The sequence below is a fragment of the Vicia villosa genome, linkage group LG1 (assembly GCF_029867415.1).
Source record: "Vicia villosa cultivar HV-30 ecotype Madison, WI linkage group LG1, Vvil1.0, whole genome shotgun sequence".
NCBI classification, from domain to species: Eukaryota; Viridiplantae; Streptophyta; class Magnoliopsida; order Fabales; family Fabaceae; genus Vicia; species Vicia villosa.
In genome coordinates, this window is record NC_081180.1 from 42,220,035 (window position 1) to 42,292,123 (window position 72,089).

The window sequence follows — 72,089 nt, forward strand, 5'->3', positions numbered from 1 at the left end:
AATCGATGAGAAAGAAGAACGAAAGCACAAGAAACAGAGAAAGATCACTGTATAAGAAGAAAATCAAGAACAATGAGCATGGTGAATGAGTCAAAGGAAGTAGATGAATGAAGTATAGACGTTTTTACTGATACCATATTATGAATTGAAAGAAAGAGTGTCTATTTTCATTGAAAAGAAAGATCTATTACAAAGTGTTTATATATGCAATAGTGAATGTGCATGATAGCTACTATGTAATGTACATACAAGAACAAATGCCCTAACTAACTGCCAGCTGTGTAACTAACTTTTGGTTAGTCAGTTATACTCTTGTCACTTGCATCTTTGTTGTTGCTTGCTCCTGAAGTTTCCTCATCTTGTAACAAGAGAAAGAGGTATCTTGCACTTCAAGAAAGAGAGAAAATAGATTATTTGACAGAGAATAATTGGTGAATGGAACTTATGTTGTATTATTATGAATGAGTAGTTTAGACAATGTTAGAACACAAGTACTTATAAATCACAAAGTCTTGCCTTGATTACTTGAATTACAAGGCAACTAATAAACTTCTAACTATCTATTAACTTCCTCTAACTACTAATAGTTGAATTATACAATAACAAGGAGAAGAAGCTCTCCAAGTGTTGGAATGACTTGCCACCTAAGAATTTGCTTGGATATTTTTTCATGTATTATTTACCTTTAATTTGTGTGAAATGACTGTAATATTATGTGGGGTGAAGGGAGTACCACTTAACATTACATATTGCGTAAAAATTACGACAAGGTTTCAAATCCCTCGGCCTCACGTGCAACCTTAATAAAGACATCTTCTAATGTGGTGTCAGCTAAACCCCATGCAAAAACAGTGAAGTTCCTTTTTGCATCCTCAACAGCTCGGAAGACACTCGATATTTTAACATCCTCCTTTGGCAGCTCAAATTTTTGAGTACCAGAGAGATGGTAAATCTTCTTGGCATTTGGAGTGAGCTGTTGTACAATGTTCTCCACATTTTTCTCGTGATCGGAAGATGTCGTCATTGTTAATACATATGTTCCTCCATATCTGCCTTTCAGCTATAACAAAACAACACAAGTAGATACAAAACTCAAACTATGCATGATTCAAGTTTGCATTTTCTATTTGACAACAAATTGAAAAAACTGTGGAAGTGCGTCCAATAAGGAAATGTACCTCCTTTGGATTTCCTACACACTGCAAGGTACCGTTTACAAATATTCCTAATCGATCGCATAAGGCTTCTGCCTCTTCCATAGAATGTGCTGAAAGCATAAAACCAAGATTTGTCAATCTAAACATTGAGAGAAAGAAAGGACACCTGCAGTTTGTTTAAGAATTATAAAACAAGAAGCATGAACAAGACGCAGAATATAGTGCTACAAAATCCATGAAAGAGTGAGAGAAATATACTGGTCAAAATGATTGCACGATCCCGTTTCGCTTGCTTGATAACTTTCCACAGGCATCTCCTTGAAGCAGGGTCTAATCCAGTACTTGGCTCATCCATATAAACAACCTAAATTTGAATTGGCATTTACTATGGAATAAGAAAATTTGAATGTTCTTTTTCTAGGAAAAAATATATTAAATTGGGTCGAAAGGAAAACAAACGCTGGGGTCCCCAATCAAGGAAATTGCAACACTGAGCCTCCTCTTCATCCCTCCACTGTATTTTCCAGCTTGTTTATCAGCAATTCTTCCATGGTAAAGGTTTAAACTCTTCAAAGATTCTTCTACCGCCTATAATAATATAACTGGCGCTGTATGTAAAATTATCCCAGCTAAAGAGAAATCTGCTCAAATTGCATCTAAAATCCAGCCGTCGTATATAGATCCATACAGTCAACTTTCCAATTTCATTGCTCTAACTAATCTAAAATGCCTAACACAACAATAGTAATCTTAATATTTCACAGTAAGAATTCCTGTGGAGATAACTTACTTGAGTCAAAAGTGAACCTGTAAGATTTTTAAGTCTTCCATAAAAAAGTAGGTGCTCTCTTCCTGTTAAGCTTTCCCACAGCAAGCTATAGTATCACAAGATGAAAAAAGTATAAACTTCTTTCAATTGATACAATTTTGATTTCAGGAAAAACATAAAAAATTTCAGGAAATTCAGCTTACTCATGCTGTGGGCATACTCCCATGCTAGAATATATTCCGTCCATATGATTTCTTATGTCGAGGCCTTGAACATATGCCGCGCCAGAAGTTGGCTTTGTGAGGCCAATCATCTATAAACACATATATAAGGTGATTAGATTTATGAATTAAGGAAAAAACCATTCAAAAGATGAAACATGTAATCTACCAAAACTTTAAATATATTGAACAAAATCATCTTTTAACTGACCATACTGATAAAAGAACTCTTGCCAGCACCATTAGGACCAAGCATACCGAAGCATTCCCCTCGAGGTACACCAAGGAACAACTCTCTCACTGCAAATTTCCCTGGATTTCCATCTCTTCCTGGATAGAATTTTTTAAGGTTGTCACAAACAATTGCATGATCAATGGTTGGTTCAAGTAGCAGCTGCTCCACCTTCTCCCTCTTTATTAGACAAAAAGAAGAAAACATTTAATATAGTATTCGTCTAAGCCACGTGTGGCAAACCAATTCATTCATATCCAATCCTTGATAGACATTAGCTATCTTATTTTCTTAATCCATAAGGTGCGCATATAATAAAAATCTATTTATTCAATACACATAAAGCTCACCTCCCGGATGACATCGGGTTTCTCCATCTGAGCATAAACTTTTGACCCTTGCCTTTTAATACTGGGCTTCTTCAATAATAGGAGAGGTTTTTTCTGAAATCCTTTCAAGAAGAATAGAGGACTTTTTCCACTTCCTGTCGACAATACTTGATCGATGTAATAAGCAACAAAAAGCACTACTATCCACTCAACAAGCATGATGATAAAGACCTCTTTCATGCCATTGGCGCCACCACTCAGATCCTTCCACCGCATACCATCAGTCCTCAAATTACCAATACTAGAGGCAGACTGTGCAAACTCATATAACCCACGATATAAAGCAAACCCGGGATACAACTCCATACAAATGATCCTTCTTCCTGCAGAGAGAGCATCGGAAATCAACGGGCTAGAAGGTTAGAAGCTACCAGAAGAGGCAAATTGGTAATACTAATAATGGTCTAGTTGCTGGTCTATCTTTACTTGGTTGTGTTGGAAATTTTGGAAGTAATTTTATATGGTTTACTTGAAGACCATTGTTCTTCTAGATTTAATTCTTTCCTTTTAAAGGTTTGTGAATCGAAGACTTAGAACACTAGAAAAGGAACTCCGTTTAATTTATTTTGAACTACATAAACTTATCACACCATATTTTGGGATCATAGCAGAATCACATAACTTACTTGAAAATGAGGGATCTTGAATTAAAAATTGGAAAAGAAAGCCGGCTAATAGCCCGGTTCCAAAGACGCCTATATATGCAGTTACTGCAAATATCAAAAACATAAGTTAGTAATGAGATCTGAGGAAAGAAAAGATTAACACGCCCATTAATATGAACAGCTTGAAGTAGCAATCAACAAACCTGTAGCAGTTTTAACATTTGAAAAAAAAGATGCAAACAGAAATGCCAGTGAAATTTGTAAGTTTATATAGATGAAATAAAACACGAACTGGATTCTGTAGTCATTCAAGGTGAAGAATTTAAATCCTGAAAATGAAATCAGCAGCATTAGAGAGAATGAGAGAGTGCCAAGAACACAACTAAATGGTTACATTCTTACCTAGGACAGAGCCAAATATCACAAAACACAACATGTAGATAGCTGATAAGGCAAGAAAATAACCATATGAAATAATCCAATATGGCCCATCACCAAGTCCATGCATTTTCATCATGATTCTTAATTTTTGTTGCTTCTCATAAACCAGTGATGTCAGAATAACCTACATAAAATGCATATAGAGCTTAATGAAGTTGAACAGATAAAGTACACTAAAACATCTATTCTGTTGTGTTTGCATTGGATGTTACATATTGGTTTTGAATCCGAGTCATTGTTACAGGTAGGCATATAAATGTGATTTAGGGATATAGCTAAGAATACAACCGCTTTTTTCAAAAATTTGAATTCTTCAATAAGATTTAACTACCTATTATGCAATACAATGTCAGTACCGTCTTCTAAATTCTATCAACTTATATTATTAAACACAACTTATTTCTTACAGGAAAAAGTTGCAGGACGACCCATGTAAAGAACAGCGCGCCCAGGAGGGAAGCTATCTCAAGCCTAATTGGAGTCTCGGGTTTTGGCATTTCCTTTACAAACTCAAATATCATTTTGGTACCGGGTCCTCGCACAAACTGCAGGTAGGCATTTGATATCTGCATGCATACTGGTGTGATTAGTGTTGAAATTTATGCAACAATTAAAACAGGTTTTGGACAAATACCAGATTTACGGAACGAGGAATTCGCAACAACGCATTGGGAACAAAAGTGATGTTACTCTTGTAGGTTGAGTTGTACCATATAGTAACATTGAATCCATTCCCATTTGAATTTAGAAAATCAAAGGCTGCAAAATATCAAAACCAACGAGTATTTTCTTCTACACATTATGCATCTAACTTGAAACATAATGAAAGAATACCTGAAACTATCTCATTGATCCTTCCTTTATGGTTACGCCTTCCATAACCTTTGTATAACTCATTGTTGATCTCAGAAGATCTGTTCCGCCATAGATTTATACCTCGAGCGCATCTGATTTCTAAATCAAAAGGAAATAAATTCAATCATAAGATTCCACTTATTAAGTAATCTGAGTTAGCGAAATTAGTCCAATTGCTGTTATTCGAATGAACTGATTCAGTAGACAGGACAACGCGTGCAGAGAACATCGCGAATTACACCACAAATCTCTGTAAATTCTAAAATCCAAAATCTATACCATAAATTTGGTAGAACTTTTTTCACTTTTACTAATCGAAAAGGTTGCAGTTGCACCAAAAATTTCAAGTAAACTAAAAAACACATTGATTCAATTTCATGTCAACTATCATACATTGTCCTTACAACAGGTTTCATACCTTGTTGCTCGGTAGCGGTGCCTGCTATACGGTAGGGAGATGAGAATCCAGAGTTGTTTTGAGGGCAATGCGTTTGTAAAGAATAAATGGGAAACGCCAAAGTAAAACCAGGTTCATTAAAATTGTTGTCCGTGGTCATTGTTTCAGATCCCTATATATTTTCACAGTTGCACAAACAACCATAACAATAAATTAACTAACAAATAAACAACATTTAAAATTTAGGCAGAAAAAGAAATGCTTTTTTGAGTTGCAAAACAAAAATAAACAAACTCACCAGCACATTTGGTGCTAAGCTATCCATGATATTAGAGTCATTCGTAGCATAGGTACTTGGGAACATATTCTTAGACACACCTGTACACAGAAAAGAAAAGTAAGCATGAAGAGAGCAAAATAAGAAGTAACAAAAAACACGTAATACTCTATCCTAACGAGTGATTGTCTGCGGTGAATAACTAATATATCTGGACTATATCTATATGTATATCATATACATTGTATATTTAATGAATTTAAAAAGTAAATCTATACTGTGTCCAAAGGAGTGATTGTCGGCGGTGAAGAGCATAGTAAAGTGACATGAGGAGCCGTCTTGCTTGCATGACACGGCAGGAAGTTGCAAGAGAGGAGGCCATTCAGCTGGACTAGAAATGGGGCATGTTGGAACTTGAATCTGATCAGAATACTGTGGCCCACAAACCTTCTCCGAATCGTCACATCTTGTTTTATTGTTAGTACAGATGCATCCACATTTGAACTTAGATTTGCGCAACTCTTTATCGATCATAATTTGAACTAGAACCAGCAACACGCAAATGATCAACGGGAACAGAATAAGCCGAATGTTGCTCTTGACGTTCCGTTTCTGGAAGGTTAAATTCTTTCTGAGAAGTGCATTTGCCTGAGTCCAGAAGCTGACAGGAGAAGGATTCATTATTGTTTTGTGATTGTTTGTTTGAAAATGACATAGACTAATATTTACATTGTTGTTGCGTGTCTGTCACTGCAACGTGCAACTTACTGTTCTTCGTGTATATTGGTTTTTTTAAGCCAACTCAAACACTTCTTAGTTTCTAATTAAGAAAGATACACGTTGCATTTCAATCAAAAAAATATAGTGCATGTTTAGTATTTGAAGTTATTTTTAAAAGGAAACCACATGGTTAAATAACCCAATATCTTGGAAGTAGTGGAGGGCGTGTATAAAAGCTAGGTTTGGTCAATCTCTTGGAAATGGAATTTGTTTTTTATTAGTTTTATAGGATGAGAAGTTGTGAAAAATAATTTATCATCAACATTGTTTAGAGTTGTGGAGTAGGGGGGGGGTGACGGGTGATGTTGGTTAACAATGTTGTGTGTTATGCTTCAATAACATCAAGTTAGCGAGCTATTTGTTTCTAACGTGTCCGAGAATTTTGGAAATTGAAAATCTATAAAGGTTAAATGATTGCACTTAAAGGTAGGTCGTGGGAGGAAGACTTCTATGGACACAAGCACAAATATTTTTGATTTGGACACGTTCACAAATGATTAAAAAATATTTTTGATTTGGACAGATTTGAAGGAGAAGGTCACAAAATTGATTCGAATATGTGTTTTAAATGAGGTAATGTATTATATTCTGGACCTAACGACGTTGAATGAAGTTTGGGACAAATTAGAGAGTCGATACATGTCAAAGACGCTGATGAACAATTTTTCAGAAGCAACGACTATACAGTTTGAAAATGCAGAAAGGATCTCATTTGCAACAACATGTCAATGTCCTCAACAATATATAATCATCGATCTGGTGAGGCTTTGGTTAAGACTGATGACGAAGATAAGGCAATTATCTTGATGTGTTCGTTACTAGGTTCTTATAACCACTTGGTGACTAGTTTTACCTACGAGAAAGACACTATCGGTCTTGATGTTATTACTGCAGCAATTGTGTCTCGTTCTGAAAGGAGACAAAATATAGAGGAATGAACTCAAGGTGATGGTTTGTATGTGAAAGGGATCAAAATCGTGGGTGGAACAAGGGTAATGGATTTGAAAATAAGAGGTCTAAATCCAAGAATCAGAAAACAAATGAGTGTTATAGTTGCGAGCAGAATGGGCATTGGAAAAGGGATTGCCCAAACAATAAATAAGGTTCATCCAGTTCCACAAGTGTGGTTCAAACCGGTGACTGGCATTAGTATATATATTGTGCGTTTCATCCAGCAAGTGCACAAATGCGTAGATTCTTGACTCTAGTTGTTCTTATAACATGACACCGCACCAGAAATGATTCACTTCTTCCAGATCAGGCAATTTTAAATTTGTTTATCTAGGTAATGATAAAACATGTACTATCACTAGAATTGAACAATTAAAATTTCTATTGACGATGTTAGTGTGTGAACATTGAACGATGTGAGATATATTTTAGAGTTGAGGAAGAATTTGATTTCTCTAGGTAATTTACACGGAAGTGGTTTCTCCTACTTATAAGATGGAGAAATGGATATTGTAAAAGATAGCAATGGTGCATAGACCATGTTGAGATCAAGAAGGACTGCAAGTAACATCAATAAACTATTAGAGAACACGGTTGTAGGTGATGTTGCATCAATTGAGTCTGATAATGATGCAACCAAACGTTGGCATATGTGTATGTGTCATCTTAGTGAGCGTGGAATAATGGAATTTCATAAGAGAAATTTATTGAAGGGTTTTCGTAGTTCCACACTTTGGTGTATTTTTTGAAGCAGAAATTTAAAGTCTTTACCAAATTCAAATTAAGGAAAGCAGAGGTAGAGAATCAAACCGAAAGAATAAATTTGTTTGCAAAGGTTTTGAACTTTTTCAAAAATGAGAGAAAGTTGATTTAATAGAAAATCACCCAAATGCTTATGAGATTCACTAAAGTTTTGTTTGAAAAATGATGACAAAATAATTTATTGATTTTATATGTACTTGAGATTAAGCACAAAAATGAGTGAAAAAAAAGGTAGTTAAATTCGAATCAAGAACATCTCATGGTTTGAGTCAAATGAGTAAGTGAAATTGAATAAGAAGAAATCAGATTTTTGACCCATGTCACGCTTGATTCAAATCAAGAACAAAGTCTAAATCGAATCAACTGCGACAGACGCAACAGGAAAGTGCTGAAAAATGATTTCATTCGAATCAAGTGTAAAGTCTGATTTAAATCAAGTGCAAATCCTAATTTGAATCAACTGCGACAGACCCAAATAAAAAGTGCTAAAAAAAATAGTCTGATTCGAATCAGATGTAAAGTCTTATTCAAATCAATTCAAGCAAAGATGACTAGAAAATGTTTGATTTGAATCAAATGTAAAATCTAATTCAAATCAAAGTGTTTTAAAAGCTTTTGTTTGTCTCTTTTGAATTTGATTTGATTCAGATAGTGTGCTTGATTTGTTTAATTTGAATCAAACACACAAAATCTAAAATTTTCATAATTTTCATAGTTTTCAAAATTGCGAAGCTTCTTGCAACTTGACTGTGAAAACAAATCAACTCCAATAATCTATTTCGAAAGATGTGAAAACAAATCAACTTTAATAATCTATTTTGAAAGACTAGTCTTGGTAGTTGAACTTCTCAAAAGATTCAATATCAAATAAAGAAACTTCATCAGTCAATGAACAATATCAAATGAAGGAACTTCATCAGTCAATGAACAATAATTTAGATATTCAACCGTAATTAGAAACCTCGAAGAGTCAACCTCTAGTAGAATCTTCGAAGAATATTTTTCCAACATTAAAAAAATAACCAAAGACTATTCTTTTGGAATAAATTTGTGATGAGAAAAGCTAAAACCTTTTGTTTCAACTCACACAATGTCACCCTGGCAAAAAGAAATCCTGAAATGCCTCCATTGAGTTAAAAATATACACTTCACATGGTCACCCCTATACACTGTCAAGAGTACCGTTTCAACTTCTCTCATGTATGTTTTCTAATCTCATGCATAATATTTTCAAAGTTGCTTCCAAATGTGTCCTACGCTCAATGATTTTAACCATATTTGTGACCATTACTATACTCTGTTATCTCAAAATGATTTTAACCATATTTGTGACCATTACTATACTCTGTTATCTCAAAAGTGTCGTCAAAATGGAGTTTTGCGGTTGAATTTGAAAACTTTTTACAAACCTATAATCAGAACATGTGAAAGATTTGCTTGTTACTAACTTCAGCTATTTTTAAAAACATATAACTTCGTTGCAAACTATAAGTCACTTTGAAAAGAAGAAAAATATAACAATCTTGCAGGGGCAAATTCATGTTACCATAAAATATTTAGGTCGATATTTGAAGCACACAGAGTTCGTTGTAACACCTAGGAAGGTACGTGTTTAGACCATACACACACTTCAGGGGAGGGAAACAAACAATATAAACAGCCCAGAAATAATATTCTAAAACAAACAGGACATAAATTTGGGTATAGTTGCTTCATGCAAAACTAAAAACCTATGATTTACAAATCACTCTCAAATGCCAAAATGCAGCAAGTGAAGAAAAATCTGATGACACACACCTATAGTTCGGTCAATTTCCATCGAAGATAACACATTAACATCACAAGTTTCAACGTCTTCATGTCAACTTCGGAAACCAGTCTTCCTCAAATTATCTCTTCCATTCTGCTTGAACTACCTTTCCTACAAGATGAACAGAATAGTAGATGATTATAGATCATATAAATCATAATGAATAAAAAGACATAAACCAGAGTATACAAATTAGAATGTGCCTCAATTGTTTTTTGTTACTTGAATCAGCAATCATATTGTTTGGCATGATTGAGCTATTATTTTATCCGTGTTAAATTATCATTTGATATTTCCAAACCACATTTTTGGTGAATTTTCTAAACTACTATGTGAAAGGAACACTAGGTCTTACCATTTCCAACCACAGAAGATACAGCTTTGTCACTTTTGTGGGCCCCTTTACCACCTGAATGAACTGGCCTCTGTGTCCTAGGTGAATGCGAACTGATTTTGCTGTTAGATAAAGATGGAAGAGAATGTCGCCGAGCATTGTTGATTTTCTCACTTCCATCTTGTCCAATTTTGGGGGATCCTTGAGCCCTCAATTTTGCTTTGGCAGATTCAGTTGCTGCCATATAACTCGGTACTGTCGGACTATTATGCGAACCGTTCTCTGCACGTTCCTGCTTAGCTACAATTGAGGCTTTTCGGATTGGTTTCTGATTTTCACTGCCTGTTTGATCTTCCTTGTGACTCAAACCACCATTGGTTAAGTGAGAATTTTCATCTTTGCTAGTCTCTACTAAATCTATGGACTCATTTTTAATGTCATCATCAGAAACGTTTTTATCTTTACTTGTAATATCTGTCAAGGGCTTTGATTCTACATTCACCTGATAACTGGTTGGAGTGTCAAACACCTCCTTATTAATTAAGTCTCCAGCAGTAATTCCGATATCCGGCTCACTGGAAATGATTTTTGTTGCTTCCTTCTTGATTCTTTCATTAGAACTGGTGACTGCTTGTTCTGAAACAACAACATTTGAGGCAACTGTTTCTTTTTCCAGATATGGCTTCTGAGTCTCAGATTCAACTTCTGACAGAACTGAAGTCTCAACAACTGGGTTATGAACCTTTCTCAAGTTTCGCTTAATCTTCTCAAGCTCAATTTGGGGATTTTCCAGCACAGGATCAGAAGGCTGGCTTGGAAATTTCCTTACATTTCGTTTTGGTTTTTCAAATTCAGGATTGGCTTGTCCTGGGGCTGGATCAAAATTTGAAGTAGAAAGCTTCCTGTGGGTCCGTTTTGACTTGCTTGTTTGAGCATCACCAGTTGCAATATTACCCTGCTTTTTCTGGGACTTAGTATCCCGGATTTTCTTGGGCTGGGGAATTGGCCTCCAAAACCAAGATGCTGACCAGCGCTCCAACCAACTTAGGACTGAATTTGGATCACCGCGGACATATTGCAAACGCAGGGCCATTATTGTAGTAGAAGAAGCAATAAGCTGAAACAACAAATAGATCATAAGACAAATAGTAATAGAAGTATGTGTTCCATATAATTGGCGCAAACATGAGGCAATATAAATGTAACAGAAAAAACAGCTCCAGAGTGAGCAAGAAAAGGTGCCTTACTTCCTCACTTCAAAGAGTCTCTTTAGAGGATATAAGTGTAAGCCGGTGTTCTCACATTTAACCAAACTAAAATATGATGTGATATGAAATGACCAGATAATGGACAAAAACCCACTTAGAACAGATTAATCTTGTCTTTTATAATATGTGCAAGTGGAATGACTATTGTGATATAATTTTCTCCAGCTTTTACACGCAAATTATAGCCAGTGCAATTTTACAGATTAAGAAAGTGTGATAAATGAAAGAGTGAACATCAATTTTACCACATTATCCTTTTTAATTATTGGTGTATTCTAATGATCAGAAATGTTGAGTGAGAGAATAGTAAATTTGGAGTGAAGTAGGTATCATTAATTGAAGGGTACAATTGGAAGAAGAAAATGAAAATTACATTGGAGACTAAAAGTGCACTTATTTTGGGACAAATAATTTGTTAAAAATATGACATTTATTTTGGGACGGAGAGAGTATGAAACAATGTGCAACTTGAAAACTGTTAGGGATTGGGTTTGGGCCTTAAGCTAACAAATGGGTCAAATATAAGCCAACAAATAGGTCAAATATAAGCCAACAAACTCAGTCCCCAACAAAAACTATGTACCCCAGCCTGATGAAGGCTTTCCTATATTCCTATTATTTCAAACAAAGGTAGGTCACATAAAACAAAAATTGTTATAAATGGTAGTAGGTCACATAAAACAAAATTGTTATAAATGGCATACAAAGGGTTTAGGGAGAATACAATGGTGGGCCATAAATAATCACTTTTATAGCCAACCACCTTGTTTTATGGCTTTAAGAGTCCATCTCACACTTCTATGAATAAAATGTATCACACTCAAAAATGAACACGTCAAGTGGTCACACATAAAGTGTAATATAAGTTACCTTTCGGATGAAATTATTGGCTGACAGCTTCAGAATTTTATCAGATATAGCAATAAGCTTGACAGGTTTGTCATCCTAAGAAAAAACACATTAAGAAAATCATTAGCAGTAACAGCAGTTAACAAATATTGCATGCAGTCTCCACCTCTCTTTCTCATCGCTTGATTGGGATACACTTTGAAGTGGTCAAAGTCTAACATAACAATACTTAAAGTGCACTACCCAATAACCAAAAGAAACTATTAGAAATTTCAGAGATTGTTTGATGATTGAGACTATACTCTTCATTAACAATAAGCGGTCTCAAAAATCTTCGAAAACAATCTGCAACAGATTGTGTAAGGCACCAGCCTATTAATAAGACTAATATTGATTGCTTGACAAGAGATATCCATGATTCTAATTGTAGCAAATAGTTCAGAATAAACTCATTTATTTTCACAGCAGGGATCAGGAGCTTTAAAGCACCAAGTTGCCTTTATTTGCACAGTTAGTCCTCATTTTGAATGTTTTGGCAGCTTGGCAAGAATTGTCATCTTAAATATAACCATTTAGATCTAATTTCAAACTGAGCAAGAAAATCAGGTAAATTATAAATTGAATTTTACTTTATTTTAACACGCCTATGGACTAATAAGAAGAACTTCAAGAATAATATAAAGAGCATGACAAATAGTAAATGATAATGTACAGAGAAATCAGATTTGAAAAAATAACCTGAAGCTTTAATAGATTGAACTTCTCATGAATTTCAAATCCAACATCAGACTGTCTAACTTTTTGTCCACGAACAAGTCCTTGTAATTTGACAATTCCATACATACAGCATAATGTAACAACAGCTTGTCTTCTTACCAGGTGCCCACGAATAAGTGCTTGCAACCTTATTATGCCTTTAAGGGCTCTAAATGCTCGCCGAGCCTTCATTAAAAACACTTCCATTAGTTGAAACTTAACATCAAATATTACAACTTACAAGAACTCACACAATCGATCCCTCAAAATGATAGTTTCAATAAGTTAAAAGCTTGTTAATTTGTCATTTCTTTCACAGACATCTTTGTGATTAAACAACTAACGAGAGACGGAAACAGCAAGAATTCAAGACAGCAGCAAACTTAGTGATGAAGTATGGTTGTCTGTCTTGAGTGAAATATCAGAGTGAACCGAGTGTGTTGATCTCCATCGAGAAAGCATTTGATAATTAATTTAAACTTGAAAGAAATAATTAGCTCTTCTATTTAGAAGGCAGTTTTTCCATTGCTTGACAGCTGCTCTTCACAAATAAATATGTCATGGTCCAAAAATCAACTTCATAATTAAGATCACAGATTTATAATCAAAAGTGAAATTAAGAAGGAAGGAAGGCAAATTATAAAAATTTATGGATTATTAATATTTATCATAAGATAACTAAACAAGGTTGTGCAATAGACTTAAGTAAACACTAAAAATCTTCTAAACGTCATCTCTCAATCCAGCAAAGCCTTCAAGCCATATGTTATCATAATTGAATTTACAATCATAAAGTGTACTTTAAAATGTCTTTTTCATGTTTCATATTTTATAGTTCAAAATTCTTAATTGTTAGACTAAATGGCAGTCACAGTTAAATCATTAAAATATCTATAACAGTTCACATACCAAATAACCCCTGAAAGCAGCTTGTGCTTTCGTAACTGCTTCCTCCTGCCTCAATATTTCTGGATCAAGTGGTGCATCTTGATGTACAGGTCCCACTGTGTCAATTTCTTGATTCCCAGGCAAAACATTTTCTGCTTCTCTACTCTCCAGCTCCAGCTCTTCCTCGTGTCTGGGAATAGTATTGACAGTTGGCTCTAAAGCCAAACCAGTTTCTGAAACCTTGGAAGTAACAACTCCTTCTTTTTGATTAACAAGCTTCTATATCATATTTTAGTAAAATAAGTCAGAATTTTCATTACAGATCATATCAAAGTGCTTTTGTTTAAGTTGAGAGAATGCAGCCATATTTTCAATCTTAGCAGCAATGACTTCAGTATTGATGCCATGTCACCAATAATGTAACTTCAAAGAATATTTGGGAATGTATTCATGAAATGTAAATGTAGTTTGATAATGACTAAGTGCCGATGTTGCCTAAACTTTAATAGCATTATCAGTACAGTATTACCTCTCTTCCTCTTGGTATATTTGATTTGGACGACTTCTTCCCAAACAGTACCGTTTTGATCCATTTTCCAGGCGATTTACCCATTGTGAGAGACCAAGATCTGTAACAGAAAAAGGCAATATCAGTAACTATGCAGATCCCCTGATTATTATTTCATATTTCTATCGATATAGAAAGAAAAAAAAACTAATACACGCAAAAATACAAATTATTCTTAATCACACAAGATGCTTACTAAACTAGACCCGCAAATTCAGTCAACTTTAGTTAGTGCAATTGAAAGTGAGCTGTGAGTCTAAGAAAATTTTGAAACTAGCATGCCCTCCATTGCTTGGTTAGCTAAAGCATTCAAAAAATAAAATGCTATGATTTTAATAGGAAAAAACATGCTTTATTAAGGAAATCTACAAAGAGATCTCGTTAAATTTAATAATATTTAGCTATACCATGATAATATAAGTACAAAAAAATATGTTGAAGAAAATACATATTTTAGGTGTCTAATTTATTTAACAAAGTGCATCTGATAATGACATCTCATTTGATTGAATTGTACTAGGAAAATAAGGGTGTTGTTGCTCTCAGAGAAGAGTTTTATTCCCAATTAATAAAATAAGAAAGAAAATTTTCTAAATGAATACATTATGAATGATAATAATTAATATAATTAATAATATAAATTAATATTATTATTAAAATATAATCATTATATAATTATTATTATTATTATTATTTTACTATTACAAAGATCATGTAATTATATGGTATAACATGCTACCAAAACAGATCAGCAAAATTATATAGAAACAACAATGATCAAACAATTAGTCTATTAAACAGTAACATAGACATCATGAACAATCAATAGCATCTTTTCTCTTGTGTGCAGTAATAAATCCAAATAAAACACCATCATAATTCCTAGCTTTGACTTTTCTTGCAAACTCCGCTGTAAGTAAGCCACCGACATACCATACAGTAATCAAAAGATTATCAAACAAATCACAGTAGAAATTACCCTGTACGTCTCAATCTCCTTGAAAAATCAACAAATCTAAACAAATTACACTGAAGAATGTAATGTAAAAGTCTAATAGAAATATAAAACACTTGTTCCTCATGAAACACACTGTTATCAAAAAAAGAAACCCTAGAAACCAGGAGATCTAGTACAAACAAGAACGGTTAATCATATAACACTGATTAATCCATGAATAAGTGATTTTGAATTGGTGCTAAATAGCTTGTTTGAGGCTAGATCTAGCGATTACCTTACCAATGTGGAACCTCTTCAACTCAAATCTACCATTCCTGTGAACCAGAACCAAATAATCAGTTTACAAACTTAAATAATAATCACTTTTTTTCTTCATTTGTTTTTTCAGACTATAAAGAGAAAAGAAGAAAACTCTAGAGAGAAGAGTGTACCATAGAGGAAATAGAGTGAGAGATTGGTGATCTAAAGCTGCATAAATTTTGTGTTTGCTTTGCTTGTTGATCTCTATGACTGTGCTAGCTGGAGTATTGAAAATTGAAAAAATAAATAAATGAAAATTTGAAACGGAAAAGCATGGATAATTTTCAGGGGAATCATAAGGTGTGTTGAAAGTACGCGATAGAATTTACGACCGTTGTTTTAAACCGTATGATTCAACCACTTGATGATGTTGAGACGATCGAAGGGTGGATATGAAATGCTTGTACCACACGTGTGGACACGTGAGAAAGACAGGGAGTGGTTGTGATTAAAAGATGGTTGTTCTTGGGGATCCCAGCGCAGTTACTTCAAAACAAAGTGTTTTCTTTATTACTGTTTCTTTTTTAGCTTTATTCCAAAGCATTAGGAAATGACTTTTAAGCCCTGAAATGTTGATTAAAGATGACGCGCGGGAGCGCGTTTGAGGGAATGAGGACCGTTGGTGGAGTGAGGTTGATTACGAAGATAGAGAATGGGGAGCGTGGCGTTTGGTGAAGTGGGTTTGCGTGGCGCGTGGGATAGGTGCCACGCTGGCAGAAATAGAATTAGTGGATTACGTGCCGACAAAAACAAAGAGGGGGATGTAAGAGATATATAGCAGGTAATGTTAGTAAAGTAGTGTAGTTACTGACCCCACCCTCCCTAACAAACTCAATTAAAATAAGATAATAGTAACACATAAATGAATATATTAATGACTACTAACACATAAGGTCTTGTTTTGTTACGAGATTTAGTGCATGTTTGGTTTGGCTTTTGAAAATGCCAAAAGCAATTCTAGAGGTGTAGAATCAATTCTGGGTGATTTTAAGATGTTTGGTTTAACAAAAGTAGAATTGATTCTGTCTCCAGAATTGATTCTACTTGAAGCTAGAATTTGTAGCTTCTGCCTCCAGAATTGATTCTGGATGAATTTTACACTGTAATTTATTATTCAACTCACTTTTACAAAAATGTATCCAAACATAAATCAATTCTGTTAAACTCAATTCTGTTAGAATCAATTCTATCAAACTCAATTCTACTAGAATCAATTCTGTCCACCGCCAATCCAAACACACCCTTATTATATAAATTTGTGGAATTTGGATGAATAACTCACATGTATGTAGTATGAGTCTACGTTGAGATGGGTTGAACTTCAAGTTTATCAAAGTTTTTTTTATTAACGTGTTAAGGAGGATTTTGTCAAATTTATGAGCGAGTTTCATGATAATGTGTGGCCTTCTTAAAGGGGTTAATTGCACTTTTGTTGTCATCATAGTGTAACCAATTCTATAGAAAATCGTAAATCAAACTAAATTGAAATCACAAAAAATCGTATTTGGTTCGGATTTGTTTGGGTCATCTTTTAACAAAATCGCACGGCTCGGTTTGATTTGCAGTTTGTATTTTGTAAACCGAATCAAATCATATTATGTTACAACCTAACATTTACTTAACTCACATTCAACTCAAATTTAAACCTATTATACTTTAGTCTTATGATTACGAACAATTTTCTCATCCTTACAGATATGATTTCAGTCTCGATCTTCTCAAATCTCTAATACATTATCGCGTATTCTTTGCCACATACATCTTTCTTCTTCTCTAATCTCTACTCTCTTATGTTCTTTCTTTTTCACCTTCTCATTTTTATGCAAATGTTCTCTATTTCAGCTTCATTTTTATCGCACATCTTTTTCTCTAATCTCTCAACTGTTTTGTTTTTTCTTTTTTATCTTCACTAATCTTTTGTCTTTTCTATTTTTTGTTTTATTATAATAATTTTTATATTGTTTTATGCTATTATTATACGTTTATTATTTCACTTTTGTCTAATTTAATTTTTACATGTTAAATGGAAAGTTGTTGTCAAAATATGACGAATTTTGTTGTTAGTTGATAGCGTATGAGTGTTTAAATACAAAGTTATGTTGTTCTCTATATGTGTATGTATGGCTCAATAAAATATTTATAAAAAACCAAATCAACCGAACCAAACCGCGTGATTTTTTCTCTTACGGTTCAAATATTTTTTTGGTCAAAACCGCTCAAACAGCATTGCAAACACCCCTAATTTCAAAGGTTAATAATCTTCTTTTTTTTACGTTTAGATGATTTCATTGGTAAACTATTTATTATCTTGTTATGTTAGATGATATATAATTTAAATAAGGGTAGTTTAATTTATTTATATTTTCTTATATATAATCTTTTCAATTTTAATTTTTATAAGTTACGTTATTTATGTTGCTGGAATTATAATCTTATTATTTTTTATTTATTTGTTATATCTATTATTAAATTGGTATTGTAGATACCAATTGTTAGTTGGTTTAATGGTGATTGGCGCTTAACTTGGTAGGGAGGGCTACAATTCGATCTCCCGGAACTAAGATCGGGAGGATCTGGAATCACTTGATGTCAGAATTGACCCTCGAACCGGACTAAATCAGTGGTTATAAATAAAAAAAAAATTTGGTATTATAGATTATTTTGATTCTCTTTAAACTACTCATTATTTATGCCTTTGAGTTGTTATAGTTTGAAAATATGATTGTTTTAATTTTGATAATTGATTATATTCAAACAAAAAATATTTTTGCTGATTTTCTAAATCATTCTCGACATGTCATCTCTCATTTTGTGTGAAGATTGAGATTGTATCATATATATATATATATATATATATATATGGTTTTAGATCATTATGTTATTGTTGATTTTAGCATTTGTTAAGTATACTCTTCGATTTCTTTTCTCTTTCTAATATGATTTAAATTTCTTGTAGGTTTGGTTTCGCTTGATTCCTTTCTATGTTCGTTTGTACTTTTGCTTGTGTTTGATTTGGTTTGGTTTGATTTATTTGTTTGTTTCTATTTAATTTTATTTTGTTTGATTTGGATTAATTTGAGTTGGCTTGATTTGATTTGACGGTTCTTCCATTTGGTGTTCCTCCTTTCTCTACCGATTAACTTTTTTGTTTGTCCTCTTTTTTAATTGTGGTATTAGTTGATTTGGTTTGATATATTATTTTTAGGATTAATTTGTAAAAAACTTAAAGTCTATAAAACTTTAACTTTAAGGGTGATAGAATGGAATATTGAGTCATAATTTGTCATAATGTATCATAACTAGACAGGATAAAATATTGAGTTAAAATTTGTCATAATGTATCATAATTAAACAATTAACCTAATGTTCCACGTTGATGTATATTTGTACTATTTAGAAGAATGAGAAAAGACAATGCATTCCATTATCATACACAGTATAAATCCTAAATGGTTCTTTTCTCTAAAATAAACACCTCTCTCTCTGCGTCATCACAGCCTTTCTCTGCGACCGCTAAAACTGTCATCAGGCCATCCTCCCAGTATCCTCGCATAAGTTGTCGTGTCGTCCTCCCACTGCCGCTGCACCAGCATCCGCTTGATTCCTTTCTCGCGCTTAAACAACCACCGTGTGATCTCTCTCACATCGACAACACTTTGTTGATCCTGCATCCTTTGTTTGTGTCTCTCTTTCCCACATTTGATGTCTGAGTCTGATCATAGTGATAACGAGACCAACAATAGAACCATCTCTCCTGGAAGTCATGATACTGGCAAAGAGATAACTTCTTCTCCCTCATAGGTAGTCTCAAAGATGGAGTTTCATTCCGCTCTCGTTGTTTCAAACATCAAGAATTACATTCATATTATTATTGAGATGGAGAAATATCAATATGGTACATAGGTCGAGCTCTTATGCATCCATGTCTTCTATTATCAGGTTCTACATCATATTGTTCCCTTGATGGAAAAGAAACCATTAGCATATGACTCTAATGCCGAGTATAAATAGTGAACTACCATTGACTTTACCGTTCTTTAATGGATATATTCTGCAATTTCCACTGACCTACTGACCACCATCTTGGAACCAGACTTCGATGCTATGGAAACTTGGAATCGTTTGGTTGACATTTTTCATAACAACTACAATCCTTGCGATGTCACTCTCATGGACGATTTTCTCAATGTGTCTATGTATTGTCAGCGTCTTAAAATGCTCTTAGACTGGTTAAGAAATGTTAGCTTGCATGTCAACAACCACTGTATAGTTCTTCAAATGATATTTGGTTGTCTAGATGCTTACCACGATGTTGCTACCTTAATTTTCCAGAGTAATCCTTTTCCTACCTCCTATCATGCTCGCTTCAGGCTCGCTTTGGAATAAGTTGGTATGGCTAAAATGATTAGGACTGGTTTTTATTATGCCAAGCGCACCACTCAGCAACAACTTTTTGTAGATACCTCTCAGCAATAACCTTTTGTAGATACCTCTCAGCATGGCAACCATCTCCCAAGCAACCGTGATTGCTCTCATGGAAACTAGGGTCGAGGCAGGGAATATGGTAATCGTCATGGTCCTTTGTCTAGAGCTATCAATGGCCCTCCACCATGGTTTTCTCCTTTTTGGCAGCAACAGTAGTGCTCAGTCTGACAACCATGGGGTTAGACTCTGCCACCATGGGTTATGTCTATGTGCTCATATCCAACCTCTCAGTGGGCACACCCTACCAGACCTCTGAAGCATCCAAGCGTACTATGACATGCAGCTACAACATCATATCATACACCGACAAACATTAGGCAGCAATGCACACCATGTCTCTCCACACTCTTGACAATCAATGGTACATGGATACTGGTGTAACATCTCACGTGACAACACCACAAAGTAACCTTTCATCTTATTCTCCTTTAAGTAATTCAAGAAAGTTATTGTTGGCAGTGGCCATGGATGACACTAGACACATACAAATAGCCACATCTCACCAACCCCTTCACTTAAACCATGTCCTGCATGCCCAAAAAAGTATTAAAAATTTAATTTTTGCGAGATGACTCACCACTGACAATAATGTCTTTGTTTCCTTTTACCTTTTTGGTTTTACTGCATCTGATTTTTACACAGGGATCCCTTTCGTGAGATGTGACAGTCGTGGTGGCCTATATCCGAACATCGCTCCCTCCATTTTTTCCGATCTTATGTCCAGTCTTTGGCACAGTCGTCTTGGTCACCATGGCGTGTCTATTTTAAATTCCCTTGCAATAATAAGTTCATATGTTGTGAACCTTTTAATTTTTTTATATTTGTCACTCTTGTGTTTTAAGCAAACAAGTTAAATTACCATTTTTTAAATTCTCAAACTATAACTTTGATGCCCTTTAATATCTATAATATAAGAAAATTAATGGTTGAAGAAAAGTCCAAAATACTCTTATTTGATTTTTTGCCACCATATTAAAATTGTGGTTTTTTGGTCTTTGTACCATAAAGTTCTTAATTTTATTATTAAAATAATATAGCTCTTATATTTTATCAAACTTATCAAATCTCTCTCTATTCTCTATTTTTTTTTCTCTTTCATCACTTTTTCATTTCTTTCTTTCAAAAAAAAAATCTATCAATCTGTAATACCCCGTATTAAATTAAATGCTCTAGTGTTATTAGCTGAGACCGAGGTTTTATTAATTGGTACATTAGAGATACTTTTGGACATTTGAGTTAGTAGTGTAACTTAAGATATTTTCTTATATCTTTTCCTTTTTGGTTTTCTTCTTCATTTGCAACAAGAATAGAAAGATAGAGAGGAGAAGTAGAGAGAAGGAAGAGCAAGAGGTGAAAAGAGGAAAAAGCTTGGATCTTCATCATTTTCCGCCAAATCAACTCATCTTCGACATCAACGACTCGTAATCGAGGTGGGTTCTAGTTAGAAACTTATAGTTTTGATTTATGGGTGAAATCATAAGTTGAGAAATTGGGGTTTTTGGTAGAAATCTTAGGGTTTGACTCAATCTAAGAGATTGATGTTTGTTGCTGCTAATAAATCCTGAGTAGAGACCATATATGTTGGTCTATGCTTTAGTATGAATCTGGAACAGGTTTGAGTATGGAGATGGTTGGATTAAACCATGGGAAAAGCAAGAAACAGATCTGGAACTTCTGATTTCGCGCGCTTCGCGGCGCGAACGATAGGCTGCGCGGCGCGAACTAAGCAGGTTTTTAGGAGGTTTTGGTTCTGCTATCAGTACGCGGCGCGTACGAGGGTTCGCGGCGCGAACACTCTGAGAATTTTTGTGAGGTTTGCCACTGCCTGAGGTTCGCGGCGCGACCTAGCTGTTGCGCGGCGTGAACTGAAGCTTTCTTAGCCAATTCTTTAGTTTAATGAGATAAAACTGTTTCGATCATAACTTTTGAACCATAACTCTGTTTTAATCACCGTTCGAAGTGGTAGGAAGCTAGAAGCGTGTACTTTCTAGTAGTGTAGGTTTTGGTAACAAAAGGAGAATTATTTAATCGAGAGTCGGGAATTTCTTGATTACTTGGGTTGGTTATCGTTCGGAATCATGTAAACGCTATGCTTTTGGTATGATGCTTGTGTACTCTATAATTGTGATAAATTACCATTGTTTACGGACAATGATAATAATTGTTGGTTGAGTTCTATTGCAGGTGGATTGGTATACCTTTGTTATATATATTTATATCAGAGAGGTTTGAATAACTTCATTGTTATGTGAATAAAGGTTAAGTGAGGAAACTAGGAATTGTTAGGTTATGTAGCTTAACAAAGAAACCTAGGATGAGATATTATATGGAACATACGTGTTTAGAATCTTATGAGGAAGGGCTAACAGGCCTAGTGGTTTGCATGAGCGATCACCATTGTATGATGTATTAATCGGAACCATTGTATTTCTTTATTTCCTTTTTTTTCTTTTGAATGCTAACAGGTATTCTTCGTGCAGAGAGGCACTGTGCAGAGAGGCACTAATAATCTTGGCAGGTTTGATTCCCGCTTTTGTGTACGAATGGAACCTACGGGTAGAGACTTGTGATGGTGTACGGGCCATGTGAAGTGACGATTCATGGGGAAAGGCTCATGAATCCGAATCCATTTCGTATGTCAAGATTTTCCAAAGGATCCATGACTCGTGCCACCTCCTAGACGTAGAAGGGGACGGGAATATAGGGATGCCTTGGTATCGGTTCCCGATTAGTAATCTTGTGTTTGAGTTGTTGAACTCTAAGTATGATTCCATATAATGTTAGTATGAGAACTCAAGGTCTAGTTCCTTTTATGACTTGAGACTTATAGGTTAGAACCTTGTAAAGCCGGGAGGATCCATAGGATAGGGAACTCACTGAGATTTTGTATCTCACCCCATTATATATTGATTTCAGGTACTACAGGTTCCGCGAAGGGTAAGGAGAAAGCAGTTTGATTTCCTTATTCCTTATGCTTATTTTGGATATGGCGAAGCTTCCGTTGTGGATTTTCTTTTGTGATCATTGTTGATCTAGTTCTTAGTATTTTGTTTTGAACATCTTGTATGTATTATGCCGTTGTTAGAACTTTTGTGTTTAGGGCATTAATATGTATAATGTGTTGACTAGGAACTTATAAGTATTTTCAGTACCAAATACTTGGATTCATGTATATGTATATGCTTTGATGTATGTATTTATATATGGGTGTTACACAATCTATAATCTATAATATAAAAAAATTAATGTTTGTGGAAAAGTCCAAAATACCCTTATTTTATTTTTTGTCACCACATTAAAATTGTGGTTTTTTGGTCTTTGTACCATAAAGTTCTTAATTCTATTATTAAAATAATACAACTCATATATTTTATCAAACATATCAAATCTCTCTATATTCTCTATTTTTTTTCTCTTTCATCACTTTCCCACTTCTTTCTTCAAACAAAAAATCTATCAATCTATAATATAAGAAAATTAATGGTTGTAGAAAAGTCCAAAATACCCTTATTTGATTTTTTTCCACCACATTAAAATTGTGGTTTTTTGGTCTTTGTACCATAAAGTTCTTAATTTTATTATTAAAATAATACAAATCTTATATTTTATCAAACTTATCAAATCTCTCTCTATTATCTATTTTTTTTCTCTTTCATCACTTTCCCACTTCTTTCTTCAAAAAAAATTCTATCAATCTATAATATAAGAAAATTAATGGTTGTGGAAAAGTCCAAAATACCCTTATTTGATTTTTTAACACCAAATTAAAATTGTGGTTTTTTGGTATTTGTACCATAAAGTTCTTAATTTTATTATTAAAATATAATAACTCTTATATTTTATCAAACTTATCAAATCTCTCTTTATTCTCTATTTTTTTTTCTCTTTCATCACTTTCTCACTTCTTTCTTCCAAAAAAAAAATCTATCTACTATATAAGAAAATTAATGGTTGTGGAAAAGTCCAAAATACCCTTATTTGATTTTTTGCCACCATATTAAAATTTTGGTTTTTTTGTCTTTGTACCATAAAGTTCTTAATTTTATTATTAAAATAATACAGCTCTTATATTTTATCAAATCTCTTTCTATTCTCTATTTTTTTTCTCTTTCATCTCTTTCCCACTTCTTTCTTCAAAAAAAAAAAAACTATCAACCTTCAACCTATAATATAAGAAAATTAATGGTTGTGGAAAAGTCCAAAATACCCTTATTTGATTTTTTACCACCACATTAAAATTGTGGTTATTTGGTCTTTGTACCATAAAGTTCTTAATTTTATTATTAAAATAATACAGCTCTTATATTTTATCAAATCTCTTTCTATTCTCTATTTTTTTTTCTCTTTCATCTCTTTCCCACTTCTTTCTTCAAAAAAAAAAAAACTATCAACCTTCAACCTATAATATAAGAAAATTAATGGTTGTGGAAAAGTCCAAAATACCCTTATTTGATTTTTTGCCACCACATTAAAATTGTGGTTATTTGGTCTTTGTACCATAAAGTTCTTAATTTTATTATTAAAATAATACAACTCTTATATTTTATCAAACTTATCAAATCTCTCTCTCTATTCTCTATTTTTTTTCTCTTTCATCACTTTCTCACTTCTTTCTTCCAAAAATAAACTATCAATCTAATAATCTATAATATAAGCAAATTAATGGTTGTGGAAAAATCCAAAATACCCTTATTTGATTTTTTGCCACCACATTAAAATTGTTGTTTTTTGGTCTTTGTACCTTAAAGTTCTTAATTTTATTATTAAAATAATACAACTCTTATATTTTATCAAATTTATCAAATCTCTCTCTATTCTCTATTTTTTCTCTTTCATCACTTTCCCACTTCTTTCTTCAAAAAAAAAATATCAATTTATAATATAAGAAAATTAATGGTTGTGGAAAAGTCCAAAATACCCTTATTTAATTTTTTGCCACCACATTAAAATTGTGGTTTTTTGGTCTTTATACCATAAAGTTCTTAATTTTATTATTAAAATAATACAATTCTTATATTTTATCAAACTTACCAAATCTCTCTCTATTCTCTATTTTTTTTCTCTTTCATCACTTTTTCACTTCTTTCTTCCAAAAAAAAATCTATCAATCTATAATTTATAATATAAGAAAATTAATGGTTGTGGAAAAGTTTAAAATACCCTTATTTCATTTTTTTTCCACCACATTAAAATTGTGGTTTTTTGGTCTTTGTACCATAAAGTTCTTAATTTTATTATTAAAATAATACAACTCATATATTTTATCAAACTTATCAAATCTCTCTCTATTCTCTATTTTTTTCTCTTTCATCACTTTCCCACTTCTTTCTTCAAAAAAAAGAACTATCAATCTTCTATAATATAAGAAAATTAATGGTTGTGGAAAAGTCCAAAATACCCTTATTTGATTTTTTGCCACCACATTAAAATTGTGGTTTTTTTGTCTTTGTACCATAAAGTTCTTAATTTTTAATATTAAAATAATATAACTCTTATATTTTATCAAACTTATCAAATCTCTATTTATTCTCTATTTTTTTTTCTCTTTCATCACTTTCTCACTTCTTTCTTCCAAAAAAAACTATCAATCTATCTATGATATTAGAAAATTATTGGTTTTTGAAAAGTCCAAAATACCCTTATTTGATTTTTTGCCACCACATTAAAATTGTGGTTTTTAATCCAAAATCTATTATTGATTTAAATATTTTCATATACTAGAAATGGTATATATGGTTAAATATTTTTAATCCAAAAATGGTATACGGGAAAAAATCTATCATTGATCTAAATATTTTTATATATGAAAATCAATTATTTATCCAAATTCGCGTAACCGAATAGAACATGTGCGTATGCACGGGTTTGTTACTAGTTTTACATAGTGATTTATGGGCGTCTCCAATTTAAAGTTCTGCTTGTCATAAATATTATGTATTATTTTTAGATGATTTTACAAAAATTTGTGGACCTTTCCTATTAGCAAAAAATCTCAAGTATTTGACACGTTCAAGTCACTTACCAAACTAACTCACACACAATTTTTGCAAAATGTAAAATCATTTGAATGTGACAATGACGGTTAATATAATAATGAGCTATTTCAAAAATATTGTCGTGATCATGGCCTTGTTTTTCCTTTCTCATGTTCATAAAAAACTACTATTCTCCAATATCCAATTTAATGCAATATTTGGGACATCCCAAATAATCTCACTACTTATGCATCATAGATAACATATGATATTTTCAAAATCACTCCCTCTCTTTATGAAATTGATGAACAGACTCGAATTTTAAATAGTTCAAGCAATTGATCACTTACATTCAAGTATGCATATAAATTTCATAGTAGTGATCATGTAGAAGTTAGTTGGGCCAAAACCATATGGAAACCCTACATTTTGCCTACGAAATCTCTCATCTCTTGGAGACTGATGCATAATGGCATTTCCACATGTGAAAATATGAGAAGGAGAGTAATTATATTGATTTATAAATTTTCCTTCTGTACTCAAAACTTGAAAATTCCTCAACACTTCTTCTTAAATTGTAACCACACATTGCAATTGTGGACTTGGTTGGAATCCTTGTTATGCATGCAACTTGATTGAACAAACTTTGTGATCCTATAGAATTATAATTGAGGTTGGAAGCCATAACTCAGTAATATTATTATTGCAATAACTTATGTAATTATATAGAAAACATGGCACACAAAATATCAACTCTGATTTAATGACGCTTAGATAAATGCTGGCAAGTAACTTAGAGACAAAAAAAATTGATTCATAACGCAACTACCTCTCTCAAAGGACATATATATTCATCAATGCATGCATTCACTATCCTGGAGAATTTTGATATCCAATGTTAACCCTCGTGCACCATGCATTAAGCAAATCAATTGGATACATACGCCCACAACCTCGTTGGATTAGATGTAACACAAATGAGACATTTTGAGAGAATCTTTGACAAACTTGTTAAATAATTATTTTGTATACTTGATTTAGTTAATGTTGTTGGAAATCCACTAAAACATATGATGTATTTCTACCAATCTTGATGAACAAGATTGATATCACCACACAATAACGATGAATAATATAAAAGAAAGAAAGAAATAAAGACAGTGATTTTCTGCAGAGTTTTTCTATGCCCACAAACTGTGAAAAACTTTAGGCAAAATACCCTTTTTCGTCCCTTAACTTTATCTCGGGGTCCATTTTGGTCCTTTAATTTTTAAAAAGTTCAAATAGACCCCTTATCTATTAAAAAGGTGGCACGTTAGTCCTTTCCGTCTATTTATGCAAACGGACGTTAGAGAGTGTATACGTGGCATTTGACATGTATTTGTTTTGCACGCGTGGCAGGTTACGTGGCATATGTTATTACCAAGTTCCAGAAAATTCTAAAAATTATTCATAAAAATTGTCCACACCAAGGATCGAACCAAAGACATTATAGTTAATACACACTCTACCATACCACTAGGTCATGTTCAGCTTTCTTATTATGAGTTGCTTTTGTAACTAATTTAACTACTGCAACCATTTTATAATTCTCACCCTAAAAAATCTGCACTATTATTATTATTATTATTATTATTATTATTATCACCCTAAAAAAATCTGCAGTATTATTATTATTATTATTATTATGAGAAAAGGGGTGATGCACTGACAGTGTAAAATATTTTTACACTGTCAACCAATCACCACCCATGTATCTAATTAAACTACTTTTTTATTTAAAAAAAAATTAATGAGATGGAACATTTATGATTTTCTATTGGATGACAGTGTAAAACTATTTTACACTGTCAGTGCACTACCTTTTAACTCTATTATTATTATTACTATTACTATTACAATTATTACTACTATTATTATTATTATTATTATTATTATTATTATTATTAATATAATTACTATTACAATTATTACTATGATTATTATATTATTATTACTATTACAATTATTACTATTATTATTAATATAATTATTACTATTATTATTATTATTTTATTATTATCACTATTATTATTATTATTTCTATTATTAGAATTTTTGAATAATAATATGCATAAATGAATATATCAATGTAACTGCTAGTGTGACAATAATGTAGAAAACTATACCCATAGGCCAGATCATGATTATAAATAATGAACACGGTGCATGTGTATAGCGTAAGCGCATTATAGACATTTTCTTTTTAAATTTCATTTAAATATTTTTTATAAAACTATTATTATTATTCCAAAATTTTAATAATAGAAATAATAATAATAATAATAATAATAATAATAATAATAATAATAATAATAGTAGTAATAATAATAATAATAATAATAGTAATAATAATAGTAATAATAATAGTAATAGAGTTTAAAGGTAGTGCACTGACCGTGTAAACAAACTTTACACATACATCCAATCAAAATGCTTACACTTGCCATGTCATATTAATTTTTTTAAATTAAAATTGTGTTTTAATTAAATACATGGTTGTGATTGGTTGACAGTGTAAAGATATTTTACAATGTCAGTGCATATCCCTTTTTCTCATAGTAATAATAATAATTGTAATAATAATAATAATAATAATAATAATAGTGCAGATTTTTTAGGGTGATTGAGATAAAATGGTTGTAGTAGTTAAATTAGTTAAAGAAGAAATTTAAAACAACAAAACTGTACATGGTCTAGTGGTATGGTAAAGTGTGTAATACCTATAATGTCTTTGGTTCGAACCTTGGTGTGGACAAATTTTGTGAATAATTTTTAGAATTTTCTGGAACTTGGTAATAACATATGCCACGTAACCTGCCACGCGTGCAAAACACATACATGTCAAATGCGCCACGTATACACTCTTTAACGTCCGTTTGCATAAATAGACGGAAAGGACTAACGTGCCACCTTTTTAATAGATAAGGGGTCTATTTGAACTTTTTAAAAATTAAAGGACCAAAATGGACCCCGAGATAAAGTTAAGGGACGAAAAAGGGTATTTTGCCAAAACTTTATTATTCACTTGCAATACAAATTATGTGAATACAACTTATTGACTTGATTACAAAAAAATAAGGGGTTACTCCCTCTATTTATAGATTTAGGATAGCTTGCTCTCTTAGCTAATGCCCAAAACTATAAAAGCTCAAAATACCTATTTTGAAACTAAATCAAATCTAATATATTTTAGACCTAAATCAAATCTATCTAATTTATATCTAAATAAAATCTATGTGTAACAAACTGTTTCCATACTTCTAAATCAAATCAAATCTTTTTGATACAAGGAATTACAATTTAACACACCACCTAATGCATTGTGTCTAAGCTATCTATATTCATCACAACTCTTAGTCTTATGAACACTTCGACTTGCACTCCCTTCGTCATGATATCTACAATCTGATTCTCAGTTATGCAGTGTTTCAAGTTCATCTTCCGATCTGCTACCTGCTCTCGAAGATAATGAAACCTCGTTTCAATGTGCTTGCTTCGACCATGTGCTATCGGGTTCTTTGCCAGATTGATAGTTTACATGTCGTCGATCTTCATGGTAATTACTCCATGATCTTTACCTGTTATCTTTTCAACCAAGTTCACCATCCATGTTACTTGACATGCGCAAAGAGAAGTAGTTATGTATTCTGCTTTGCATTATGATAATGCCACTAATGCTTTCTTTCTCGAACTCCAAGCAATTGGTGCACTACCTAGCATAAACACATAACCAGCCGTGGATTTTCGATCCTCATCATCACTACACCAACTTGAATCAATGTATCCTACTAACTTATATTCTCTTCCTTTATCAGATGCAGAAAAACATAATGCCATAGTCAAGAGTTCCTTAGAGATACCTTAGTATCCTCTTCGCCGCTGCTAGATGTGATACCTTTGGCTTCTGCATGAATCGACTTACCATAACTACACTGTATGCTAAGTCAAGCCTCGTGTGAAAAAGGTATCTTAATGACCTAATAAGTCTTCTGTATTGGATTAGGTCAACATCATCTTCATCTATATCTTTCGACATTTGCATTTTTGGTTCTGCAGGTGTCAAAGTCGAGTTGCATTCATCCATCTCAAATCTCTTGAGAATTTCTCCTGCATATCTTCTTTGATGCATCATCAAACCTCTTCTTCTCTTGTAGAATTTCTTCGCCAAGGAAATATGAAATGTCTCCCAGATCTTACATTTCGAATTCCTTGCTAAGATCACATTTGAAGTCTTCGATTTTTTTCTTGCAGCTATCTGTTATCAACAGGCCATCGACACAGAGTCATAGTATAAGCAATTCATTATTGCTTCTTCTTACATATACTCCATGCTAAGTTGTGCACTTTACAAACTCCTTATCCCTTGGGAAACTATCGATGTTCTTATTCCAAGCTCTTGGAGCTTGCTTCAGTCCATACAGGCTTTATGCAGCCTGTACACCTTTCTTTCTTTGTCGTGTTTCACAAACCTATCTGTTTGTGCAACATATACTTCTTCACCTAAGGGTCCATTCAAGAATTCACATTTAACATCCATCTGACACATGTGCCAATCGTTCATGTTCGCAAGACCAACAACCAACTTGATTGTTTCGATCTTGGAAATAGGTGCAAATACTTCATCAAAGTTGATTCCTTCCTTCTAAAGAAATCCTTTTGCCACAAGCCTTGCCTTGTGTCAAGTCACTTCCCCTTTGGGATTACACTTCACCTTGTATACCCACTTCACATCATTTGCCGTCTTGCCTTAAGGCAATTTGACAAGTGGCCAAGTGTTGTTATCTTCGATAGACTTCAATTCCTCATTCATAGCTTTCGCCTACTTCGAATCCTTCAATGTCGCAGCTGCATTGACAGGTTTGATATCTGCGTAGAAAGTGTAATGTACCAGCTCACCTTCATTATCAACCATATCATCTGATGTAATCACATAATCTTGCAACCTTGCAGGCATGTGTCTTATTCTCTGAGGTCTGCTTGGGCCTGCATCGCCTATGACTTCTTCTTGTCGAACTTCTTCTCTTTCGATTTCAATGACTGGTTCATCATAAAATATTTTCACAGAATCCTTCTTGACTTTTTCAGTCCAATCCCATTCTTTAAGCTCATCTCTGATCACGTCCTTGGTGATCACTACTTGTTTGTTCATTGGGTCGAATAACTTGTAACCTCCAATCGAATGATCTGACTCAACTTGTCATCAAGTTTTATTCTCAACTGATCTGGCACATGTCTATGTGTTATAGATCCAAATACTTTCAGATGACTCAATATAGGATTTACACCAGACCAACATTCTTCTGGAGTAATTCCTTCCAGTTTCTCTATCGAACATCTGTTCAAAAAGTATGTTTCATCGACACATCTTTACCCTAAAATTCTTTAGGTAAATGCTTGGCATTCAACATACTTCTCACCATATTCATGATGGCTCGATTCTTCCTTTCCGTAGTTCCATTCTGTTGTGGAGTGTAGGGCGACACCACCTCATGCACAAATACCTTCTACTTCACAGAACATGTCAAAGTCTTACAACACATATTCTCCACCGTCATCAGTTCTCAGGATCTTGAGCTTTCAACCACTTTGTCTTTCGACCATAGATTTGAACTTAGCAAATACCTCGATCGCTTTCTTCTTGATCAAGTAAGTCCATAGTTTTCTACTGAAATCATCTATGAGTGTAACAAATTATTTGTTATCTCCATTTGAATCCATCTGGATTGGACCACATACATCAGAGTATATGATTTCGAGAATAGCCTTCGACTTGCTTCCTGCATCCTTGTTGAAGCTATTCTTGTGTTGTTTCGCATGCATACATTCGTCATATACCTCATTTGGAATGACGATTTCTAGCAGTCCTGAAACCATGTTTCTTCTTGTCAACTCTCTGATGTCATTGAAGTTGAGATGACCTAGTCTATAGTGCCATATCCACTCGTCTCTGCTAGCTGCAGTCGAAAGGCACTTGTGTTCCATCATATCGAGTTTGATCTTGAAGGTTCTATTTTGAGACATAGGAGCCTTCAAGATTAACATTCCACTTGTCGACAACTCTCATCATCTTGTCTTTAATCGACACTTTTTAGTTCTTTTCGACCAACTGGCTAATAATGAGCAAATTGCTTTCATGCCTGGTATGTACAACACATTGGAGATTACTGACCTCTTGTCGTCTTTCTTCATAATCAGAACATCTCCAATACCTTCTGTAACACTCATTTTCTATCCCCAAAACATATCATATATTAACAGAATAATAAAGCATACATATAACTATTGGGTGTCACATGTCGTTTCCACAAACAATGAAAACCAACCAACCAAACAAAAACACACACACACACACACACACACACACACACACACACACACACACACACACACACACACACACACACACACACACACACACACACATATATATATATATATATATATATATCATACTTCTAGTCATGATTATAACACATTTGAAAACTTCATTTTTCGTCAATATGCATATCGCAACGGAATAGTATTTTCTCAGGCAACACGAGTTCAAATACCCCCCCTCAATGTTACATGACCAGAGCATCGACTCTCTACCTACTCAAAATAAATTAACCGAACAAGCACCTCAGCTAATCCTCGTGCAAGCATAACTACTCGTCCGAGCCTGCGCGATGTCGCATACAACATCATTCAAATAAAAGGGCGAGAATTCACATTATTATGAATATATATAATATGAACAATGAGTATAGTATACAAATAATCCAACAATTCATCACACTTCGTAATTTAAATGAGTTCCACAAATATTGCACATAGCACAAATTTTAAATTATCACATAAGCACACTTTAAATTCAAACATCACATAGTAGCCAATGTGACTCTAAATGCAATTAATGTGACTCATGCATGTGGTACCAGTGTGAACATCAAGCTACCCGCTCCCCATTTCATATTCAAGAACCAAAGCCACGCTTCCGATCCCTACAAGACCAAAGCCCTCAAATATGAACACATAGTCCACCGCTTCTGAATCCACAAAATAAACAAAGCCACACTTATATTTCCACTCAAGGATCAAAGCCCAAAACCGGAGTTTCATCTCCCCATGAATGCATGTGCAACAAATTCACAATATATGCAATTAAGATGATCACACAACCTTAATTATCCAAGCATATCACAATAATTCGTCATATTCGAATTCTCCACCAACACATTGCACAACATACATTCATCATCAACAAAGCATTCACATAGCATTTATCAATCATACATAACACATAGCATACAAGCCAATCAATTTTATTCACACAATTCACCATATACATATACCAAAATCCAAGTATCATGTATCCATACAAATTCTATTCAAAACCTATCCAAACATCGTTGCATCAATTATTAAAATACATAGAAATCCCTACTAAAATATAAGCATACAGGATCCCAAAACAAAGTATCAAAAATCACAAAATTTTGGAACACGCCGCGCTACGCGCACCAAGTCAGAAGTTCACACGCTACGCGCACCAAGTCAGAAGTTCACACGCTACGCGCACTCTGTCGGCGCGACGCGCCCTATGCGATATTTAGAAAAAAACCTATTTTTGACAGCACTTCCAAAATCCGTTTTAAACAAGATAAACCCAACCAAACCACCAACAATCATGTATATAAGGGTTTGTAATCATAGTTCTACCATGAGTTATGTAATACGGTGGGAGAACTGACTTTTTGAAATGTTGCGGATAGCAAGAGTCGCCACCGACTTTTATTTTATCCAATATATAGAAAGGCTAAAAGAACAAAAAAAAACCTTTTTAAAAGACTTTGAGTTCGGTGGGTAAGTTATACAAAGGGAAGGTGTAAGCACCCTTTGTATCCATGGTTATCCATGGGCTCTTAATTGCTTAGCTCATTTTGTTTTCAAAAATGTTTGAAATGTGGGGAAACATGTTTGAATAAGAACTTTAGCTTGTAAATAAGCGTAGTCTTTTTGAAAAGATTCTTTGAAAAGAAGTGGGAAAATATTTTGAATTTTGAATTTGAATTTGAATTTGAAAAAGAGCAAGCAATTAGGAGCACCTACCCTAAGTTTTAAAATTGTTCTTTTAGACTTTAACGGGAAAGGGCTATCCATACCATAAAGAGGGAAGGTAGTCCTTTCATTGGATTTAAAAGGGTCATCGGAGTTATCGTTCGCCATGAGATTGTCCCTGCCATAAAGTGGGTAGGTAATTTAGGGAAGGATAGAATAGTCATTTAGGCAACAGGCGAGGATACCTTAGCAATGGGACAATCATCATTTACCGAGGCAACTTCGAGGGACAAAATTGATGATGATAATGAACTGAGGGCAACATTTGTTTTGCTTAGGTATCCTCGGAATCGAGAGACTTGATTATTTTAGAATCATAATTAAAAGGCAACAGGCAGCATAAGAAGGGTTACCCTAAAGGTGTGTGTGTGTGACACAATCACGTGGTTAAGTTCAGATATTTATCTTGTAATTAGTGATTGTAATTTAATTCAAGGCTTGCACTCCCTAGGATTACTAACCACGCAGTATAATAAACAGCAGTTAAAAATCCTACGCTATTACAATAAACACCTGTAAATGCAGAAAATAAAAGGCAGAAAATAAACCTAAAATCTATTACATGGCTTTGGGGGCAGTTACATAATAAGGCAAAAACTTGCGGGAAAACCACAAGAAATAATAAAGTAGATGATAGCCCTGCAAGACATTATAAAATAAAAATATGCAGAAATAAAATCAATGTTAGAAAACAAAAGGTTAACAAAAACAGTTTAAAAATTAGTGGCTAAAAAAACTTAAAGACAAACTTAAGGGTGAAATCTCAGTTGATGGACAACACCTACCTAACGAGTTTATAGGGTTTTCTTATGGTTTTTAAATTAAGGCTAACCATAATTGAATTAGTTATAAACCTAAATTAACTAATTAATTATTTAACCAAAAATTAGATCTTAATTACTAGATTAATTAATTAAATGGAAATTAATATTTAAATAACCTAATTACTAAATTAAATTTTACTAATTAGAAAAATAATTTTAGCATTTTATAAAATTAATCTAATTAATAAAAAAATTATGAAACTAAATTTATGATAAAACTAATCCTAAGTTTAGTAGACTATCTAGATGTGTTTGATTATAAAAAGAATGAAGGTTAATAAAAAAAATAAAATAAAATCAATATAACAAAAATAATAAGAAAAAAATTAAGCAAACCAGGCGCGCGATCCAGTGTACCACGCCTCTGAGAGTCCATGATGGAGCTGCATGTCCTGGCGCGTTGGATTCAATGATGCGCTAATCCGCTGGCTGAGGTGCAAGGATGTATCAGACATGTATAGAGGGCGAGGCACTCGATTAGTGTTTGCTTCATTTGGAAAAAAAATTGTCAGGTCTGGGGATCGATCCGATGTCATTGTAGAAACACAACCTTCCTCCTTGCCAATTACGCTGCGAGTGGTTAGTCATCCATAACATAGACAGCATAAATTATATAGAAACAAAAAGGAGTAATGGATCAGTCAAGCAAATGCCAACGTGGGGTCCTAAATGCTTTGACTGGCCAATGAGGAACGGTGAGAGAATTTGGCGTGGGTCGACTGCCCAATGAGAGAGACGCGCGTGGTCCCAAGGTCACCAGCACTATTTACCTTCTTCCTCAAATAATTTGCTACAATTTGCACATGATTTCGCTACGATTTCTTCTACGATATTTTGTAGCTAAACCCTGCAAATATTAAATTCAAAAAAACCACGTTAACCGGACAAATAAAGTGGCCAGATCCGTTAAAAGGGATCCTACGACCACGATGGTGGTCTCGTTTTTGCCTATAAGTGTCTCGAAACATGAAACCGAGTGTGAAGCTCCGTCAAACCCTAACCATGGCTTCTTCCTATCCTCGCGTGGAACCTTCCATCTAAAGGCTACAAGCTCATATAAATTGCACCAGAAACTCTAATATACAATTAGTTTTGATTGAAATACAAGATAATGCAAGATACGAAAATTAAAGTATGAATGAATATGATGAGTAAGATGCACGAGATTCAGATGTTACATGGCTTGTCTGATGGTCCTTTCTTACCCTATATTACCTTAGAAATTGAATGAGACGAGTGGAAGGCTTTGAAACTCTCTAGGATGGTGAACACAAATTCACACCTTTCTTTGAGAACTTTGCAACTTTGAAACCCTTGCCTCTTTCTCCTAATTTTTGTCCTCCCCTACTATAATGTTTGTGAGGTATATAAAGAGGGAGAAATTAGGTTAGGTCTTGGGCTTTTGGATCTTGTTTACTTGAAAAAAAAAAAGAAATCTTTGAAGAAAATTTTAATTTCTTTCTAATTTAGGTTCCATATTGTTTCCAATCTTTTCCAACCCCTTTGTCCACGAATTTTCATCAATATAATGATATTTAGATGATTGGGTTTGATTGGAAATCAAATCTTTTGATAAAAATTAATTTTCCATATTTTATAATGATTTATTATCATTTAAATGAATTAAAATTCACATAAATAAAATAAATATTATAAAAATAAGATAATTAATTAAAAGGTATTTTCCAAGCCCATGGTTATGTTTAGAATCCAAAAATTAGGCCCAAAGGTTCAAAATATCAAAATCCATCACTTTCCCTTATTTTCTCAAAATCGCCCAACTTGCGCAAGCCATAACTCATTCAATATTGATCATATGGAAATGATCTAGAACTTTTTGGAAAGCTCAAGATGTCCTCTACAAGCCACTTTGGAACCTTTTTTGCATTTGGAGATTTTATCTTGAAGATACGGCTCCTGACAAAAAACAGCTTTTTGCGAGCTTCTAGGAGGACATGTAATGTTTTGACTTATATCTCTTATGTGGAAGCATTTATTGACCTTGGGCCCAACATACAAGTTGTAGAGAATTGAATTTCCTTTAGAATAAGCTTTGGATGGAGAATTTCTAATGAAGCATGAGAGACTTATGGCCAGTCAAAGTACATTTGACTTTAGCTTAGAAATCCTAATTTAGCAATTTGGACTTTTGTTGATTTTTGAGCTTTCCTTGATGAATCATGATCAACCCTTTATAAAATGATGAATTTTACTTCAAACTATTGTTGTTGACCAAAAATCAGGAATTTTGACTGTATTTTGACCATAGTTGACTTTTAGGTCAAATTAGTAGACTGTTGACCTTCTGAGCTTTTGACTGAGCAATCTTGTGAATTGAGATAGTTTGAAACATAAGAAGTCATATGAAGTCCATTGGAGGTCCTGATTCATCCCTTTTCGCCAAGAAATCCAAAACCCTAGTTCAGAAGCCTCTGATTAGGAGGGCGTGCATTCAGTCAAGTCTTAAGCCTTTGATATTTAAATGAGCTTGAGTATAAAAATGTGATGGGCAAATTTTGGGGTATGACAGGTTATCAATACAACAACAAAGAACATGATTAATCATACAAATTCATGGATTCTACACAAAGCCTAACATTGAAAGATATGAAATAAAGAGATGAAGAACCCTAAGCATATAAACTACCTATTGCATACCATACAATACCCATAATAATGAGGATTCTCCCCCTTACCTTTTGAAGATTCCACTTCTTATAGGTTTCCCTTCTCTTTCTCTATTCTCCTCTTTCTTCCTCTTTCTCTTCTCTTGAGTTCTCTCTTATCTTTTTCTAAAATGAAAGTTATGAGGCTAAGCCTAGTTTTCTCTTACTATCTTTCTTTAATCAAATGGGCTCAACATCTCTTACGCCCACTTATTACTATCACTTCTACTAATTAGGTCCAATAGCTATTTAATCATTATTCTACCAATAATTCTAAATAGTATAATTAACCCATTAATACGCAATCAAATAATTATCACACCAAGTAATAATTAAATAAATAACTACTAATACAATAATTATTTAAATAAATAAATAAAATAGAAAAATCGGGATGTTACACCTTCAGCTGCTAGAGTATTGTCATTTGCGAATTTCACCATGTTCTTCATTGAGGACTTTATGTTGACAAACCAATGTTTCCTTCCAGACATGTGTGATGAGCATCCTGAATCCAAGTACCATTGGTCCTTGGTTTTATCTTCATCTCTTGTTTTTACCATCAACAACATCTCTTCTTCTTCATGTTTTGCAAACTTTGCATCACTTACTTGATTCTCGCGCTTCTCTGGACAATCACTCGTATAGTGACCATACTTATGACAATTGAAACATTGTATGGGAATTTTGTTAGGCTTTCGATCACCACCTCTTCCTCTGCCTCCAACACCACCTTTTTGGTTGCCTTGGTATGAGGGCTTTCTCAGATTCGACCAACTTCCTTCATGTTGATTTTGACCAGTTGAATTGTTGTAGCCACCTCTACCTTTATTTCCAATCCAACTTCCTTTACCTTTCTTTTCTTTTGCTGACTGATCCTGCAGAGCCATATCACTCTTCGACTTGCCTGCAGCTCTTTCAGTCATTCTTTGTTCATGAGATTTAAGCGTTCCTTGAAGCTTTTCCTTTGTTAATTTCGAAAAATCTTTTGAATCTTCTATGGCTACCACCACATGGTCGAACTTAGGGGCCAAAGACCTCAAGATCTTTGAAACAATAGCTCTTATTGTTAACGCTTCTCCATATTTCTTGATTTGATTCACTAGTTTCGTAACCTTAGTGAAGAAATTAGTTATGTTTTTGCTATCTTCCATCTGAAGCTATTCATACGTTCTTTTGTGAGTTTGTAACCTCACCTCTTTCACCTTCCCAACGCCTCCAAAAGACTTTTCAAGAATCTCCCAAACTTCTTTTGCAGATTCAAAATCACCAAACTTTTCAAAGTTATATGGACTCAGACATTGATGAATTATGAAAAGTTCTTTATAAGTCTTCTTATCCAATTATTCGTGTTCTTCCTTTTCTTCTTCTGAAGCATCTTCTTCAAGATCTTTTGCTTCATCCTTTACAAGATCCCAAAGATCTTGGCACCTGAATATAACCTTCATCTGTTTGCATCAATTCTCATAGTTATCTACTTTCAGAATTGATAGACTTGCTGATATTTTCCATTCCCATAATTCACCGCCATCATGATTTTCTTCTTCTTCCTTTGAACCAATCAACTGAAGCTCTTGATACCAGATGTTGGAAATCCACCAAAACCTATGATGAATTTCTACCAATCTTGGTAACAAGATTCATATCACCACACAATAACGATGAACAATATAAAAGAAAGAAAGAAAGAAAGACAATGATTTTCTGCAGAGTTTCTCTCTACCCACAAACTGTGAAAAACTTTATTATTCACTTGCAACTGCAAATTATGTGAATACAACTCAATGACTTGATTACAAAAAATAGGGGTTACTCTCTCTATTTATATATTTAGGTTAGCTTGCTCTCCAAGCCAATGCCCAAAACTATAAAAGCCCAAAATATCTATTCTGGAACTAAATCAAAGCTAATCTATTTTAGACCTAAATCAAATCTATCTAATTTAGATATAAATCAAATTTGTGTGTAACAAATTGTCTCCACACTTCTAAGTTAAATCAAATATTTTCGACATAAGAAATTACAATTTAACAAATGTCACCACAATGGAAACATTGGTTCATTTAAATTCTCCACAAAAAACTTAATTTTACCCATCATACTTGTAACACCCTACTTTCCTCATTAATCAATTACAAAATAATTAGAGTACACACAAGTAGGAATGTCACATCTTATAAAAACTCATGAAGTATCAAGTCACTTCATCATTATTGCTCAACAATCAAATTAAATAGCGGAAGTTCAAAATAATTCACTTCAATGGCTCTAAGGCCTCAACGGTAATAAACTCCAAAAAACTCGTGGTGCAACATAATTTGAAAATAAGGTACGTAACAAATGAGACAACCAAAAAAATTCAAATTAAAAAATCCCATGTTCCCCGTGTTATGTATCAAAGCGACTCCTAAGACTCGATCACAAGCAACACAAGCTCCAAGCTTTACTCAAGTACTTGATTATCTGTACTTCCGAAGAAACACAAACACAACAACAAAAAAGGGGTGAGAACTTCATTCAAATAATTATCGGGGAATATCACATGCTAAGGAGTAGTATTCAAAAAATAACACAACAATCACATGTACAAACAACTTATATAACAATATACCGCACCTTCACTATGCATAACTCATATTTTAATTAAGTATGAAAAGTGATTCACCCATCACGACTCTATGCATGCACTACCAACATAATCAATACAATTCATTTATACGAATCTGATTCTCGTCGGAATTCAAATAAGTCTCAAGTGTTCCCCTGAACCACGACTTATCTCCACTCTACTCTACCATGAGAGTCCGAACGAGACTAAACACTCATCATAGATTCCCACCTAGGCTCATCTCCATATAGCATGACACAAATGCATAACATATAAATATGCACAAGTATCATAACATTATACATAACACGAATCCCGTTGATCACCTGTGAGCCACATACTCACCGTAATTCTCCTTTCGAATTACTCCATCACACAAGAATATATATATATATATATATATATATATATATATATATATAAACAATTCAAGTTGTCACAATTTAACACACAAATCATTACATGTTTATCACACATTCATCTGTACCAAATTCATGACTCGTCGTAGTTCGACACACACGAAAACACACATTCACTCGTCGAAGAGTTGGAATGCTGAAATAAAAAAATTAAATTAAAGTACGTTAAATTAGCCTTCCAACGATTCGAACGGCGCGTCATTCGGACATTCACAGCTTGAGTTATACATTTTTAAAGTTTTGAAATTTTTTCTGTCCGACTCAGTGTAACCGGTTATGAAAAAAATCGTAGCTGACACAATTTTATGCACCTGTAACCGATTACGCCAAAAACCTGTAATCGGTTACAGGCCTGACAATAACCCAAAAACCTTATTTTTCCATCACGTAACCGGTTACACCAAAACTCGTAACTGGTTACACTGTACCAATGGCGCTTTCCTGCAATTTTTCCAGATACGAAACTAGTCCCAACACACTTCAAAACCCCAATTTTATCAAATTAAAATAAGTATTTGAATAACGAGTTCGTTCTCTTTTAACATGTAACAATCCAACATAATTTCCCAGGCCAATTTCATCACTTTTCGCAACATATACAACATTAATTCAAACACACAGAAGAAAAAATCATAAACTTGCAATACAACAACACATTCATCATACCCATATAACAAAATCTTAGAATTCAAGTATAATACTAAATTCTTAAGAGGGGAAGGAACTCTCACTACCTTATCATGTTCAATCACCATTATATGAACTCATTCACCCCTTACCTTAGTTTTGAGCTTTGATCATTCAGTCTACTTAATATAATTCCAAAGAACTCATGATGACAAACCTAGCCACATGTCATCTTGGTAACAATCTTCGCCACGTGTCTTTTTGTAATAATTCTAAATACAAACCCTACCCTAACCTTAATTATCTACATGGTATATTCTCTAACCTTATATGCCTATATGTCATTTGATTATAATATTCAATATTACACTAACTCTAATATCTAGTGGCATCTTTCCTAACCTTATGTTTCTAACCCATAATAATAATAATAATAATAATAATAATAATAATAATAATAATAATATAATAACAAATTATAATATAATATAAATAGTCAATTATAATATAATATTCATCTAATAATTTATCTACGTAATATAAATCCAAAGAAGTTGTGATGGCAACCCTAGCCACATGTCATCTTGGTAACAATCCTCACCATGTTTAATGCAAAGGTTACATGTTTTTTTAAAGAATAAGTTTAGCATTTAAGAGTTAGAATATATAACATTTAACAGTCACATAGAAGTTTAATAAAAATGAATTCTACAAAAACGTTTAATAAGAATGTAATTGTTAAACATTTTTCGTTGATTTTTTAAAATTCTATTAAATGCAATAATAATGAATTAAATATTTTATATTATTATATAATATTCATCTAATAATAATAATATAAATTAATATAGTAAGAATAATATCAGTAATAATAATAATAATATACTATCCATCTAACACTATTAAAAAAAATATTATTTATAAATATTATATTTTTTATCTATTATGCAATAGCCGAAAATAAAAAAATCTAAATACAATTTTAATAAATATTTATTATAAAAATATATAAAAAATATTAATAAATTTTATATAAATAAATTTTAATAAAGAATAAATACAAAAATCTAAATACAATTTTATTAAAATATACAAGTAGCGAAACTTTAAAATATAATTTTCATTTAGTGACTAAATCGTATATTTAGTTTTATATAATTAAAATTTTAATTATGAAATATAATAAAAAGTATTATATAAGTACAACAATTTTTAAAATTCAAATTAAAAAATTTATTTTTAACTTTAAAAACGTTTTCGAAAATTAATCTATCAAATTAATTTTTTATATATCATAATAAATAATAAATAAATGAATAAATATATTTATTATTATTATTATTAACTTTATGTATCATAACTATTAATAAATTAATATTCTTTAAACGTTACTCTTTTTAATATTTTTCCTTAACTATCTATTAAATGGTCTGCTTTATAAAATTACTCATTATATAACTTTAATCCCTACCGTTTTTTTATTCTCCTTTCTTTAATTTTGTCATACCCCAAATTTGTCCTACCCCTAACTTCTAACTGGCTTAAGCATCGCATTCATCTGCATACCTCCATTAGGGCATTAACATAGACCATGCATTCATTAATTAATAATCTGGCAAGAGATCAAGGGTCTTGAAGCAGGCTGAAGTGTCACATAGGCCTTGGCTAGAGCTTATTTCCTCAAAGATGGTGTTTTGCACTCGACAAAGACTGTGATTGGTTCAGGTCTTTTGAAAGACATTTACTCAAATGGTTTCTATGCACATGGATTTCTTCCTAGGGTTTATTTCCCTATTTTTCTTGGATCAGGATTCTTTATATTAGGGTTTGTGCCTTGAGATTTTGTGGCTAATCAATTCCATGCCTTTTTATACATCAAGGTTATTGGCTTAGTTGATCTTCACCATCAGATGACATTCAATATGCTATGATTTGGAGTATGGATCCAATTGAGGTTTCTTTCTTCACCAGTTGATTCATCTAGGGGGATTGTATTACAAGTCATTGACCAAGAATCCTACCTCTGTTGCAAATTATGGGTTTGATGTCATTCGAGATATTCAGGTGCAAAGCATGGAAGATTGACTATTAAAAAATGAATACAATTGATTGAAATTTGAAGGAAATGAGTGAGTTTGAAGATGTGTTCACATGAGTTGACTTTTAGTCAACAAGTCAGCCTTAGAGGGTTGACCTTTGGTTGACCAACTATTTTTGTTTTGCACATTTTCCTGTGATTGACTTATGGTACGGTTCCCATTCAAAAGGAAAAGAAAAGAAGACTAAAAAAGGAGAGGAGAACACATTTTTGAAGACAAGTCAAAGCATGTCATATGATTGTTTCAAAAAAATCAATACAGGATCTGTTGCAATACAAAGTCATTACATCTTTAAGGGAAGTCATGAGTCAGTGGCATTCTTTACACAAAATGATTGAACTATTACACCATGTAAACACAAAAGGCTATCCTAAACTTGTTCTTGCAGCCGAGCCTTGTTTCTATTTTTGCCTCATCTTCAAGCTTGCCAAACTCATCACCACGTTGTCAACCTACAAAATCAAACCTGCATCACGTGTGTCTAAAGGAAGTATTCATGTCCAAAGAAAATTACATCATCCAAATTCCATTCAAAACTACAAAATCATATTACCACTCAAGATCCACCTACATGACAAGAACCAAAAGCTACATTGCATATTCTACTGAAAATTACAAAAATACAAGAGTTCTTCACACTACACTTTACATTTCCAAACTTCATTACAAAAGTATCCTCGCATCTCATTTCATCACAACATCCAGTTCAAAAATATATCCATTACATCCATACCAATCTACATAAAATCTACACTAAAACTAGGATCCAATCTTCATCTTCCTAATCTGAAATTCCGCCACGATTCCAAGATTCATATAGTTCATCCCTCATTGTACTATCTCCCTAAACACAGCATCCCTGCAACAAACAAGTCCAGCCAGTCAGAGTCAGTTTAGCACTGCATACGGCAAACAAGGAAAAAACAAACAATGAAGCAAGTTCGAAACTATCCGGATCTCATCGCCAATTCACACCCATTCAAACCACCTATCAACTAACATCATAATCCAAAACCTGCATAACTAAACCAGTTCAGAAACAATTCGCAAAAGAAAGAAAAACAGTTACTTGCAGCCTTTCCAAACTAAGTTAGCCATAAGCAAAACAGTTACATGAACCTACCACCTACTAACAGAATTCCAGCTCATCAAAAACAGATCAAAACAGAATTCTAACTACCTATCATAACTGTCATAACAGAAAAACAATTTAACCAATCATTTGCAAGCTCATATAACTTCTCCTCACTAACTAACAAACGTCTCAACTCAGCCAACAGAATAACAGAAAAAACCAATTAGTTACATCCCTATAACTAACTTTTCTAACAACTAACAGATCCCAACCGATTGCTAACAGAGAGAACTGAATCAAAACAGAAAAAGACCAACCTGAGAATCATATAAATCTGCAGCCACTCTTCACAAAGCTCCCTCGATCCGTTCTCTCATCACTCCTCTCATCTTCATTCAACATTCTCCCTCTCCTTCAATTCTCAGAATAAGAAATCGCTTCAATCGCTTTCTCTGAATCTTCATCAACCTTCATTCCTCATCCTCTTCAAGCTTCCTCTTTAATCTTCATCATCGCACTCATCTTCCATCATCAACCTGCAGAAGAACAACGAAGAAGAGTAGAAGAAGAAGCAAGAATTAGGAAACAAGAGCAAAAGATTGAAGGGCGCTTACTTGGATTTCTCGCTACCGGCAACAATCCTTATCGCATTATCTTCATCTTCAATCAACTTACGCACCAATATCATCATCACCACGGCGCTTCCGACTTCATCGTCACCGCGTCGTCTTCGAATCATCATCAAGAAACTATCGTCAACCGCAGCAACATTACCGTGCAAAGATTCATATCGCAAAACGAAAAAAGAAGAAAAAGAATAGAGCGAGAGATTAACTGGATTCTGGATTTCTCGTCGTCGCATTCATAATCGAAGATCTTCGGACTTGTCTCCGATCGGTGAGCCGTATAATCCAGTTTCAGATTATTGCGCGTTCTTGGTGTTATCGTGTCGCGGGGATCGTTGTTAGATTGTGTTGAGAAGGAGACTCGAGGGCCGAGAAAGTGAGAATCGAGCGTATGATACGGAGAGCTTGAGACGGAGATGTCAAAGACGCGAAGGTTGTCACGGCTTCGCGGTGGCGCTACAAGTTCTTTCGTCGGAGAAGAGGGAGTTCCGGCGCCGCCAATGAGCTCATCGTGAAGGAGAGGAGGACTCGTTCAAAGAAGGTGAATCGTCACCTTTAACTTTACCCTAATCCCTTTTTATGTTATTTTTATTAATTCATACTAATTGAATTCAATTTGGTTAATAACTGTTGATTGAATGTGATTAATGTGAAAATCTGAATGTGACATGGACCAAATAGAACCTCTTGGGCCATCGAACTGCATCATACACCCCTTGTTCGTTTTTGGCATGAGTGTGAGAAAATGGTACACACAAAAATAAGCCGTTGGGCCAACCATTCTGGGCCTGCGCAATTCACCTAGCGTCACACCTCTAATTCAATATGTCCCCCCCCTGCTTACATGTTTTCTAATTAGAATCTAGGTTTTTCGACATAGTTTTGCTCTAATTGTTAGATGAAAACATGATAAAAATCATATAATTTTCTTTGTTAGACTTTAGATAATTTCTCACATAAAAACTCATAAAAATGGTAGTAATTTTTAGTTTGATTTTACACTAATGTTTGAATTGTTTTTGTATCATTTATATGCTATTTTTGTATAATTGTTGTGCGATTTTATTACTCGTTTTTGGTCTTACTTTAGGCCTACTTTGTTAATATCATTTTAATGCTCCTATTAGAATTTACCATGTTAACATTAGATTTAGAACAATTACAAACTTAGATTAGAACATAGAATTAATTCCCCCATTGCATTCTTTTTCTTTTCAACTTTTAAAATACTTAATAAATATCGATGAAGATCATACCGTTACTATATTTCATAGTAGGAAAGAAATGATTGGGGTGTAGGCCCCGATGTATGTTCTTTCCTACTTAGCGGAGAAGAAATGATTGAGGTGTGAAGCCTCGATGTATTCCTTAACCGTTATTTAGAGAAACGATCGTGGTGTAGGCCTCGATGTGCATTCTCTAAATATTCACAAAAGAACTCCTTATTGTATCTCCTTTACTTAGCGGAGAAGAAATGATTGAGGTGTGAAGCCTCGATGTATTTCTTAACCGTTATTTAGAGAAACGATTGTGGCGTAGGCCTCGATGTGCGTTCTCTAAATATTCAAAAACAAACAAAAGACTCTTTTGGTATGATCTAAGTCACAAATTAAAATCCCCATAAAAAACACCAACCAAAAACACTTCAAAAAACCTAATAAATGTTCAGACTTAAAACAAAAGTGAGGAAGTGATGCGAGACCTTGTAGTGGGTTCTCGTCATCATGGAATTACCCTTAAAAGATACAAACCAATCTCTTTTTCTCCTTTCTAAGGGCATTGTTATCTCCGCTCCATTGCATCCTAGGCTGTCCCCTTATGCAAGAGCGTGAGCGTTAACGCCGCCCAATTAAAAAACACAAAAACAAACAGAAAATCGTGAGCCGAGCTACGGTAACTCTGATTCCTGAAAAGGATACGTAGGCAGCGGGGTAGGGCCCGTGCGAGTACAATTCTTTATTTTCCCTACATTTTGCATTCATTTCGCATTTAGACATAGACATAGTATACACCCTTTAGATAGAAACAAACATAGGTGGATACCATCGAGTACGATGGGCGTGAGGGGTGCTAGCACCTTCCCCTTGCGTAACCGACTCCCGTACCTTGATTCTCTGGTCGCAAGACCCTGTTCCTTCCTTTGTTAGGTTTTCTGATATTCCTTTCCCTTATGGGATAAATATATTGGTGGCGACTCTGTTCATTTTTCGCGAGCGTGCGACAGCTGGCGACTCTGCTGGGGATGTTGCTAGACCTGTTGCTGGTCCATCCATAGCGAGTCGATCCTAGCCTGCGTTTGTTTGTTTATTTACTGGGTGTTTAGTTGTTTTTATGTCTATACCTTGTATATATGTTTGCATGTTTATTTTTCTGCTTGCATATCATGTTTATTTCTGTTTGCACATCATGCATATGGATTATATTCTGTATTCCTTGGGGTCTTCTGTGTTGTTTTGCAGGTTGGGTGGGATGTTCTATGAGGTAAAAGGCCCAATACCCAGGCCATGAGTGATACCTTAGGAACTAGGAATAGAGTGGCCATGACGGACAGAAGACGTATGTCTGATTGATCCGATCATGTATCCACGGACAGAGCTTGGTTGAAAGAGGCAATATCGTATGATTACGCCTACTTTCAATCCTCTGTTGGCTTTTTTGACCTACCCTGACCTAGATTCACCTGTGAGTGGGGAGGGATATACATGACAGGTACTGTTGGTGACTATTGGTCTTCCTGGTATTCAGAAAGGTGTCGGACCTTTGATTCTGTGATATTTGACCTGTATCAGTTATTCAGAAGTTTGTACAGTGGTTACTAAGATTATATGGACCGAGGATCCCATGCTTTTGCATTGCATAACATCATTGCTTTGTCCACTCCATTTATGAAAGATCCTAAAGTCTATTTCCAAAAAAAAAGAGAAAAGAAAAGAAAAGAAAATATATGTAAAAGAAAAGGAAATAGAAAAGCAAAAAAGAAAGAAAAGATATTCTATACAAAAAAAAGAGAAGCTTTGATTCCAAAAAAAGAAAAATGAAAGTGTGTGAAAAGACTTTAGGATCTCTCATAAATGAAACATGCATTCATACTATCATGCATTTCATGGTTCTCTCAAAGACTTATGGGACCATTTCTATTCAGATTCCAAGATCAACAACGGATTTGGCTTCTCACCGCCACAACTCCAAGATCAACTATGGAACAACTCCGTGAGGAAATGGATGAGATGAAGGAACAAATGGGTCATCTTATGTTGGAGATGCAAGACTTGGTCCATAATCAGGATGCACTAAAAGAAGAGAATAGTCAGTTGAAGACTCAGTTAAGCTTGGTTATGGAAATTCTAAAAACAGTACTAAGAAAGGAAGGGGATGTTGTTCCTACTGCTGCAACAGAAGTTGTTGATCCCTTCTCTTCAGTAGGATCCCTTCCCACTCATGGAATACCTCAGGAAATTCCTCCTCAACTCCATGTGCCATTACCTCCATGCCAATTTGTTCTTCAAGGGGGCCAAATGTGTGGGAAAAAGCCTAAGAAACCTCGGAGAATTCTCAATCCTATCCCGATGCCTTACGCTCAGTTACTTCCCCGTTTGCTGGAGCTTCAGTTGGTTGAGCTACGAGAATTGGCTACGCCTGAAAAGCTTCCCCCCACCTTTGATGCCAATGCTCGATGTGAGTTCCATTCTGGGGCACCTGGTCATGATATTGAGAATTGTAGGGCGCTGAAGCAGCAAATTCAAGATCTCATTGATTCAAAAGTGATTTTGTTCACCCCCGAGGGTATGTTTGTTCAAGGAAATGGGGTTCCAACTGCGGTAGAAGAAAAGGTTGATTCATACTTCTATGTCAGATCTACTTCAAATCAGAAGCATAATGCACCATCTTGGGTTCCAGGTTTCCCACCTCATCAGTCTCCATTTGTTTCACAGCCAGATCAAAAGAGGAAGACACCCGAACAGAATCATCAACAAGGTCATCCGAATGAGTACCCACCTAGAAGTAATTTGGGGCGAAGAAATGCTCCTCTGGACCAGATTCCTATGACATACGCTAAAATTCTGCCATATCTAGTGCAAAGCTCATTGGTGGTCCCCAAATCTCTGAAACCTCCACCACGCCCGTTTCCACCTGGGCATGACCCTAATGTGCAATGTGGGTACCACGCTGGATCAGCAGGGCACTCAACCGAGGACTGCAACGCTTTCAAAGCCAAGGTGCAACAATTGATCGACGAGAGACATATAACCCTTCAAGGAGGAAACATGTGGGTGAACGGAATGCCCGTGCCCAAGTGAATGTCCGTATTCCATGGAGTGTCACAAAAAGAAATAAGCCCAGAAGGAGTCAAGTCTCCTCAACTATGGCAATCATCATTTCCTTTCTGTGTTCTCATTTCAAGTATTTCCTGTTTTGTAGAAAGCCGCTTCCTTGAACTCATTGGTATAATAATAATAAAAACACCACAAATTCTCGAGCAACTTTGTCAGAATCTCTTTCAAGTAGTAATCAAGAATGTTTTGTAGAAGCATCTCTCATTCTCAAGGTTCTTATGCTCAGTTGTATCCGTGGGGGTTGGTGTTTCAGTTGGTGTTTGAGTTCTCTTTGCAACAAATAGCTTCTCTAAGTTTGGTGACTACGCAAGGTTCCTCCATGTTTGATGGCAAATACTTCTTCAATGAATATGCTTGGGGCTCCCGCACGAGGGATAAGCAAGACGTACTCTTATCTTGAGCATTGCGCCATTTGCATTGCTCGAATCCCTAAAAGCTTTACAAATTCCTGGGTGGCTTCATCAGAATCTTCTTCCGTGTGATAATCAAGAGTGTTCTTCACAATGCTTCTCATTCTCAAGGTTTTGCTTCATACACCAGTTGCCTCTTCTCGAAATTTCCCTCTCATTGGCCTTCGTTTGTTAACAAAGACAAGAGGAATATGAGAAATAAATTGACGTGATTCTGTTGCCTTGTTCCCATTCGCTTCCCTGTTTGTTGGAACTTCAATTGGTTAAGATTCGAGTATTGGGTCTTCTTCACCACAAGTAGCTCTCTTGAGTTGATGATCATACAAGATTCTTCCCATTTATGATGGCGATTACTACTCTGGCAACTATGCTTGGGGCTCCCGCACGAGGGATAAGCAAGACGTACTCTTATCTTGAGCATTGCATCACTCGCATTGCTCGAATCCCTAAAGCAAGGCAAAAGTTTACAACTCATGGGTGACTTTGTTGGAGTTCTCTTTGGAAGTAATCTGAAGTGTTTGGAAGGAACTGCAGAAAGTGTTCAAGCTCAACAAGTCCAGACGGAGTCAAGTCTCCTCAACAACGACACCCATTTAGTTTCTTACTGCATTCTCATTGTAATTTTTTTTCATTTGTGTGTTTAAGCATCAATAGCATGTAAAAACTTGTTAATTTTTGAATGAAAATAAAAAATACATTGCCTATGTTTGTCTTGAAGTAATCCATTCGTTATCACTCATAAAATGTTTTTGGCATTACGATACCAACTTTACTAATTGCTTGCTTATGCAAAAAGCTGAGGGAGAATGATGAAAGATAAAAATGCAAAATCTCTAATCATGTGTTTTCGAATAAAAACTCTACTGAGGATGTACAGGCATTGTTTCAAATCCCCAAACACTGGAGATATAAGGGAGATAGACCCTCGTTAACCCCTTTGAGCCTTGGAGAAGGAGTTTCTTTTCCAATCATAAAAACCCTTATTTTAACCTTGGGGCGGGGTAGTGTTCATTTAACTTGACCGAGTGATTCAAAACTCACAAAAAAGGTATGCATCTAAGGATACAACAATGGATATCCTTCAAAGGGTTGAGGAATGTCACAACCTCAATGGTTATCCTTATCCTATCAAGAGGTCAAGAGATGACGACACAACGATGGTTATCCCTCATCAATCAAAGAATGAGGCAGTCACAATCACCTCCCGCAAATCAAAGATTCAAGATCACACGACTTGTTCAAAAAAAAAAAGAAGGTGAATAAAAAAAAAAAAAGAGCCCGCTAAGTCAATAACATGAAAACAAGTGACTTAGGCAAAAAGGTTAGGGCATCCCGCTGGACTCCAATATAAAATTCAAGAGAATTTGTCCAGGCAAAAGTTAGGGAAAGCAAAAGCGAAAAACAAGGATTACAAAATAAAGATCCTCATCAAAAGAACAAAGTTGTGTGATCAGACACCAAAAAGGAAAGTGAGTGACTGCCATGTCCGAAAAACTTCATTGATTCTTCAACCATCTCAAAATCCCTTGTGAGGGATGAGCACTTGTGTCGAGTTAACTGAACATAGGATTGGAGAACATCACGAAGGGGGTGGGAACAAATAATTTTGAGCCTAAAATCCTTTGTTTTCTGAAAACCGTGAACCTGGCCAAGTTACAACCCTCAAAAGTCCTAATTGAAGTAGGGTTATTTTGAAAGCACACTCTGATGAGACAACATTTAACTGACTCCCAATGAAGCGTAACTCATATCCATGTTGGTATCGTATGCTTGCTTTATCTTCCATATGCAAAAATCGAGGTTGTGTCGACTAGTGATCCATTCACAAGAGGTCGCAACCTCATTTCATAAAAAAGTTTTAAAACTTCAAGACTAACATAGGCTTTGCATTAGAATTATCATTCTTAGAATTAACATTCTTTTGCATGCAAAATATGTGCTTAACATCAAGGAAATTTTCAAAGATCAGAATCAGTGAGTAACTTAATCATGTCAAGGTACAAGAGACTTGAGAACTCCGAGGAGTAAAAGCCAATCATTTCAAATGTTGACCATCAAGGGGAAGATCCTCTAAAAAACTCCGTTGGGCATGAACAGTTAATGCCTTCTTCGATTACCTTGAGGGGAAGAGTTTGAAGACTCCGTTTGAGCGTGGTGAAGTTGTTTCCACGTTTGTTTGACTTCAAAACAAAGAAAGCTTGAGGATTCTAAGTAAGATGTGCCTAATCAGGGGCAATTGAATCGAGGTTGGACCTCTCAAATTCAGTATATCTGGGGCAATCATGTCGATAAATCTCTTCAAGCTTTGATCAATCTGGGGCAATCAAGTCGAGGAATCTCTCTCAAATTCAACCAATCTGGGGCAGTTACGTCGAGATTTGACAAATCTCTCCAAGGATCCACTGGGGCAATTTCCTTCATGGGTCATGAAACTTGGGGCACGATCTTCTGAGTTTTATTGTCCTCTCCCAAATCATAGGAGTTTATTTCTCCTAGAACCTTGGTCTCTCCCTAAGCTTGGAGTTTATTTCTCCCGAGAGTTTGTTCCGTTCCTCAAGCATAAGAGTTTATTTCTCCTAGGAGTTGTTCTACTTCCTTAATCAAGGCTCCTTATCTGGATTTCTCATCCCCAACATGGTGAATCGAGGGAATATCCTCAAGTTGAAAACCTTCCAAGCAGTGGCACATGGTGAGAAGTCAGAAATTATTCTACAAGCCAACAACCAGAAGGGGCATCTTGCAAGTCAAAGTCCAATATCTTTGGGCACCTCCACATGGTCCTTAACACTAAGGGGATTCTCCCTGGTGTTTACCTCACCAATGCCTTTATTTGGCATCCTGCATATAGTGTTCACTGCATATAACATTGCATCCTCAAAAGCGTAGCATATCCATCAAAGTGGGGCATTACGCCACAGAAAAATTCAAACATGCATACAAAGCATAAGCCAGATAATACAAATCGTCCCTCAATCAAGACGATGATACATCCCCCACATAAAAGGTTGTCCTTACAAACTTCGATTGGTATCTGCTGCCACATCACAAACATTCCCAAACCACGGTGCCGATACGAGGTTTCCTCAGTTTCTGATGAGCGTCTGACACAATGTCTTCTTTTGTCCTGATGTCGAGTCGATGTTGAGTCATAAATCGTAAAAGATCTTATTCTTTCAGTCCTGAAGATCATGCTTAGGTCTTCTCCTGATGTTGAGTCGAGGTTGAGTCATAAATCGTAAAAGATCTTATTCTTTCAGTCCTGAAGATCATTCCTAGGTCTTCTCCTGATGTCGAGTCGAGGTTGAGTCATAGATCGTAAGAGATCTTATTCTTTCAGTCCTGAAGATCATGCCCAGGTCTTCTCCTGATGTCGAGTCGATGTTGAGTCATAGATCGTAAGAGATCTTATTCTTTCAAGTCCTGAAGATCATGCTTAGGTCTTCTCCTGGTGTCGAGTCGATGTTGAGTCATAGATCGTAAGAGATCTTATTCTTTCAGTCCTGAAGATCATGCTTAGGTCTTCTCCCGGTGTCGAGTCGATGTTGAGTCATAAATCGTACGAGATCTTTTTCCTTTCGGTCATTGTTTCATACAACCATTCTCTTTGAAAACCCCGTGTCGGCACCGCTACCACGTTATAAGCTATCTTCGTCCAAATCCATTGTTCACTGTAAATATATCCACCAGAAAAACAAATTCCTCTCTTTCCCCAGCAGATATCAAAACAAAAATAAAAAATAAAGACCACTTCATCTCCTCGGGACAAATTTCGGGTCTCGGATATTTAATCTTCTTCTACCTCGAATGTTCGAAAGGCTAGCGCCAATCTCACCTTCAAGTTTAAGACGATTAAATAGGGGCAGCTGTCATACCCCAAATTTGTCCTACCCCTAACTTCTAACTGGCTTAAGCATCGCATTCATCTGCATACCTCCATTAGGGCATTAACATAGACCATGCATTCATTAATTAATAATCTGGCAAGAGATCAAGGGTCTTGAAGCAGGCTGAAGTGTCACATAGGCCTTGGCTAGAGCTTATTTCCTCAAAGATGGTGTTTTGCACTCGACAAAGACTGTGATTGGTTCAGGTCTTTTGAAAGACATTTACTCAAATGGTTTCTATGCACATGGATTTCTTCCTAGGGTTTATTTCCCTATTTTTCTTGGATCAGGATTCTTTATATTAGGGTTTGTGCCTTGAGATTTTGTGGCTAATCAATTCCATGCCTTTTTATACATCAAGGTTATTGGCTTAGTTGATCTTCACCATCAGATGACATTCAATATGCTATGATTTGGAGTATGGATCCAATTGAGGTTTCTTTCTTCACCAGTTGATTCATCTAGGGGGATTGTATTACAAGTCATTGACCAAGAATCCTACCTCTGTTGCAAATTATGGGTTTGATGTCATTCGAGATATTCAGGTGCAAAGCATGGAAGATTGACTATTAAAAAATGAATACAATTGATTGAAATTTGAAGGAAATGAGTGAGTTTGAAGATGTGTTCACATGAGTTGACTTTTAGTCAACAAGTCAGCCTTAGAGGGTTGACCTTTGGTTGACCAACTATTTTTGTTTTGCACATTTTCCTGTGATTGACTTATGGTACGGTTCCCATTCAAAAGGAAAAGAAAAGAAGACTAAAAAAGGAGAGGAGAACACATTTTTGAAGACAAGTCAAAGCATGTCATATGATTGTTTCAAAAAAATCAATACAGGATCTGTTGCAATACAAAGTCATTACATCTTTAAGGGAAGTCATGAGTCAGTGGCATTCTTTACACAAAATGATTGAACTATTACACCATGTAAACACAAAAGGCTATCCTAAACTTGTTCTTGCAGCCGAGCCTTGTTTCTATTTTTGCCTCATCTTCAAGCTTGCCAAACTCATCACCACGTTGTCAACCTACAAAATCAAACCTGCATCACGTGTGTCTAAAGGAAGTATTCATGTCCAAAGAAAATTACATCATCCAAATTCCATTCAAAACTACAAAATCATATTACCACTCAAGATCCACCTACATGACAAGAACCAAAAGCTACATTGCATATTCTACTGAAAATTACAAAAATACAAGAGTTCTTCACACTACACTTTACATTTCCAAACTTCATTACAAAAGTATCCTCGCATCTCATTTCATCACAACATCCAGTTCAAAAATATATCCATTACATCCATACCAATCTACATAAAATCTACACTAAAACTAGGATCCAATCTTCATCTTCCTAATCTGAAATTCCGCCACGATTCCAAGATTCATATAGTTCATCCCTCATTGTACTATCTCCCTAAACACAGCATCCCTGCAACAAACAAGTCCAGCCAGTCAGAGTCAGTTTAGCACTGCATACGGCAAACAAGGAAAAAACAAACAATGAAGCAAGTTCGAAACTATCCGGATCTCATCGCCAATTCACACCCATTCAAACCACCTATCAACTAACATCATAATCCAAAACCTGCATAACTAAACCAGTTCAGAAACAATTCGCAAAAGAAAGAAAAACAGTTACTTGCAGCCTTTCCAAACTAAGTTAGCCATAAGCAAAACAGTTACATGAACCTACCACCTACTAACAGAATTCCAGCTCATCAAAAACAGATCAAAACAGAATTCTAACTACCTATCATAACTGTCATAACAGAAAAACAATTTAACCAATCATTTGCAAGCTCATATAACTTCTCCTCACTAACTAACAAACGTCTCAACTCAGCCAACAGAATAACAGAAAAAACCAATTAGTTACATCCCTATAACTAACTTTTCTAACAACTAACAGATCCCAACCGATTGCTAACAGAGAGAACTGAATCAAAACAGAAAAAGACCAACCTGAGAATCATATAAATCTGCAGCCACTCTTCACAAAGCTCCCTCGATCCGTTCTCTCATCACTCCTCTCATCTTCATTCAACATTCTCCCTCTCCTTCAATTCTCAGAATAAGAAATCGCTTCAATCGCTTTCTCTGAATCTTCATCAACCTTCATTCCTCATCCTCTTCAAGCTTCCTCTTTAATCTTCATCATCGCACTCATCTTCCATCATCAACCTGCAGAAGAACAACGAAGAAGAGTAGAAGAAGAAGCAAGAATTAGGAAACAAGAGCAAAAGATTGAAGGGCGCTTACTTGGATTTCTCGCTACCGGCAACAATCCTTATCGCATTATCTTCATCTTCAATCAACTTACGCACCAATATCATCATCACCACGGCGCTTCCGACTTCATCGTCACCCGCGTCGTCTTCGAATCATCATCAAGAAACTATCGTCAACCGCAGCAACATTACCGTGCAAAGATTCATATCGCAAAACGAAAAAAGAAGAAAAAGAATAGAGCGAGAGATTAACTGGATTCTGGATTTCTCGTCGTCGCATTCATAATCGAAGATCTTCGGACTTGTCTCCGATCGGTGAGCCGTATAATCCAGTTTCAGATTATTGCGCGTTCTTGGTGTTATCGTGTCGCGGGGATCGTTGTTAGATTGTGTTGAGAAGGAGACTCGAGGGCCGAGAAAGTGAGAATCGAGCGTATGATACGGAGAGCTTGAGACGGAGATGTCAAAGACGCGAAGGTTGTCACGGCTTCGCGGTGGCGCTACAAGTTCTTTCGTCGGAGAAGAGGGAGTTCCGGCGCCGCCAATGAGCTCATCGTGAAGGAGAGGAGGACTCGTTCAAAGAAGGTGAATCGTCACCTTTAACTTTACCCTAATCCCTTTTTATGTTATTTTTATTAATTCATACTAATTGAATTCAATTTGGTTAATAACTGTTGATTGAATGTGATTAATGTGAAAATCTGAATGTGACATGGACCAAATAGAACCTCTTGGGCCATCGAACTGCATCATACACCCCTTGTTCGTTTTTGGCATGAGTGTGAGAAAATGGTACACACAAAAATAAGCCGTTGGGCCAACCATTCTGGGCCTGCGCAATTCACCTAGCGTCACACCTCTAATTCAATATGTCCCCCCCCTGCTTACATGTTTTCTAATTAGAATCTAGGTTTTTCGACATAGTTTTGCTCTAATTGTTAGATGAAAACATGATAAAAATCATATAATTTTCTTTGTTAGACTTTAGATAATTTCTCACATAAAAACTCATAAAAATGGTAGTAATTTTTAGTTTGATTTTACACTAATGTTTGAATTGTTTTTGTATCATTTATATGCTATTTTTGTATAATTGTTGTGCGATTTTATTACTCGTTTTTGGTCTTACTTTAGGCCTACTTTGTTAATATCATTTTAATGCTCCTATTAGAATTTACCATGTTAACATTAGATTTAGAACAATTACAAACTTAGATTAGAACATAGAATTAATTCCCCCATTGCATTCTTTTTCTTTTCAACTTTTAAAATACTTAATAAATATCGATGAAGATCATACCGTTACTATATTTCATAGTAGGAAAGAAATGATTGGGGTGTAGGCCCCGATGTATGTTCTTTCCTACTTAGCGGAGAAGAAATGATTGAGGTGTGAAGCCTCGATGTATTCCTTAACCGTTATTTAGAGAAACGATCGTGGTGTAGGCCTCGATGTGCATTCTCTAAATATTCACAAAAGAACTCCTTATTGTATCTCCTTTACTTAGCGGAGAAGAAATGATTGAGGTGTGAAGCCTCGATGTATTTCTTAACCGTTATTTAGAGAAACGATTGTGGCGTAGGCCTCGATGTGCGTTCTCTAAATATTCAAAAACAAACAAAAGACTCTTTTGGTATGATCTAAGTCACAAATTAAAATCCCCATAAAAAACACCAACCAAAAACACTTCAAAAAACCTAATAAATGTTCAGACTTAAAACAAAAGTGAGGAAGTGATGCGAGACCTTGTAGTGGGTTCTCGTCATCATGGAATTACCCTTAAAAGATACAAACCAATCTCTTTTTCTCCTTTCTAAGGGCATTGTTATCTCCGCTCCATTGCATCCTAGGCTGTCCCCTTATGCAAGAGCGTGAGCGTTAACGCCGCCCAATTAAAAAACACAAAAACAAACAGAAAATCGTGAGCCGAGCTACGGTAACTCTGATTCCTGAAAAGGATACGTAGGCAGCGGGGTAGGGCCCGTGCGAGTACAATTCTTTATTTTCCCTACATTTTGCATTCATTTCGCATTTAGACATAGACATAGTATACACCCTTTAGATAGAAACAAACATAGGTGGATACCATCGAGTACGATGGGCGTGAGGGGTGCTAGCACCTTCCCCTTGCGTAACCGACTCCCGTACCTTGATTCTCTGGTCGCAAGACCCTGTTCCTTCCTTTGTTAGGTTTTCTGATATTCCTTTCCCTTATGGGATAAATATATTGGTGGCGACTCTGTTCATTTTTCGCGAGCGTTACCGTTTTTTATTCTATAGTTACAAAATTTATTTAGGCTAAATTATAATTTTGGTCCCCCTATTTTGACCAACTCATGAAATCAGTCCCCCTATTTATTTTTTAAACAGTTTTGGTCCCTATGTTCATTTTTCATTCAAAAAACACTGTTGTGTACTATTTTTTAGATACGTAGCATACTTTTATTGACTTGGAATAAGAAATATTAATTATTGATGATGTTTTCTTCCTTTAATCGTCTTCTCTGATCGTCGTCTTTTTCTCCAAGCTTGTTCGTTCATCTCTTTCATTCTCCAATAAAACGCTCTCTACGTTCTCTCTCGTTCAAAAAGTATCCAACGAATACAAAAAAACTGAAAAATCAACATTTTTTGGACGAAAAATGCACATGGGGGACCAAAACTGTTTAAAAAATAAATAGGAGGACTGATTTCGTGAATTGACCAAAATAAGGGGACAAAAACTGTAATTTAGCCATTTATTTATTAGTATTATAAAATTATTATTCTTTAAATGTTATTCTTTTTAAACTTTTTCCTTAACTATCTATTAAATGGTCCGTCTTATATAACTACTCATTTTATAACTTTAATTCCCAACATTTTTTTATTCTATTTTTTTTAATTCTCACCATTTTTTATTTTATTTTCTATAATTCCCATTTTAATGGTTATTGAAGTTGTAATTAATATATAGTAATAATGGATAGAAATTAAAAAACAGATATCAAATATGTTAATAATTATTATGTAAAAAAATTAAAAATAAATAGATTTAAGTAAAAGTGAAATGATTTTCTATTTTATAGAATTTCTTAATTAATAAATATATTTTTAACATAGTTTTATTTTGAGAATATATAATACGCAATTTTATTTATTCATATTTTTTATAATTAAAATTGTTCAATTTTAAAAAAATTTGGTAAGAAAATGGTTTTCTTTAATATTATTTTTTAAATGGAAAATGTTAGATTATATAGCATTACATTACAAATAATTTTAAATAAAAAATAACATTCATTTAATGTAAATTTTATTTATATTTATATAAACAATTTTTTAAATTTCTCTCCAATTTTATATACTTTTTTTTAAATAATATATTTTTCAATTGAATTAAAATTTAATAATACATAATAGTACTAAATTTAATTTATCATATCTATTATCTTACCATTATTAAAGAATTGACCAATCTCCCTAATTTACCCTCGCACAAAAAAGCAATTACACACAAAAAAAGGGCATTTAAGTAACTAACAAAATACCATCTAACTTTTTGAGATCTTCATTTCCATTGCGCCAAGTGTTGATTTACCATTGGTCCAATTTTCAAATTTCAACTTTTCCACCATAATCCTCATTTTTCAATACCTTTTGTCTCTCAGCTCCCGTTTTTCCCTCTATCTCTCTTCCTATTATCTTCTCTCTTCTCTGTTTCCTTCGCAAACCCTAGCCCAGCCACAAACCCTAGCAATGTCATCGACCACTCCAATCTCACAATCTCACGGTATTTGTCATTTGATTTCGACCAACTTGGCGGCGACCATCTGTAATACGGTGAACTGACTTTATTTGAAATGTGCGGATAGCAAGAGTCGCCACCGACTTTTATTTTATCCAATTAGGAAAGGCAAAAAGAACAGGAAAGACCTTTGAAAGATTTTGAGTTCGGGGGGTAGGTTATACAAAGGGAAGGTGTAAGGCACCCTTTGCATCCATGGTTTTCCATGGGCTCTTAATTGCTTTAGCTCATTTTTGTTTGAATTGTTTGAAAAGAAGTGTCGTGTGTGATTTAGGAAAAGATTTGAATAAGGACTTTAGCTTGTAAATAAGCGTAGCCTTTTTGAATTGATTTGAAAAGGAGGTGTGAAAATCATTTTGAATTTTGAATGTGTGAGCAAGCATTTAAGAACTACCTACCCTAAGTTTGTCTTTCTTGTTCTTTAAGTCTTTCGGGCGAAAGGGTCTATCCATACCATGAGAGGGCAAGAAGTCTTTCAATTGGATGTTTAAGGGTCGTCGAGAATAATCGTTCGCCATAAGACTGTCCCTACCATAAAGAGGGCAGGTAGTCTAAGGGAAGGATGTAATAGTCATTTAGGCAACATGTAAGGACACCTTAGCATTCGAAGGGACTATCACCATTTAATCGAGGGACGAGATCATTTTTATCGTAGGCGAATCGAATGGACTATGATCTTTTACCGGAGGGACATGGTGATTTTAATTCGTAGGCAGCAGGCTAAGGTATCCCTACGCTCGAAGGGACTTGACTATTTGATCGAAATCGAAGGCAACAGGCAACAAGAGGGATAACCTTAAAGGTGTGTGTATGCACCAACCATGTGAGTTAGATTCGAGTGTTTATCTTGCGTTAGTGGGCTAAGTTCAATTACTTGTTATCACTCCCTATTTTACTAACCACACAGTTAATATATTTACATAAAAAATAAATTGCGCAAATTAAATCCTACGCTATTACATGGCTTCGGGATTTGGGGATACATAATAAAAACCGGGGGATGCGGAAAACAGAAATTAGATCCTAATTATTATTACATTCGAAAATTTGCAACCTATACAACTTCTAGAATTTAAATAACAGAAATTAAATAATTAAATAAATAATTAAATAACAGCATAATTTAATAAAAGACGGAATTTAAACAAACATGCGACATTCAAGAGTTTTGAGATGAGATGAGAATCGCGCTTTGAAAGAAAATTCAATTTGATTACAACAGGCAAACCTAAACCTTAAAGGTTGAAAACCTAATGGGGCGAAAACATAGTGATCAAGGTTTAAAATTGCAAAACCTAAATTCTAATTAAGTTAGCCTAAATCTGCAAAATTAATTATTGGTTAAACCTACAACTAAGTTAATTGATCTAATTCAAAAATTAAATTAAAATTATTATAAAACCTAAATTAAATTTAAATTAGTTTAACTAGTATAATCCTAAAAACTAAATTAGTTTATTTTAAAAAAGAAAAAGAGTTTGATTTTAATTAAAAGGTTTGTAAAGTTTTAAAGAAAAGAAAAAAAAAAGAGTAAAAACTAATTATATAATAAATATAAAACAATTTAGAAAAACCTGGGGTTTGGATCTGTGTTGCTGGTCCTTGAGGGTTCATGGTACGGAGGCGCATCCTGGGGCGTTAGATCCTGCGTGGCTGGACATCTGACGGTGATGATTAATGGTGCGTCATAGACTTGAGCATGGGAGTTGCACTGAATCCTGTGAAAAAGCCTTTGTTCAAATTAAAGTGTCACAGAAGGGGATCGAACCCAGGACACTATGATTAATGCATTGCTCACGTTACCAGCTTTACCATGATGTTTATATGCTATACAATTACCCGTGATTAAATAAATAGGAAAACAAAACATAATTTGCAATTTGAAAGGAAAAGTCAGAAGTGGGTCCCTGTGGTGGCGCGTTCAACCAATGAGGAGAGGGGAGAGAGTGCCTTTCCGTTGACTAGCCACTTGCATGCTGCCACGCTTTATTTCAAGAGTCACGGCCACTGTTCACTATCTTCTTCCTCGGCTGCTGCGAATTTACTCGCAAAATTTGGTGCGGCTTTACCTGCGGATTTTCCCGCAGGTGTTATGCTTCCATGGCTGCGACCTTCATACCTGCAAAATAAAACGAATAAAAGTCCAAAGGGTACTCCTCCCCCCTGAATCGCACATCCTGAGTCCATTGGTAACATTAGTTTCTTCTGAAAACGATCGTACATGGAGATACGACATCAATACGACCTTGTGCCCTAACAATGGCAAAGGATCATTCCGGCCTGCATGCTTTGAAACAACAAGTATAAATCGTTCTAAACATCATATCTAACCTATGCATATGAAAAAGAAACGTTAGTATGGCCTAAAAATCAAAATTGAACGTGAAGAAAATTAGCAAACCATGAGGAACTCGGAAGTCACGTTCCTGGAAGCTTTGGCTTTCAGTGAGGGTTGTGTTCGATTCCTGGTCACCTCAGGAGCCTGTATGGATCAATAAAATCGATGGAAAGCTCCTAGAAATTCAGTCTTGAGAATGCCCTAAGTGATTGATTTTCTTGAAGTTTCGAACACGGTTTTGAATGAAGTTTAGAGGCTAGGGTTTCGTGGAGAGTGGCTGAATATTGTTAGGTATATATATGAAGTGCATTAGGTTAAAATACTTGGAAACAAATCAAGTGGATTCATATCTTTTGAAGATGGAGAGATTTGATTTGAAAATTGCACCTAAACCTTCTAATTTTGGATCATTCTATTTCCATGCCTCTTTTCACGTTTTATTGGCTCTTGGATTGATTTAGGATTGATCAAAACTTGGAGAATCAAATATATTATCTTTTATTATTTATTTATGATTTTATTTTAATTTAAATGAATAAATTCAAATAAAATAGGAAATAAAATCAAGAAATAAATAAAAAAAAGTTCATGGACCTCTAGTAAGCTTATGATCACGTGGACACCTCAAATACTAAGGCCCATCACTTAAAAGTCTCAATTTCATCAATTAGGATTTTATAGTTTTCTCGAATTTTGCCCAACTTGCACCAATCATAACTCCTTAATTTTTTATTGTATGAAAGTGTTCTTGAGCTTTTTAGAAAGCTTAGAGTGTCTTCTATATAATGCTTTTGGTTTCATCTCAATTAAAAATTCCATGCTCAAGTTATGAGCTTTGAGAAAAAAATGACTTTTTGCGATCCTTTTGAAGGACCTATAATGTATTAGCTCATATCTCTCAAATGAAGAATTTTTAGCCTTGGGATGTGAGAGACAAAGTTGTAGAGAATTCAATTTCCTTCAAAATGAGCTTTGGATGGGAAATTTTTGATGTTCCATGTAAAAGTTATGGCTGGTCAAAGTTCAGTTGACTTTAGGTCCAAAAACCCTAATTTAGAAAGTTAGGTTTTTGATGATTTCTGAACTTTCCTTGATGAATCATGATCAATCCTTGATCAAATTATGAATGATGCTTAAAAATGAGGATGTTGACGAAAAATCAGGAGTTTTGACTGTACTTTGACCACAGTTGACTTTTTAGGTCAAACTAGTCGACTGTTGACTTTCTGAGCAATTGAGTGGCCGATCTTTTGTATTGAGCCCTGAATTTTGTTATGGAGATAGTGTGGAGTATCATAGGCCATATGGGATGCCTTAAAGCCATTGCTTCATTGATTTTCCTTCAGAGCAACAAAACCCTAGTTCTCTGAGCCTTGTTTAGGAGAGTGTGTCTTGGAGCTTTGTACTTTGATTTGAGCTTTGAATAGGAGAAATGAGATGGACAAATTTTGGGGTATGACACCATCGTTTCTCCATCTCCGGCCGATTCGGTAAGAACGAGCATCGTTTCCCTTTCTTTCTTTGTTTTTTCACTCCTTCGTATTCTTAGATCTATGGTGTTATGATTTAATTTGAGTTTGCTTCTTCTCATTTTTGGTGTTATTTATAGGGGTTTTGTCATAATATTTGATTTTCCTTTTCTCTGCTTCACAAACTGGATTCTTCTCTTAACTGTGTTTTATCTACAATGTTTCAGTAAAAGATTTCACAACAACGCTCAAATCTGTGTGTTTTCTACGAGACTGCATAGATTTGACATATATTGCTTCATTGTCCATGGTGAGTGTTTTCTCTTTATTGTAATTTTATCGTTTGTTTTCTTTCTAAATCTGTTTGGAAAAGTATCTGGAAAATTTGAAAGATCTTTATTTATACACCTTATACACCTTTAAGTGGTTGTTGTATAAGCTCTATTTCCTGTTGCTGTATCAATGGTTTTTCATCAGTATTTTCATTTCTGTAACTGAGTTGTTGAACCTTAATAAACAGAAAAAGGAAAAAAAACAAGTTATGCACATTTTCTGGTTTTGTCTATATTTTCGGCACTAAATATTTCAAATGCTTGGAACGGGGATGGAGGGAAGAATTGAAGGTACTCACTTTCAGAATCATACTCAGACTTAGTTAAGTTACCATGGTTTAGTTTATGAAATATGCATTGTATTTATGTATATATTAACTGATGGGTGTAAGCTGAAAGTGAAGAAACTCCTTCACAGAATTAAAGATACTCACTTTCATAATCATACTCAAACTCAAACTCAAATAAGTTAGAATTGTTACATTGTATTTATGTCATTTTATGGCGATGAATAAGCTTTTGGTTGAATGAATATGCATTGTATATATGTAAAATTTGTTGTTCTAAATATGTGTGTAGTGAATGGAAGCTGCCACTGTGGTAATAGATGGAAATAAGACTGAAACTAGACATATAGTTGTCACAACTATTGTAGCTGCAAAACCATTGTAGCTGCAAAACCATTCTAACTTCTTTTAAGACCTTGCTACCGATATTATTTAGAAATTGTAAGTTTTAATTCCTTTGTAGAAAAAGTTAGAAGCATTTATTACTCCAATTATTTATTAACATAATTTGTTTTTACAGGTTTCAAGATCCATAGGTGATGCATATTTGAAGAAAGTGGAATTCAATAGGGAGCCTCTGCCACAAAAGTTTAGACTACCTGAAACCTTTATCAAGCTGATTCTTAGTAGTGAATCATCGGTATCAATTCATAAAATCCAACCCGAAGATAAATTCCGCATCTTTGCTTCTGATGGTTTATGGGAGCATCTTAGCAACCAAGCAACTGTCAATATAGTTAACCTTAATCCACACAACGTAAGTTTCCTTTCGAATATCTCAACCGTGTTTTCTTATTCATGAGTTCTTTTCTCAGTACTATTGATTTATGTAACATGAAATATCACAGAGATATTAGTTACAAGCTTGATTGTGAAGAGACAGTTCCAATGAAAATATTAGTTACAAGCTAACCCAGAATTCTATATTGAAACGGGTCAATTGTGTTGCAAGAATAGCTGCATATATAACATGTTTACAAAATCAATATACATTATAATAAGTTCTGTTGTTGAAGAATAAGTGATTATGCTGAATATACATATGAATTCAGTTACTTACATATCGTTTCTTGTCTTCGTTGTAGGTTTTTTTTTTTTAGCAATTGCATACTCACTAAAGAACTTAAAATTTATGTTGTTAAACATGATTCCAACTTAAAAGACAGTGATAGCAAAAAAATAGAGACCTTAAATGGCCTTCACTTTCAAACTCCCTGCAACTAGGTTTGTTTGAATTTTGAGTCTTTTTACTTTCCGTTTTCTAATTCTTTTAATGGTATGAAAAGTATAAGGATCTAACTGATGCAACACAACAGCATGTCTATAGTGTGTTTATATGTGGTTTGTTATTCAACCATGATTATGGGTGTTATTTTTAGATATAGTACAATTGAAAACTTCCACGTTTCTTATCCCATGCAGGTTAGTGAAATACCACTCACGTGCATATTATTGCTTCTAGCATATGGTGTCCCCCGCAAACATCCTACTGTCCTGATTGGACTTTGAAGAAGAGAAGTCTCCGGGGTGCTCAGTCATCCATCCACCTCTGCTCTTGAATTTAATTAGGGTGTTAAATTCCCGTTCTTCTGCAGGATGCTCCATTGTCCAGCCACCTCTACTATTTGATTTCTTGGGGGGTTGTAAAAACTCTTTCTTCTGTAGGATGCTCCCTCATCCAAATTGCAATTTTAGCTCTCAATAAATTTACTATATTTAATAAAGCTAATGTAATTTAGTCATGTAATTTTAACACATCATTATACTTTAATAAAGCAAAATATATATGGCAAGATTTAACCTTACAAAAGGATGGTTATGAGTGATAATCATTGAATTGGGACAGTAAAAATCTAGAGAGGGTGTTTGATATTATTTGACATCTTTTTTCTCTTCAATCTTAGTAGCTGGACTTTTATATATAAAAAATTAGCATATCTATGGAAAGAGATATTTTGGTGATGAATATAAGATATGCATTTGCTAATTAATCTGTCATGTCATCTATTAAAATTTCATGCTAGCCATTTCAAAGTTTTAAGCTTTATATGATATTATAATTGATTTTCTATTATATTTGGTATGCTAACTTAACTGAGCTACAATTCACTCATGGACGATACTTAATGTACTTTATTTTAATATTTTTGACAACAATGAACTATAAGATGAACTATTTGATGTGAACTAGGTATTATAACATAACTATATGTTGATTAGTTAATTGAACTTTATTTAATAAACATTGTTTAAAATTACTTGATTGCTAAAATTTATTTTTATTGACTAATTCTCATGATTTATGAACTTACCTACTCTAATATTTGCACACATTTTGTCCGCTTAAGTTGTGCATAGCTGTTAGGAGTAAATTAATGGTAAATTCATGTGTTAATATAAGTGATTTCTTCTCTAAACTAATGCAAATTGTGATAAATCCATAGGTTTTTAGTGAGAATTGAACTGAAAAGGTTCAGTTCATGTGTAAAGCAAATCGAATCACTTGTGGGTATTATTGATGCAGGTTTAGAGCTGAACTGAAGCTTTAGGAAAACATGAAGAGGAAAGGAAGCTGGAAGTCTCAAAGGCAAAGCAAAAAGATGAAGTTTGACAAAGCCGCGCCGCGGGAGTTCTAGCCAGCGCCGCGCCAAAGTCTCTGTTTCTGATCGCGCCGCGCACCTCCGTTTCCGCGCCGCGGCCTCGGCGTTAAAAGCCCAAAACTTATAAATAGAAGCCCTAGCTTCCAAGTGAAAAGCAGATCTTTTGTGAGCGAAATTAGGATAGCATTCTGAGTTTGAAGCCGAGAACAACAATCGAAGGCCCAATCTTTACCACTTGAAGACATTCCGTTGATGAAGATGAATCCCCCTATTAATTCTTGTGTGTTCTTCATGTCTATGGAGAGCTAAATTCCTCTTGTTGAGTTTAAGGTAGTAATTAACCTATGAATATACAATATCATTGATTCTTTCCTATGAACAATTGTTTGAATTTATTATCAATAAGAAACCTTGTTTTTACTTTACACCATTGTTGAATCTTTGATCGAAAGAAAGGATTTTAACTTTTGCCCTAGGTTACTATATTGATTCAATCTCAATTTGCAGAGATGGAATTGTGATTGAGTTTTCATAATTATCGTTCCTTATTACTATTATCGATATTGATATTTGGAGAGATCGAATCTCATACCGGTAAAAGTTTATCTAATTTGATTTGCAGACATGGAATCATATTTGAGGATAAGTGAAGATAGTAATTCAAATGATTGTTTAATTGTGAATTAATTGATAAGTTGTATAGGAATAGGTTGATGAACCCTAAAGCTCAACATACCTCCTTAATCGTTAACAAACGTTCATTATTTGCATTTAAATTATTGTTTAAATTTGATAGTATCATAATCATAAAACAAATCCAATTACTTTTTCTAACTCAAAATAATTAACTATAGAATGGCAGTGATATTAACCAATCTCTGTGGATACGATATATTACCGAAAATATTTACCCACAAATACTTTCAACAATAGCACCCTGTAATACGGTGAACTGACTTTATTGAAATGTACGGTAAGAAAGAGTCGCCACCGACTTTTATTTTATCCAAATTAATGAAAGGCTAAAAGAACAGAAAAAACCTTTTTTTAAAAGAAAACTGAATTCGGGGGGTAATTTATACAAAGGGAAGGTGTAAGGCACCCTTTGCATCCATGGTTATCCATGGGCTCTTAATTGCTTTGCTCTTTTTGAAACCAAAAGTTTAGAAATGTAGAAGAAGAAAATAAGGACTTTAGCTCGTAAATGAGCGTAGCCTTATTGGAGTTTTTTAAGAAAAGGGTAGAAAAGGGAATTTAAACCAGAGCATGCAATTAAGGGCAAATTACCTTGATATTTGTAAAAAGGTTCTTTTAGCCTTTCAAGGCTATCCATACCATGAGAGGGTAGGAAGTCCTTTTATTTAGAGGTTGAAGGGTCGTCGAAATTATCGTTCGCCATAAGATTGTCCCTTGCCATAGAGGGGGCAGGTAGTCTAAGGGAAGGATCAGAGTAACCATCATTATTAGGCAACCAGAGGACACCTCAGTATTTCGTAGGCAACTTCGAGGGACGAGATCATATTTAGCGAATCGAAGGCAGCATCATTGGGACTTATGATCTTAAGAATGAACCGAGGGCAACATTACTGAGGCGTATTCGAGGGACTTGGCTATTCTGCACTGAAAAACACAAGGCAACAAGGCAACAGGCAACAAGAGAGGTTACCATAAAAGGTATGTGGGTGCACAATCACGTGATTAATTCAAATAACTTATCTTGTAAAGTTAATGATTCTACATTCAATTTGAGGTTACACTCCCTAAATTACTAACCACGCAGTTAATATAAACAGTGTTAAGTGCCTTTAAGGCCACACAATACAACCAGAAGCAATTACATAATAAACCATGGGGAAGGGGGAGTAAAAGCAATAAAGATAAAAAAAACCCCACGAGGCAGATAGTTTTGACATAAGTAATAATAATAAAAAAAGGAAATTAAAATATAGTGAGTTTTAGGGTTACCGAACATTCGAGCTTTGACCGGTTGGCTAACCCTGAAAATTTGGCAGAGGAAAAATAAACAGAAGGGTAAGTGTAGGAGAAGTTCATTGATCTTTGAAAGTAAACCCTAATTTTAATTAAAAGAGGCAAAATAAAATGATATTTAAAATAACAAAATAAGAGACTTAGCTTCTCGATTGGCGTGGCGCGTAGTCGGAGAACCATGATGATACTCCAGAAAAGCTGCACAAAGAAAAAGGGCAAAATTCAGTGTAGGCATGATCTTCGTAAACCCTGATTAGGGCACAAATTAACTATGGTTAATAGAATAAATAAAAATAGATTAAGTAATTATTGGTTTTCAACCCAATTAATTAAATCGATGAAAATAAAGTTTTGATTAAATTTTCTAACCATAATATTTATGTTAATCAATTAATAAAAATCAATTAACTAATTAAACAAATAATTTAAACAAATTAAATTAATTTAAAACAATTAAAATAAAATTATTTAACAATAATTAAAATAAATAAATATTTTTTATTTATTATATTTTTTGTGAAAAAAAAAGAAATTAAGAAAAGTTTTGTTTTTTAAAAGAATTTTAAAAGGTTTATATATATATAAAAGGTTCAAACAAATAATATATAATAAAATAAAATAAAAAAACAAGTTTATGTAATTAAAAAGAAAAAAAATGGAAATCTTAGCTTTTGATTCAGTGTGGCACGCGTGTGAGTTCCATGATGGACTTGCGACTCTGGGCGCGTTGGATGAGATGAGATCATGATCTGATGGTCGGAGTGATGAGGGCGCGTGACATGTATGAGGCTGCAACACACCGGATCCAAAGGCCAAACAAAATTAAAAAGTGCGCGCTGGGATTTGAATCCAGCCAATCCCGTGATGACACGCAGTCATCTTCTTCCTTGGATTTTTGTAGAACGCGCTTTTACATAAGCGCTATAAAAAGAACAGACTTTCCACACTTGCGAAATCAAAGAACATACCAAAACAAAACAAATTTTTTTCGTGAACCCCTTATTGTGATCGTCCAAGTGCCCTGAGTTCAAAAATATCATTGATTTCCCCTAATTTTGCCTCAAATACAAAGCCCTAATTTGGAGCTTCGAACCCTAACATGGCGAATCATAATATATGCACGTAACAAGCAAATTGACAGCCCAGGAATGATCAATACATCACAACAAACATATATATGCTATTAAAACATGATGAGGATGCATAAATTATGGAGATCGAAGAGTTCTTTAAAAACGCAAACCGTGGCTTATTGGAGGCAAATCTGGGAGTGTTGATGTCATGTGATGATTCGAATCGCCTCAGGGACCTTCAGGGATCGTGTTGGAAGCCTTGGATTGGATTGAATCTTCCTCAAACTCAAAAACCGAATGTCACTTGAAATTTTAAGAACTCAATTAGGGTTCTTGGAGGCAGAAATTCGTCACCCTTGTCATCTGTGAATGTTAGGTACTTATAATGGAAGGGTTAGGGCAACAGAAATTTGATCAAATCTCCTTGAATCAATCTTTTGCAAATTGATTGAAAATTGATTTTTAATGTTTCTAAATTAGATCAAATTCAATCTTTTTCACCCAATCTTTCCTTGCACGAAATTTGATTGACTTGGAGGAATATATTGATTGATTTCTTGACTTAAAATCAAAGCAAAATCATATCTTTCATTAATTTACTATTTTATATAATTAAATTATGATTTAAATGAGTAAAAACCATAAAATAATCAATAAAAATAATATAAAATAAAGAGATATATTTTTGGGACGTGCATGGGCTTAAGATGAAGATTGGATGAAAAGAATATAGGCCCATTTGGAAATATTTGGAGTTTTGGACCTTTTCTCTTCATGCATACCCTTGAAAATAGGTGAACTTGTGCACCTTGCCATTTCTTCATATTTCAACATTTTTTCAAGTTCTTGGAGTTTTTAGAAACCTTGAAGAGTCCTATAATCAATGTTTTTTGTCCTATGTCAAAATAATTTTCCATGCTCCTTGTATGCCCTTTTGAAAAAGATGACTTTTGGTTGACTTTCAAAAGGGACCTGTAATGTTTTGATCCATATCTCTCAAATGAAGCATTTTTGGCCTTGGCTTGTGAGAGACAAAATTTTAGAGAATTCAATTTCCTTAAAAGTTTAGTTGACTTTCTCCTATGAAAACCCTAATTTAGAAACTTTTGAATTTGTTGATTTCTGATCTTTTCTTGATGAACCATGATCAATCCTTGATCAAATGGTGAATGATACTTCAAAATAATGTTGTTTACAAAAAATCAGGAGTTTTGACTGTACTTTGACCACAGTTGACTTTTAGGTCAAACTAGTCGACTGTTGACTTTTTGAGCAATTGAGTGATCAATCCTTTGAATTGAGGCCTGAATTTTGTCATGGAGATAGTTTGAAACATCATAAGTCATATGAGATGCATTGGGGCCTTTGATCCATTGATTTTCTTCAGAAAAACACAAACCCCAATTCCTTGAGCCATTGTTTAGGAGGGGTGTCTTTGAGCCTTGAACTTTGATATGAGTTTGAATTAAGAGAAATAGGATGGGAAAATTTTGGGGTATGACACATCCAATCTTATGTAACCTAAATGACGAGAGTTTCAAACTAATCAGATTTTTGGGACTTGCTTTGATTATTTAGACATTTCATAATCTATTAGTTTTTATTTTACTTTCTTTTCAGTTTTTCGTATATCTTCATTTTTCAAATTAAAAATAATTTAAAATGATGATTTATCACAAATTTAAATGATCAATTATTTACTACTGTTTTAATATACTATTTATTTGATTTGATCATTATGTATTACTTTGATAAAAAAGTATTATTGTGTATTATACAATTAAATTTATCATTTTTATAAATGCATTTAAATAAATTATATATTAATTCAAGTTTATGGAGTCTTCTTTATAATCTGTATTTTAAAATGTAATAATTTAATATTTTTTATCATATTTTTTTGTTTATTATCATTAAAAATACTATTTAATTTTTTTAACTTCAATTTTATCAAATTGAATAATACTACATAGTTGTTCATACAACTAACTTTTTATCTTGCGGTTCACTATCAAATTATTACCTTTATTTGAAGATAAAATTTTTATTTTCAAATATCAATTTTTTTCTTTCTCCATGTCACAATTTTTTTATTATTATTTAATACAATTGAGTTTATATAATAATTGTTTATTTTACAATTATGTAATTCTATTTAAATTCACATGTGTATCTAAATACATCATTTGTCAAGTTTACCATTTTATTTTGTATAATCATATTATTTGTTGTAA

General features: G+C 34.2%; 3 protein-coding genes, 1 long non-coding RNA gene and 1 pseudogene across 7 annotated transcripts; 1 reads left to right on the plus strand and 4 right to left on the minus strand.

Annotated features, from left to right (window-relative positions):
• Positions 1-300: 300 nt before the first annotated feature.
• Positions 301-4,563, minus strand: LOC131604945 (ABC transporter A family member 7-like; annotated as a pseudogene).
• Positions 4,564-9,359: 4,796 nt separating this feature from the next.
• On the minus strand, positions 9,360-15,816 carry LOC131635471 (protein IQ-DOMAIN 31). 4 transcript variants are annotated; one of them, XM_058906100.1, is made up of 8 exons: positions 15,699-15,816; positions 15,542-15,581; positions 14,271-14,370; positions 13,763-14,017; positions 12,836-13,039; positions 12,119-12,193; positions 10,002-11,097; positions 9,360-9,757 (listed from the first exon to the last, which is right to left on the minus strand). In XM_058906100.1, the coding sequence occupies exons 3-8, from the start codon at positions 14,352-14,354 to the stop codon at positions 9,726-9,728; spliced, it is 1,746 nt and encodes a 581-aa protein (XP_058762083.1). In that variant the 5' UTR covers positions 14,355-14,370; positions 15,542-15,581; positions 15,699-15,816; the 3' UTR covers positions 9,360-9,725. The 4 variants fall into 4 exon arrangements, with proteins under 4 accessions (XP_058762083.1, XP_058762071.1, XP_058762089.1 ...); XM_058906088.1 differs by having other exon boundaries at positions 13,763-14,020; XM_058906106.1 differs by having other exon boundaries at positions 15,547-15,581; positions 15,699-15,786.
• Positions 15,506-38,813, minus strand: LOC131621780 (uncharacterized). The gene is made up of 2 exons (XM_058892844.1): positions 38,182-38,813; positions 15,506-15,581 (listed from the first exon to the last, which is right to left on the minus strand). The coding sequence occupies exons 1-2, from the start codon at positions 38,811-38,813 to the stop codon at positions 15,506-15,508; spliced, it is 708 nt and encodes a 235-aa protein (XP_058748827.1).
• A 4,935-nt stretch (positions 38,814-43,748) lies between these two features.
• Positions 43,749-45,706, minus strand: LOC131604955 (uncharacterized). The gene is made up of 3 exons (XR_009284650.1): positions 45,323-45,706; positions 44,805-45,215; positions 43,749-44,271 (listed from the first exon to the last, which is right to left on the minus strand). It is a non-coding gene; the product is annotated as an uncharacterized LOC131604955 (long non-coding RNA).
• An 18,782-nt stretch (positions 45,707-64,488) lies between these two features.
• On the plus strand, positions 64,489-65,050 carry LOC131621862 (probable protein phosphatase 2C 38). Its single transcript, XM_058892946.1, has 3 exons — positions 64,489-64,557; positions 64,714-64,950; positions 65,042-65,050. The coding sequence occupies exons 1-3, from the start codon at positions 64,489-64,491 to the stop codon at positions 65,048-65,050; spliced, it is 315 nt and encodes a 104-aa protein (XP_058748929.1).
• The last annotated feature ends 7,039 nt before the right edge of the window (positions 65,051-72,089 follow it).

Coding starts and splice junctions, on each gene's coding strand:
- LOC131621862 (XM_058892946.1), top strand. CDS start 64,489: ATGGAAGCTGCCACTGTGGTAATAGATGGAAATAAGACTGAAACTAGA. Junction 64,558..64,713: donor ATATAGTTGTCACAACTATT/GTAGCTGCAAAA, acceptor TTGTTTTTACAG/GTTTCAAGATCCATAGGTGA.
- LOC131635471 (XM_058906088.1), bottom strand. CDS start 14,354: ATGGGTAAATCGCCTGGAAAATGGATCAAAACGGTACTGTTTGGGAAG. Junction 14,021..14,270: donor ATATACCAAGAGGAAGAGAG/GTAATACTGTAC, acceptor AATATGATATAG/AAGCTTGTTAATCAAAAAGA. Junction 13,040..13,762: donor CTGCTTTCAGGGGTTATTTG/GTATGTGAACTG, acceptor TTTTTAATGAAG/GCTCGGCGAGCATTTAGAGC.
- LOC131621780 (XM_058892844.1), bottom strand. CDS start 38,813: ATGGAAGATAGCAAAAACATAACTAATTTCTTCACTAAGGTTACGAAA. Junction 15,582..38,181: donor GATAAAACCAAGGACCAATG/GTACTTGGATTC, acceptor TCTGGTTCACAG/GAATGGTAGATTTGAGTTGA.